Here is a 67,760-nt window from a genome sequence, read left to right on the forward strand (position 1 = left end):
ATCTTCCATGGGATCAGTTACATGTATCAGTTTTGAAATGCATTATCAAAGTGTAACTGTATACACAATCAGTGTAAAAAGCATGTCGCAACCTTTTAAGACCGACTTGTCCCTTTGTCTGGCTATGACTGCGTGTTTGTGTATAAGGTAAAACTCGGATATTATCGAACATCTTTTCAATATATAAAGAATGGCCAACTGAGCAAGCAAATGGTATGACGTTTTATTGAGTGAAATCGCTGTATCTTCCTCTCCGTATGCTTTAAATTCCAAAAAATGCAAATATCAACCATTGACTTTCTACATATTATCGCCCCATGCTTCTGTGGGTCCAACGTATTGCATCAACATGTACCCAGTAAATGATTTAACGGAAGTAGGTGTTTATTTGTGTAATCGTGTGTTTGTTTTATCAGTGTTTGAGATAACACTAATTTACCAGACTACGGATGTCCTAAACACCGGTTGCTACCTATGATTGCTACACTGCAATATGTTTTTAAGATATTCATACACCATGTACTTTATTACCGCCGCGGAAGCATATCGTTTTCACTAATTTACGTACGTAGGATTCCATATCTACCGCAGAATAGAAAAACGTATCACAGGAATTCAATTTTGTCGAGTACATGTCGATCACCGACATTTTACATGTCGTAAGATTGACAAGAGTTCTATAGCTGGTACAGATCCCACATAGTTCATGCAGTGTACATAATTACCGACATATTCAATTAAAGAACTATCGCCGACCGATGATTTAATTCACATATTCACTTTTATGTATTTGAAGATAACATTTCCCCGCAAAGCCGGTACTATGTGTGTTAATCGAATGATCGTCGTGCATCAAAGTCGTCCGTTACACCCCCATCTGGTGGCGATAATGATATTCCTCCCATTTGTAATGCTCATTCGAATGGTTCGTCTGAAGTTTAAGTCTGTTTGGTACGATTGACTCTTTCTCATTGATAATGTTCAGCCGATCCGTTCGTCTGAAGTCCGGAACGGAAGAATGCAATAACATTAAAAGAAACGCCTGTAGTTGTATCGTCAAAGATTCTTTTTACAACGAAATATTTTTGTTTAAATATTAAATATTTGGTATTCCGTATGCAGTCTCAGAACAGTCTTTGTATGGGTAATGGTTATGTCACTATACTTAAATACCGTGTATTATTTTATGTTAAAAATGGCAAGATATAGAGGAAAGGATTCTAAAGAGGGTTTTCTAGTTCGCGTTTGTTGACAACGACGAACGAAGAAACAGTTGTTGTTGTTGTTATCATCTTTGTTATGTTAATGACACTTTTGAGTAGCATAGCTTGTTCAGGGTCTTATGCTGTTTTAATTATTTTGTTTTCAAAACGTTAGCAGTCTATTGTTGAATTAATAATTCTTTTAATTGGGGTTCTACAAACTCCACGGATGTCCAAGTATGCTTTGAATCAACATATATTTCGTGTATCAATATACATTATATAAAACAATATCAGAGGGCTGAGATGTCGATGGATTTTATTTTGACACAGTCCTCTTCCGAATAGTTAACAATCGAATGTCTCATATATTCACCTTCCAAAGTTCAATTAATTACGTTTAAAATTTGCCAACTAAGTGTCGTGAAATGCACAGTGGATCGGGATGCTTTGATGTCGGAAAACGTGTGAACAGGAAGCGCCCCCTGCCTGTTGATTGATTTGACATAGATTTGAATGATTTGACAAGGCTTCGACTAATTTGACATTGCTTTGACTGACTTGACATTGCTTTGACTGACTAAGGGGGAAATCGCTTTGATGCTGCAGTATCGAGCTGTAACAATCTCCCCTATCTATCATTAAACAGGGACATCTACACAATTAGGGCTTACTCGGCGTACATACGACACATGGCTCCTGAGTCTTTTGAAGTTTTCTGTATCGTGTAGTAAGTGACCGCCATTACTCACATCCAGGTAGAACGTCAGTGTCTATTAATCTGACAAAACGGTCTACAAGGTCGGATACTTTGATTTTCATGTTTCCTGAAGAGAAACCAGAACATGATGGGAACTTCTCTCATCCATTACCTCGATGGCATGATGGGGCGACCTGTACACTATTACCGGGCAACATCTTTCGCTGTCTGTCGTCGTCTATTGGGCGCGTGCTAGTCCCGTGCTGGTCTCACGCGCAGCCGGGGCCCGTTGGTGGATCATTACAGAGCGGCCAACCGTCGGTTGTAGACACGTGCTGGTTTGAATTTAGATGAATTACCACGCAGATTAGATCCCATCTAGACCCACATGATCAGTGAGCTTTTCTTAGCGTTTTCTACCAGATTTTCTATGAAAAAGGATTTTTATAGAGGTTAATATGGGTTAGTCCGAAGATTTGGCGAACAGTACATTTCTCAGTCTTGAAACAGAAACAATAATTCTGGCTGCGTATGATGTCAAGGTCGACTAGGACTTGTGGCCTACCTTGTCATTTGATCGTCTGATGACTTTCATGTAGACAGTCCATAGGTTTTTATAAAATTTAACGTAATTGGCTTGAATCAAAAGATATTTGCTGAATTGCCATCGCTCAAAGGAAAATTGACCCTTTTGCTATTGGTTAGTGTTTTAATAACATTTAAGATGCCTATCATATTCTCTCTGTAGTGCTATTTGTTAGAAAGAGCTGATGTGTGTCATTACTTAAATATCTAACCTTCCGGTGACTTACAAAGTGGGTTTTTTTCGAAGTTATAAATTGACTCTCGCGTAGCGGTATCAATCATGTAGATTTTGGAGATCCTTGATTCTCCGTCATTGTCAAATAAAACTTCAGTTTAAATATTTCAATATGTCCACACTGTAAATCAGCATTTATCAAGCTTACGTCTATAAAATTTGTTGTATCAATATTTTTGCCCCAAAATTGCCAAACGCCGATACAAATATCGTATTGTCGTTAGACATAAGAGTTATATTATAGAACATCACACTGCCAATGAGAAAAGAAAGTTAAACTTGTGGACAAGATTTAGTCAATGTGTTTGTATATTCTTACGAAGTTGAGTATACACAATACTTATGGTATATTCAAAAGAGAAAAATACTTGTTGCTTGGTTTTTTTATTTTACTTTTAGATATATTGATGATTTGACCTCGAAAATCAAAACATTTTAGAACTAAGTATAATAATTTCACCACATTTATTCTTCAGAACTTTAGGATGCAACAGTATCATCTCTTTCAGCTACATATGTTGGCATTGACTTAAAGTATACAAATCCTGGTCCAGTGTATCTATCAATGAAATTCTAACAAAACAATCGACCTCTGTATCACAATCGTTAGCTTTCCTAGCTTCAGCAGCAGAAGCAATACTTTGATTATGGAACCTTTATATCACAGATGTTTTGCTATATCATACCCTGTTCGAAACGTAACCATGGATTTCTGTCAGAGAAACTTCAGTCTACTTTGAGGAAATGCCACGGTCATCAGGATAACCTGTGTCTAACTGTGAACTATTTCATTCCTTAACATGACTTCAGATTAGTTCACTACGTTTATGATCATTGGTGACCGACATTCCTTCCGTGATATGACGACATGCATCACGTCGCAGAGCCACAGGTGTTGTTTGTGATGCTTACCATTCCGGAACATCTGGGTACATCTCTTTTGTTAGATTTCATGATGCCTTTCGTTTGTCTTGATACCTCTTCAGTTCCTGGTGTTGTCTTTCGTATCGACATTCTGTACAAATAATGCCAATATGTATTGATGTTATGGCATATTTGTTTCATAATTTCCTAGGATATGAGATGCCGTACCCGCAGATCATCCCAATAAAAACCTGTGCTGTGTCCAGACTCTGTACAGTGTACATACGTTACACGTGGTTTTTTTTTTCGTGTTTAGGTCTTAACAAAGCTATGTTTATTATATCTGTTCATGTTGACTACTACGCACACATAGAAAGAGGAAGAACAGTTGTATAACCCCTTAAGATGTGAAGTACGTATTAAACGTTTGTCTACGGTGTAGTTGTTTGCTTGTTGGCTTCATGTTTCGATTTTTTCATCGCGTGTGACGCTGTGGTATAATGTGGTATGTGGGTTGACGCTGTGGTATGTTTTGTTTTACGGGTTGAGTCTGTGGTATGTTTTGGTACCATAAGTTGACGCTGTGGTACGTTTTGTTTTACGGGTTGAGTCTGTGGTATGTTTTGGTACCATAAGTTGACGCTGTGTTACAAAATGTTTTGTTTTCTACAAAGTGTGTTAGTTAACGCACTAATTTAAATTTATGTGATTTTAAGTGGGTATTGTCTAGCAGGAGTCCCGGATGTAATGCCGATTTATGTCTGTTTAAACCGGAAGGTACGTATGTAAATGTGTACATTTAATGCGTAGTAAACCGCAAACCATAATTAATTAACCAACTTGCTCGATACGTGGTACAGACATACCTGTCTGTTAAACCTGTTAGGATACAGCGGAATCGTAATATCTGCCAAGATATCAATATATTGAAAACATAACGCAAGTCAACACTGCCAAGTTGTAAACCTAGTCAAATCACGTCAGTAACAGGATAAGTTTGTGTAATCCATCAAATATCATAAGTTTTAGATGTTTGTCGACAACAGGTATATTTCTCGAACACTGGTATTAAATTACGGTGCATGTAGTACATGTGTAGAGGTAGCATACTACAACAGGTTTCACAGTCAACAGTTGGTTTAATGCACAGTTAAAAAGGTATTATAAATTATCATTAAACGTTATATCTGTTTGGAAGGTCTTTATATTTCAAATACTGAACACGTATTTCTTTCACTGTATCATGTATAAGTACAGTTATACATACGCGCATGAGCAGCTCTTTACCTAGCAATTCTGTTTCGGAAAAGATGTACTGCTAAGCGGTATGAGAGATTGAGCAACATGCGTTAAATGAGAGAATCGATTACATATATACATCTAAAACAGCCTGTTGATTGTTAAAACTTGCAAAAAGCCATGTGTTTGTTTCTTTGATGCACTCTTTTCGTATTTTCTTGATAGTTTCTTTACCAGTAATAAATTTAAACTATAAAACATTTCAAATGAGATAGTGACTTTCGATTATATTGTTTCTGCCAGTTGCTATATTATGATGGAACTTAATGTCATGTCAATAACCAGTCAAATGACGTTATAGTAAATACTTCGTCGCTCAAATGAGTCTAAACTGCTGAAACGTATATCATAGTTTTTACCAAAGACTTTTAAGATGATGTACAAATTCCTGTGAAAAACAGTTTTTTTGCATATTTCCTGAAAAATGAAAAAAAAAACAGAAAAAAAGCCAGTTAGCTAGTGTCATTTTTGTAAATTTTTGTCATAAAAGGATCATTTTAAATGATGAGATTTTCTGATTTTATTGATATAGAGCAATAAAACTACAAGGGAGTACTGATGTGTGAACTTAACTGTTATTCTAACACAAAATCAATGGAAGTAAGCAAGACGATGCACAAACAGAGAGCATACGTAAGTGTCAGAAAACAGATATTCGAACAATAAAACTAGGGCAAACATAGATTATATAGAGATCCTTAAAAAAAGAGAATAAGACCAGATGATCCAGAAGGTTAAGCGTCCGTTCTTTCATCTACGATACCCGCCATTAAAAATCAAATTGAGGACAAGGGTAGTGGTAAAGAAACAACAAGGCACACTAATAGGCGTAATACAAAAACCTCGACCTTCACTTACACAAGGAAATATAATGTTTCTCAACGAGATCACAATGGGGACCAGAAAACTTGCCCTTAGTCTTCACTAAGATTGCTCTCTCGATACTGTGTGTTTCACTAAGATTGCTCTCTCGATACTGTGTGTTCCACTAAGATTGCTCTCTCGATACTGTGTGTTTCACTAAGACTGCTCTCTCGATACTGTGTGTTTCACTAAGACTGCTCTCTCGATACTGTGTGTTTCACTAAGACTGCTCTCTCGATACTGTGTGTTTCACTAAGACTGCTCTCTCGATACTGTGTGTTTCACTAAGACTGCTCTCTCGATACTGTGTGTTTCACTAAGACTGCTCTCTCGATACTGTGTGTTTCACTAAGACTGCTCTCTCGATACTGTGTGTTTCACTAAGACTGCTCTCTCGATACTGTGTGTTTCACTAAGACTGCTCTCTCGATACTGTGTGTTTCACTAAGACTGCTCTCTCGATACTGTGTGTTTCACTAAGACTGCTCTCTCGATACTGTGTGTTTCACTAAGACTGCTCTCTCGATACTGTGTGTTTCACTAAGACTGCTCTCTCGATACTGTGTGTTTCACTAAGACTGCTCTCTCGATACTGTGTGTTTCACTAAGACTGCTCTCTCGATACTGTGTGTTTCACTAAGACTGCTCTCTCGATACTGTGTGTTTCACTAAGACTGCTCTCTCGATACTGTGTGTTTCACTAAGACTGCTCTCTCGATACTGTGTGTTTCACTAAGACTGCTCTCTCGATACTGTGTGTTTCACTAAGACTGCTCTCTCGATACTGTGTGTTTCACTAAGACTGCTCTCTCGATACTGTGTGTTTCACTAAGATTGCTCTCTCGATACTGTGTGTTTCACTAAGACTGCTATCTCGATACTGTGTGTTTCACTAAGACTGCCTTCTCGATACTGTGTGTTTCACTAAGATTGCTCTCTCGATACTGTGTGTTTTACTAAGACTGTTTTCTCGATACTGTGTGTTTCAGCTGTGGTCAATATCCAGCAACTGCCATTCAAAAGGATAGTAAGGCAGTGGCACTGCAAGCGTTCTTATTTAATACTTTATGGCATGTTCTAGAGACAAAATGTTACTATTTGAATGAAACATGACTAACAACATTGGAATCATATAGTTATTTACTTTATTTCAATTACTGATTCGATGAAATAAGCAATGCCGTTTTATTTACAAATATCATAACACACACTGCATTCACCTCCACAAACACGCGATCTCAACAGACAGTAATAAATTAATTACAGTGACTAACGTTTAAACATCATATCCGAACACAATCACATTGCCATTTCATTCCAAAACCGGATCAACGCTGGTGTCTTGATGTCGAAGTAACCGACTCTTTGGTTCTTTTTTTATAACACGTTAGTTATTGTATTGCTTAAAGTATGAATCATACTTGTTTTTCATTTGGTTATCAGACACTTATACGATTGCAGCTATAGAAAAGAACATTATGGTGTACACTTAATTCTGTTTTTGAAGTCATCTTCATGCGATATATAATTCTAAACCAGTTATAACTGTATGCCGTTAACAGCTGTTTGTTCCTGGTATTAGATCTGAGTTAAAGTATTCTAAATAAATATGACAACAAATGGATTCCTGAGCCATAAATACAACACACATGAGCAAATATACAAACACAATTTCCAAGACACGCTTTCTCTCAGAGCTTGCAGCACTACAACTAGCGTAACACAAGGTGGCCTATTTGGCTTATCCAAGAAAATATTTGATATCTTAAAAGATATAATTTTATCGCTTTCCGGTATATCAGCTCAACCAGAAAGAAAATACTACAGTCAGACGTATGTCGACCAAAGTCTTCGTGTTTATGTAGAGAGTTTACGTCCGGCTTACAAGACAAAGTTAGTGTAGCCGGACGAACTTTGATTGTCGTTACGTGTAGAACAGATTAATGATTAAGATTGTATGCGGATGATCGGACATACACGTGTAGTCTCTTTAGTCCTCGTACTGCTGTTTGAGATTATTAGCTAAAGCGTAGCTGTATTGCACAGGTTTGGTGATACCCCGTTGCTACAAGACAATTCATGGTCGAGTTAACTTGTACTGGAATGCAAAGAGTCCCTTGCTCTTACAGTTATCATTCGGCTCATCATTGTATAATGTACCTCATAAAGAAACTCATACGAAACATACATGTACACGCAAACTCTTTCTAAACAGTAGATACCTGGACACATCCTAATGTACAAATGTATCATTCGTAAATAGTGGATACAGAAAAGGACAGTTGTTTCATAGAATACTTCAGTTTGTATTGATTGTAAAAAGATTAATTCAACCGTAAATCCACAGTCTATAGAAAATCAACATGGTTAACAGTCGACCGTACACTAGATGTAAGGTTATAACCAGTCCACCGTACACTAGATGGATGGTTTTAACAAGTCCATCGTACACTAGATGTAAAGATTTAACAAGTCGACCGTTCACTAGATGTAAGGTTATAACCAGTCCACCGTACACTAGATGTATGGTTTAAACAAGTCCACCATACACTAAATGTAAGGTTTTAACAAGTCGACCGTACACTAGATGTAAGGTTTTAACAAGTTGACCGTACACTAGATGTAAGGTTAAAACCAGTCCACCGTACACTAGATGGATGGTTTTAACAAGTCCACCATACACTAGATGTAAGGTTTTAACAAGTCGACCGTACACTAGATGTAAGGATTTAACAAGTCCACCATACACTAGATGTAAGGATTTAACAAGTCGACTGTTCACTAGATGTAAGGTTATAACCAGTCCACCGTACACTAGATGTATGTTTTTAACAAGTCCACCATACACTAGATGTAAGGTTTTAACAAGTCGACCGTCCACTAGATGTAAGGATTTAACAAGTCGACTGTTCACTAGATTTAAGGTAATAACCAGTCCACCGTACACTAGATGTATGGTTTAAACAAGTCCACCATACACTAAATGTAAGGTTTTAACAAGTCGACCGTACACTAGATGTAAGGTTAAAACCAGTCAACCGTACACTAGATGGATGGTTTTAACAAGTCCACCATACACTGGATGTAAGGTTTTAACAAGTCGACCGTACACTAGATGTAAGGTTTTAATAAGTCGACCATACAATATGTAAGGTTATAACCAGTCGACCGTACACTAGATGTAAGGTTTTAACAAGTCCGCCGTACACTAGATGTAAGGTTTTAACCAGTCGACCGTAAACTATATGAAAGGTTTTAACCAGTCGACCGTACACTAGATGTAAGGTTTTAACCAGTCGACCGTACACTAGATGTAAGGTTTCAACCAGTCGACCGTAAACTATATGTAAGGTTTTAACCAGTCGACCGTACATTAGATGTAAGGTTTTAACCAGTCGACCGTATAGAAGATGTAAGATTATATATAACCAGTCCAGCGTACACTAGATATAAGGTTTTAACCAGTCGACCGTACACTAGATGTAAGGTTTTAACCAGTCGACCGTACACTAGATGTAAGGTTATATATAACCAGTCCACCTTACACTAGATGTAAGGTTATATATAACCAGTCCAGCGTACACTAGATATAAGGTTTTAACAAGTCGACCGTACACTAGATGTAAGGTTTTAACCAGTCGACCGTATACAATATGTAAGGTTATATATAACCAGTCCACCGTACACTAGATGTAAGGTTTTAACAAGTCGACCGTACACTAGATGTAAGGTTTTAACAAGTCGACCGTAAACTAGATGTTAGGTTATAACCAGTCGACCGTACACAATATGTAAGGTTATAACCAGTCGACCGTTCACTAGATGTAAGTTTTAATTGTACAGTCAATACCTCGGTTCTGGTCCACTCACTGAAGCACTCTTCAATTCATAACGAAATCGCAACCTTACACAATTGCACTGCAACTTCTCCAACATTGTGTCTACTACTGTACACCATACTAGTGTTGTATAGATAGGTGTCTTCACGGTAATATGGTCACGTGATGTACCACTTGGTCAGTCACCTAGTAATCATTGTGTGGTCATCACCTTGTGAAACTTTAGATGGACTTCGCCTGTAAGGCATGTTGTGGCCATCACCATGTGACTATCGTGTGGATATCACATTGTGATCATTGGTGGGTGATCACGATTGCGCCTATGCATTTTTGTAAACATCTATGTTTATCTTTGTGTCTCAGAGAATACCTGTGTGTTAATTCCTCCTTTCTTAAGTGTTTGTCGATCTCATGAGTTCGAAAATATTTGTCATAAAGGTAGTTAAATAACCTTTTGAATAATGCATTCTTTCGTTTGCATACATTTTTGATATTTTAATCTAAATCAAACACACGTTCAAGAATCAAAACACTTTCGAGAGGTTTGTCATCGCCATAACCCATTATATGGTTCTGTGTTGAAACTCATTCTCCAAGTAAACGATATTGAACAACACAAACCTATGAGTTGTTTCGTCCACATGTTTCACATCCTATTTCGCGCTTATCGTTGGACATCCTAGTCCGACAATGGGCCTGTGGTTCTAGCCATCAGACCTTTATTTACTTGCAGTAAGAAGGTTGTACCTGTCAAAAGATCCTTCCATGTAAGCACATGCCGCTTTTGAATACTTCATTTTCAACTCATTACATGTTGAATGTAATCACAAGCCTCACGTCACCTCGATATCACGTGTTATATCCGGGTGTTGGCTTCGCATTTTAAACTGTTTCATTTTTTGTTGTTCCATGGCCAAGTCATCCTGTTGCGTTCCGTACTTCGTCGCTAATTCCTTCCCTAACTTTTGTTGTTCTAACATCATTTCTGTGTCCGGCATCATGCCATATTTCATTTTAAATTCCTTCCCAATTTGAAATTTGGTTTCCGGATAAATCTCATACCTGGTTTCTGGGTTGTATATTTTGTTTTCTGGTTGGTACCCAGGGTGGTTTTTAGGAATCGTATATTGTTTTAATTTAGCTATATTTTCGCTGAGCGTCGGCGGGGACATGGGCGATCGAGGTTCGCCCATAGTACGTGGTTGTCGCCACCCATATCCGCCCCAGCCGTAAGTGGGATCGATGTCGGGAGTGTGTGGAGGGATATCGTGTCGCTCTACGATAGTGGTGAGTACAGGCGGGCCCTGGTTATACACAGAGGGAGACGGGCTCGAGTCCTCCTCCATATACTGGTCCATAACCATATACTTTTTGTAATTTCCGGGGTCGGAGTTCTGGTCCGGGTACTCCCCCTCGGAAGGCGACTGTAGGGAGTTGGTCAAGCTGTTCCTGTGTGTGTATTCACGGACGATGCCTTGCGTCTTGACGTGGGGTCGTGGGAGGGAGTAGTAGGGCGGGGGATAACTGCCTCCCTTTTTACTGGACAGGGTGGTACTGGAGCTATTGCTGGTCATTTCCATGTTTGTTTCCTTGAGCTTGGCTTGTTGTAACTGAGCCTCCTTGTCCTTTCGCTTCTGCTTGCGTTTGGCACGACACGTGAGGCACGTCCCAATGAGGACTCCTGTACCTATGACGCCCACTACAGCCCCTAGGATGATCATGTGTAGAGGTATCTCTGTCACCTCCTCAACTGTAACATACAAATATAGAAAATACGGGTTATACCCTGGCTTATATTATCACAATGCAACAATATCCGACACATTCATATCAGTTACATGCTACCATTTCGCAAAAAATATAATAAAAGACTGAAAATTATTTCGAATCTTGCAATGTCCAGATATATATAGAAATACGTTGTATTTTACGGTTTTAATTGAGCGGAAAACGACCGCAACGTTCCTGTGGTGTAAACATAGCTCAAGATGCTCCCAAGACACGTCGTAGGAAGTAGGTTTGGTTTGTGTTTGTAGGTGTGTGTAATGCTCATCATACACGTTAGTTTTATTTGGGAAATTACAATAGAATATTCCAACACGATTTTAACCGTGAAGACAGACAAGCCTTTAGCATCAATGCCTTGCTGTATACATCGCGAACCGGTGTCAGTAGAGTGTGGGAAAGGAGAGGATACTAGGCTCTGGTTCCAGTCTGCGATAATGCTAACATGTCGGCTGCGGGGCGTACATATGTTTGAGCTTTGTTTAGCAACAATAGCCACAGGTACGTCAGCACCTATCAGGGGGTGGCCGTGGGCCTCACGTGCGCGGCTGGGCCGTATAACTGCCGGAACATGCACCACTGACATGGCACACGCTTGGCTCCTGTGGGAGGCAGTGTTATGCTTTGTTAGCTTATCATGGCCGTGTGTTAAAGATTACTTTGTGAATCGAGAAAGTGTATTAAATACCTATCTTATTGTGAAAACAATTGGTGTATTTTCTAAGTTCATTAACATGCGTTCATACTCCTTCACCAAATTATATTCTAACACTACAGCCAAGCAATATAAGGTGATAACCAGGAGTAAAATTAATTTGGCAATATTTGATATATTAGAATGGCGTCAGACTGAACCATGTTTTATTAGTTAAGCTAACTATTTACAGAACAAGAAAAAACAAGCCGACAGCGATGACTACATGTTTACGAAACAAATGATAACACATGTCTAGATCATCTTCAAGTCAATATGCCGACTTCTGTCTTAAATAAGCACCAGACCCGTCCACGTTATCGTAGTAATTGATAACTTCCGGTGCGTGATACGCTGATCTGGCCTCTAGGAAAGAGACTGGTCAATACAACTGGTATATTGTGTTCCTAACTAACAAATGACTAGTTTATATTAATGAACAGAGTTGATTTTAATTATACTTGCTACAATGCGCATTGTTCAAATAGTATCGAAACTCAAACAATATTTACCATTTGAATATCACTTCGCTAACAATGAATTTTGTTGTTTTTTATTATGCTTGTAATAATGCGTATTGTTCGAAAATTATCGAAAACAAAACAAGATAGAAGAGATAATGTTGTTTTGTGAAACTGCACTCTAATGATTGTTTGCTTCGATATATATAATGATAACAAAATACCGTCAAGAACAATAGTACGACGATGATGTTAAAACTGAACTTTGTTTGGATGTGTAATTGGGGCTGTCAGATTCGACAGTACATGACCCCTCCGGCCCCACAGAAATGATGGTGTTGATATCGCTCTAATCAAGTGCCTGACCACGTGTCAATGGTCCGCCGTTCACGTGTATAAATATTATGGTTAAACTTGACGTGCAATCGTAAGGGTGATATACCAGTCTGCTGGATGTGTAAATAGTACAAGTAGCACACGAACTGCACGAGCGTGCAGTCTCACTGTATGGAACCGCGTCCAAATATAGTTCTTGACCACGATAAACGCTCAGTGTCCGTATTCCGAATCCCTATTATTGTTTTAGTTTTCTATATTGATCTTATGGCACAATTAAACACTAAATAAAAGCTTCCTTAAAGAAGTAAAAATACTGCACACATGAGTTTTTATTGCATATTTTAATATCTGTAGAAAAAATATTTACTTATAAACCTATATTTATACCTATATTCCATATCTAAGATTTAGTTTGGGCATTATTCCTGGAGAAAGGGTTTCAGAAGAATAGCTTACAGCTGAAATGCCAAAAGGTTTTCAAACATTGACAAGATGTGGTTTGGTACATTAACCTTGTTGAAACACTTATCAAAACCTTGAATGACAGTTACGATATGGGATACCGATAAATTGAAAACCGTGTTGCTTATAGTTACAATGAAGGAAGACTAGATACCCACGCTAGGGCTATAGATATGTGCTATTGATCCTGAAACATGTGCAGATTTTGACAAACCCTGTTGATACGGAGTGAATGGTTTGGTGTAGTGTTTCACAACACTGTTCCGGTTAGTTGTATTTTACCGGTAAGATATGGTCCCAGTCGACATAAATATCTCATTTACAACCCAACTACTTCCGCTGTAATCTGCGTTAGTGATCAATTTCCTTAATTTGCTTGTGATGAAAGTATACATCAAGATAAGGAATCGACAGGGCTTTAATAGTTTTAAGGAATCATTTTGGGTCGCCTCCGTGTAAAATATAGTACGTACCCTTCTTATGAAATTTAAGGTGAAACGTCTATACGAGTAGTTAGAATATTGATGATATTTGTCCGTTCTTTCCTCGATATGTCTTCGATGTGACTGATGTTTTTTTTTATATAAGTTTCAATGTCTTTACCAACTAAAAATGATACTGACTGTATGAAGTCGGTATGACACAGAGTTTCCGACCTGGTGTAGGAATGAGGTTCTTTTGTTCTCGGAATCGATGAACAGCGCGAACATATATATTCGCAAGGGTTAAAAGACAGAATATTTATGAAAGTATATGAAAGGATTTAATTGGTTTAAATCAAATAATTCCATCCAAGCCGTACCAAGCATTTAATACATTCTAGTTTCAAGTACAAAATAAAATGCCTATTAACCAGAACTATTTGGCCTCGTAAACTAACATTTTGTGGAGATGTCTTTGAAATGTTTAAGCCCAATTTTGTGGCTAATCATAAGAACAATTACGTTGTAAACTGGAGCTGTAATCCAGAAATGGGCGTGGTTTGTCGCGACGTGCGAGATTATATCTATCACGATGGTGTCTGCGCGCTGTAACGGGGGATGGCATTTCACTAGTTCTTGTCTAACTTGCAATTATGCGTTGGACGGTAGACAGACAGCAGGAATGCATGCGGTTTTAAAGCGAGACTGACGCTAAAACGAGGTTTTTAAAAACAACTTGGCATGTTTGGGTTAATTGTTCCTGAAATTGTCAATATGACGCCTTGTGCAATTACTAAACAAAAGTTTGTTGATTTTTATCTGGTTTTCAGTCACGCTGTTAGAGACTTAACGTCTTGAGAGTGGGACGTTATTCTCAAAGCAAGCTGAATTCTGAAGGGAAATGAAAAGGCTATGAACTGTACATTTTGCGCCAAAAGTTATCTCACATTTTAATGCTTTTCCGGTTGTTGGTTACCAGCAATATTTTTTAGAGGAGTAAAATGACAAATACACTCTGCTTTATGGGATGGTTTGTCCATCTTCTGTAGTAATATCAATGGTGCAGCACTACTTTCACGTTTTGTTTGTTGTGAACATGAATGTCCTACCAATTCTTATCATGATGGACTATTCCTCCTAGTCACTGTAGCAAGCAGTATTTCTGTTAATTAGAATTAAGAAGATAACGAAGGGTTCGATTAAATGTTGTTGATCATTTGTTACCAAGCAGGTGATATCCCCACGAATACGTACCGACTTCCTGTTTGCAGTTCCGCTCGTCCTCGCCGTGCGGACAATTACTTCGGCCATTACAGACCAGCTGGCTACTGATACACCACTTGTCGCAGAAAAACTCTCCAGGGCTGTTACACTCGTCACCTACAGCAAAATGTGCTCAAGGTCAGACAAGGGAACAGAGTGCCTCACACGTATTAACGCACGCGCATACTTAAAATATAGCGTTGTTTTACGGAGGTAATGAAATGAATACATCATCATGTTTCAGAGTCTTTACTTTTTATATCCAGAATAGCCTTTTATTATGTCCTTGTCTTTTGTCTGACTGCTTTTAGTTTATACAATGATACACAGACTATGAATACTCTGCCCACCTGCACTAGATGAATATCCGGCGTTGACCTTCTGGTACACCGAATATTGTACTTCTACCCTGGGAAACGATTCAGGTTGGTTGCCAAAGAGTCGAATAAATACCCGGCTGCTAACTGACTCGAACTCCGGAAGCGGCCCATTGCAGTAATGGAATACCCGGTCCTTCGAAGCCGTCGACTTGTCGTAGATCTCGACGTAGTTGGCGCCACAGTCCTGGGGTCTGGGGAACCAGGCCGAGACATGAGACAGGCGGATCTGTATGTGGCGGGCAAATATACAGGTAAACAATAATATTTCGTTAAAGTATTATTGTAAACTTTTGTCTAAAAGTTACACAAAAACCGTGGTTAGTATGTATATCATTAACAAAAAAACCTTTTAACAAAAGAACATATCGAAAACGATTCAATAATTGTCCATTAACAAAGCAGTGGAGTGTCCCTTTGAAGTTTTAATGGACTATGGTAATTAAGGACTATGGTAAAGAAAAGAATGTAAAACGATATGATTTAAAACTATTTTCATCATTCAAAGGTATTTTCATCCATTATCGCATTGATAATGAATTCGATATTATACAGTGTACTTGTATACGATACCTTACTCCCGGGCTGTGTGTGGATCTCCCACGTGCAGTCTCTCTGACTACCACCGATGTCCATGTCGTCATAATGATGGGAGAACTCCGATGACGACAATATTCCATCCGGGTCAATGGTGTTGACTAACTTCCGGCACACTAGAAAAACAAGTCTAGTTTTTATACTTCGAGCTTAAACATTGCATAGACTGGAATTTGTGCAACGACAAACGGTGAAAATAATGACTGAAAACAAACAGAGGTTACATGTTTAAATACAAATGAAAGTTATCATCATTGTTAAAATTAAAACAAGTTAATATATTGCTTAATGTATACATGTATATCATTGGTCAAACATGCTCCGTTGTTAGCGAGCTTACTAAGGTAAATTTCATTTTAAGTTCTGCGTTTCACCAAATTATATATTGACCCATTAGATCAAATGTGTTACTGGTATGGAAGCCTTGCTGTGTTTTTTTAGAAATAAACAACATACAAAATGTATCTACCAAATGGCTGCAATACTGCTCACGACGTAGTTCAAAGTTAAAACAAAATATACATATGTCTTACCATTTGCGTCTTCTTCTTTTGGATTATAATCTGAAAATACAGAAAAAGTCGGCTTAACAATAGCTTATATTATTCAGGCTGAACAATCAGTTTTGAAAGTAGAGCCGTATGTTCTCTTGTTTTATTACGTTTGGAGCCTGTCCAACGGTAGCACTTACACAGGTCGGTGTATCCCTATCGTTCAACATCCATTCTGAGATTATGTATTGGTTTAAAGATATACTTATTCTGCTTATGTCGTTTTCAAGGCGAGACTATGTTTGATATTTACCTTGTTTCTTTACAAAGGAGTAGATAGCCTTGAAACCTTTATCACCAAGGTTTTTGTCACTTTTGAATCGTATCCATATAAACCGAGTGGTAGAGCGAATCAGGGGAGGAAAGTCCTTGCCACAGTATTTCCCAATGAGCGGGGAGTAGGAGAAAGGACCGTCTCGGAATTCTAGGAAATCGTATTTGCACTTTTCCGACTTCTCCACGTCGAAACTTCCTCGGAAATCCACGTGAATGTGGTAACCGGGCTGAGCTGGTAATTAGAAAAAAATTAAAGTAAGATCAGAAATAAATATTATAAATACATAAATAAGGAACCTCTTTAAGCATTTATTGGGAGATGTGTTTATTCCGCGTCTGTAAAGACGTCGGTCAATATCAGCTTGGATGATACCGACATGAGTAGAAAGGTGATTCTTTATGGTGTAAACAAAGCAGCTGTGAAGTATCTCGCGGTATGATGAGAAATGGACACAAACGCTCGATACTGAATGTTTAAACATGTGTATAATTCCAAAAGAGTTGCAACATGTCGTTTCTGGTTAGGTACAGAACAAATTTATTACCAAAAAAGTAAAATGACGAGCACACCTAATGCATGTAACGTGTCTCATCCCTACGATTTTTTTTTTGATTTTTTTTCCCAATTCAGTATTTCATTAATTTCTAAATCTTCACACGGGTAAACCCAGATGTGGTATACAGAAGCCATCTTTCACATTACACATAAGTTTACATTCCGCCATTTTTGTTATCGGAACTCTTTGATGTGGGAGTCCCATTCGGTATACAGTGTCTCACAGTTATCTTCTCGACTTTCTTTGATCTTTTCAAGATTTTTAAAAGGGAAAATGCATTTCGCTGTTATTTATAGAATGTTTAAATGGACATTGGTTGTAGTCTACGACCTAGATTTGTACATAGGAGAGAAAAATGTGTTCGTGGACTTAGCTGGAGAAATCATTTAAGTGCGTTTGTATGTAAACAGTGATAGTGTATGGAACTGTGATTTGTGGGATGATGTGTTAAGAGGTAGCGCAGTACAAATCCACGCTTACTTGGAATATTCACAAAATATATACTGATTCTGCCGAGAATATGACTAGATTCATTAATGATAGTTTTAAAAAGTCTTTTCTTATATCCCTTGCATTGAAAATAAACCGTTTGGCGTGAGATTATTCAGTAAACTAGTAAACCTCGACTAATTACACCAGTCAGTTATGCATTAGATATGTGCGAGATGGATTTAACATTGTGTCAAGGATTTTGTTAGTGATTTCAAATGCTGTTGTTATCAGTGAATGTCTGCAAAAAAACGTCTATAAATGAGTGATTATCGCTCAATGCTGATGGAGAGACAAGTGCAAAAACATACCGACATATCAGCATTGCAATATGGATTTATTAACATGGGGGCGAAATCAAAGTTATCGGGCGTGTATCTTTGCCAGGGTGTAAGCCCTATACTTAGGGGATTTAGGCTGAGTGCTTGTACACGATATATAAAGATGTACCAGTTCGGGCCTCCAGGGATCGACTCCCCTGCACCTGTTGTAACCTCGACAGGGTCCCTAGAGCGTTAAGCATGTACGGGTGTAGAAAGTGTAGCACAGCATCTTGTCATTGTTAAAAATGAGAGTATATAAGATATTTTAATATATGTATATGAGCTTATATTTCGTGGTTTTTTATTTGTCTTTTTATAAAAACGAATGAAGTATGCCAACATTGTTTTAAAGAAATAATGAAATATAAATGCCCCACCCCCACTCTACAACAATAGGGAGAAGAAAACACACTTACATAACCCCAAGTATGCATTCAATGTCACTCTGACGCTTCCTTACAATAATATCCATACAGGTACGTGGGAGACGTCTTATTGCAAAGAAACCCGACATTTTTATCATGATTTTCTAATTTCAAAAGCGCCATGATTATCTGAGATAATGGCAATGCTATGTAGTACTTCATCTTGGAATTTGCTTTACTAAGTACATAAAACTCCCCAGTTAAGGAACATCAATTTGTGGAGCATTAGTCAGGTGAAACAAACTAAAGCCTTGGGGATTAGGTAGGCCTAGGGCAACTTGTAGATTGAATTAAATGGAATGTTTCTTTTCTATTTTCGTTCATCCTCGATGACCTATGACACAACATGCCGCGAACTACTGTATTCTCAGACGTTGCAGTATAAAATGATACCCGGGCCCGTATTCATGAAACCGTTCTCATGTTCAAAAACATGGATTTTGTGCTCAAACGTATTTTTTTGTAACTAACTGAAATATTGTCAAACGTTCAAAAGGTCAGATGTAAACATTGAAAACAGTTGTCGGTTTTAAGTCTCTTCATTTTTTTCCAAATCATTCACAGAATAAGATGTTATCATTAATTTATAAACGAAACAAGAAATTAAGCTTAAGCACAAAATCCATGCTTGAGCATGAGATCGATTTGGTGAATACTGGCCCCGGTGTTGCTTTATGACTGTTCGTGTTAATTCAGAATACATACGAGAATAGAACTCAACATAGAATGACACAAAACATAGAACATGTAATTCAGAAAGCGGTGGTCGTCAACTGTGTATCATACACATTGTACAGCTGGCTAGCTATTATTACACACATTCTAATAGCTATACCAGCTGTAGTATACCCTGCCTAGCTATAGTGAATTACTTATTTAACCCGAATCTGTTAACAAGTTGTTTCAAAGATACCATGAAATATCGGACGTACCAAGGGCCCGGATTCAGCATATTAGTTGTAAAAACAAACGATCAAACTGATAACGATAGTAATCCCTAATGTCAACTGACATTAACATTAAAAGAAATTAACGGAGTGAACATTGTAATGTGGATCTTGTTAAGTGATAAATCTCGCCCTGGCTAAATTTTAAATGCACACCTCATAATGTGTTAACATTCTGTTATGTGTTTAATGTAACCCTGGTGTGAGTTTAATGTACATACTGGTACATTGTTTGTGGGGAGCGCTTTAGTGGTAAAAAATATCATAGATTTGGCCCCAAGTTCCCTTCCGTATCCTAGGGCTCAACACACTTTCTCTCGGACCGCTAGGTAGAGTGAGGGTGTGACAGAATTACCCGCTCCCTCCCCAAAACCACAACTCTTCAACCGCAATGGGAGTGTTTTTCTCGTCTTAGTAGGGTGACATAGCCATAATCGGTGGCCAGAGCTGATTGAATCAGAAACAGAATTTTCTAGGAAGGCAGGGGGTCACTAATGATCTAATACATCACCCGAGCACGTTCCCTACTCACATACACACAGGCGCGGTTTATTACACAAATACATACTTTTATAATTAAATTTCAAAACTCTGATTTTGTAAAATTCTGGCACTGCTGGTGGTGAGGTACTCGTTACCCTTTCGGCGCGGCGTACAGTTAGTGGACGCACGACAGTTATACCGAGGGACCATCAACACATGGCCAACGCCAAATGGAAATGTTAATTGAAAGTGTACCAAAAGTCGTTTAAGAAACATAAATTTGAATAATGTGTTTATATTCCACTAAGCTGGTGGTGCTGGTTTGGAATTGGAAGGAAAAAAACCTCATGGAGCTTGGGAAAGGTACCGCACAACTAAAAAGGATGCATGGAATAGAAGCAATTTTCTGTTCTGCTATTTTTTTCAGAAAAAGAAAATTAACTTAAGAAAGTGATGGATGGATTTTCTATCACTTGTAATGGTATACCTAGAGATTTGTGATCGATCCATCGGTTTATGCTACATACCTTCGAGGTACTGGACGCACTCAATGTCATTCGGATACTCCTCGGGATAGTTTGGGCTGTAGAACTCCGCACGTCGACGGTCGCCATTGGTGAAATTCCAACATTTCGGGGACACGATATCCCCTAAAAGGGCTTGTTGTGGGTATACAAGAGCCGCGGCGACCGAGGGTTGGGTTTCTGAAACATTCAAATGTATGAAATATCAGACTTACTTGTCCTTGTAACTGCATTCAAACTAGAGACCAACGTGGACAACAGAACAAAGACAACCAAATCAGTACTAAAATTAGACAATATAAAACAATCGCTTTCCTTGGAAAACATTGTGCTTTGAGAAAACGAAATATCAACAGACCCTTAACTACATATACTTAAGGTATGTTTTCTGTGGAGGTGAGAAACAGGTTTGAACTTTTTTTGTTGATTATACTGTTATTTATTTGTTCTGATGTTTCAATCAAATCCGATCTAACAAACATCTTTAACTCGATCCACTGTTATTTTCTTTTCTGACATATGAGCCAAGTTTATATTTTTGTTTTGATTACATAATAATGTGTATGCGTGTGGCGATCTAACGCGAAGTCTAGAAGGTTCGGATTTCATCTTCTCCTTACGTTAAATGTATTAAACACGCATTGGTACTCTAATCGCAACCAAATGAAAAATATAATTGTGTATATGATTTCTTAAACAACTGTTTTACAAGTATTACATGATGTTAATACATTAAGTTTATCAGTAGAAATTTAAGTCATATAGCAAAAAGGAGATTGACGTATCGGCTTGTTTTTCTATACTTGGTACCCGTGCAGGCTCGGGGAATGAATAGACATGCTGTATTTTCCTGTATAAGCGAACGTGAACAAGGTAACTAATGTGGTGACCATGCAGACTCCTCTGTATTCTACTTAGGGGCTCTAGACTTGGGTGTTATTTTAAGGAAGGCATCCACACATAAACTTTTTTTCTTTCTCAGAAGCTGTAAAGAATCTACCTATAGTTCTTTTGATCCGTCACAGACAGAAATGGGACGCAGTTTCTGCCAAAGAAATGATGTTGTAAATACCATATGTAACCATAAAAAGACCTTCAACAAGTATGTAACCATAAAAAGACCTTCAAAAAGTGTTTATCAAGGCCTCTGGGGAGAGGTCTTATTTTTAATTTTTAACGTTCGGAGCTTTCGTGGTTTTTTTTTCAATTCCAGTGAAATTAAGAAAACCATTGGACAGAAATTACAAGGACACAGGCCTCGTGTGTATATCAAATGTCTGGGTGTATTGGTGCGGACAGAATACGATGTCGTAGTGGGTAGCTCTGGCACGTTAAACTCCTCACGCATGGCACGTGCATTACATGAAAATAACACAGATTTTGTACAAGTAATAATGCAGAAATCACTAAATTATTCCATTATTGTAGGTGGAATAATCTGCTGCTTTATCCGAGTCGGCGCCCCACATCTCAGGTTTGGGATCTCTTAATTAGAGCGGCGCTTGTCGAAATGGCTTCGATAAAATGATTATTTCCTGAATGTAGACATTAATCTTTATCTACAGGAAAAATGAATACCTCCCATGTAATTTAACAAGGAATGTTATTTCTAATTTTCTTTTCACTGACGCAGGTATTGTTATGACGCCGTCACGTTGAGTAGTACATGCATATAGAAAAACCAAAATCAATGAAGACCGCTGCTGACTTATGCAATGACTGACCGTTTGTATAAGTACATATAAATGTATGCAGGGGACAGAATGAGATAAGTGGTAGTTGAGATAAGTCTCCCGATGATTTGTATTCGGTATCATTTCTGTTTCTGGGGAAAGTTAACCTGTTAACATTCCCTTATAAAGATGAGAAGTTTCATTTTTGTCGCTGTGTCCTCTTGGACGAAGTTTGGCTCTGGTTAGTTGGCACCATTATACAATATACAATCACTTAAAACTCTCTTACCACGACAACGTTACCATGACAACGTTACAACGAAAACATTACCATGACAACGTTACCACGACAACGTTATAACAATAACGATATCACGACAACCTGACAATGACAATTTTACCATGACAAGGTTACTACGACAAGGTTACTACGTCTCGTACACTGAAGGTATATTAATCGACATCAAGAGAGAACAATGATCAAGCTGTCAGATCGGTGTTTTGACCATGTGACCAACTTCACAGTCACATCCCCAGGAATTACTCTAACGCAAACATTTAACTTAAAAAATAACAAGAGCAATCTTTAACAGCAGTAAATAAAAGGAGAAAGCGACAACAACGCAAAATAGTATTACAGTGTACGACCACGTTACAATGTGATATGTATATATAGTGATGCTCATGTTTGTTTCGTCTGGTGAACAAAAGACGCGGGAGTATACGAGATGACTTTTCCCTTTGCTAATATAAATTGTACAAGCAGAACATTTACCGCAAATTTTCAGACAAAAATTAGGACTGAGAACCGGTCGAACAAGACGCGTACACTCCTACTTGTTAGCACGTACGGCATTGGCAGTGCTTGTACCTTCTTTGCTTGAATCAGCAATATTAAGTTTGCCCTTCCTTACCACATATGTAGATGACAGTAAGATAAGGAATGACGACATGGCTTATTATTTTATGCCTTCGTGTCAGATACAGTGTAAAAGTGGGTCTTCACCAGGTGTTGAATTATCTCCCTTAGAAACGCCCGTCTGCACCGCAGTAAATACATACAGATGTTTGTCTTAAGATAAAAGATGAATCAAATTTATAAAGTAAGCTTACACAACGTTGCTGAAATGATAATAGTTTATCAGTGAGTCAACCCCAAACCGAAAATAACATACGTAATGAGGCTAATTTTGTACGGAAACAGGACATCACGCCAGGCTTGACATGCCGTTAGATCAGGTACCTAGATGTATCAACCATATATGTTTTGTGAAAACATAAATAGCGCCTTGACAGTAACAGGCCCACCTCCCGGCATGAATTGTCTTCTCTTTAAAGGGGATCAGCATTTAATTCAAATCTGACGTGCATATGTCATCCACTCTGTTACACCTGCTGTAAAATGTATACTTTGGAAATATTTTTTATTCCGTCTGGCAGATGTTTGTATATGTACGATTCCGTTTTCTCATGTACCGTGTAACAACCGTTCCGTACTCCGTTATCTCGTGTCAGATGTAACACCGGTAAACCTCACATCCAACGAATGCCAAGTACTTTAAAGCAGCATGAATTCATCAATGACTATCTGTTTCTAAGATTGTGATAACATTTAACGGTATAAAATTAAATCTAAGTGACTACCTCCCCACTAACATGTATGTCAGTTAGAATCTCTAACGATTACATACTTCCGGAATTCTTTTTTATGAAGACTTCGAATTCGTCTGATGAAATTTCGTTTTTATTAATAAATGGTATATTTCAAAGTCAGTGCTCCGAGACACATTATGATGGTAGGGGAGCGCCTAGTGCAAAGGACTTGGTTACGGTGCTGTTGATCTGTTACGGTATCGTGGTCGTCACTGCTCCGCCCGACACAAGTACCAAACCATATCTGGATTTGTTAGTCCACAAGTGGCTGTTGATACAGAAGATTGATATCTCGTATCTGAAAACCGGTATCTTTGTCAGTTAACCTGTGACTGCTGACACAGAAGCCGCAACACTTTTTGTTTTATTACCGATGAAGTTTATGTTTGAAATTAAAGTCAACCATTCGGGAATTTATAATTCGTTATCATTTAGAAAACAAAGTAATGATTTACGAATCCGTACTGTGGAATAAAGTTGCCGTATTTAACAAGATTACAAGCAAAATGCAATAAAACTTCCTTTAAATGATCGCATGCGGTGTCCTTATAACCGGGTATTTTCTGCTGCACTTTACCTGGGGATACCTTACTTGACCCTATCATCTGTGTATGCGGTGTCCTTATAACCGGGTATTTTCTGCTGCACTCTTCCTGGGGATACCTTACTTGACCCTATCCTCTGTGTATGCAGTGTACGTCGTCATATGACCTTATCTATTCACGTAAAACTAAACTACCAGAAACTATTATGATAATACTGACACCAATAAATCTCTCTCTCTCTCTCTCGCATCTACCCTTTACGTCAAAAGTGTTGAAGAATATATGTCTTGTGACATATGATATAATATATGTCTTGTGACATATTATTAGTTACATAGTCACTTGCAGGGGGTATACGGAAATATATGGGGTCCATGAAAAAAGCTGATGGACACCATATATTTCCGTATACCTCCTCCCCTGCAAGTGACTATGTAACGAATTTATCCCGCCGATGACTATCTGTTTATTTCATCAGAAGTTGACATTTGCGTCGCGAAACTCATCATCTTTGATAATATCTAACTTTCTGTTGAATTGTGGGGATTGCAAGTACCTGTTCAGTGAGTGGCGAATGATTTCCACACTGGTTGTCTTGTACATTTCCCCGTCCGATTTCCGGAGGTCCATGTAAAAGTGGGACAGCGTCTCATTTAGTGCGACTTTGTCGAACGTTTCGAAATTGGATCTTTTAGTGTTGTTGCCGATCACTTGTTGCTTTTTTGTGTGTAGCGAGAAGATAGATCCGTCCTAATTCTCTTGATTTCATCATCGTTTATTGAAGCAAACCTCGCCGCCATGTTGTTTACGTCGTCTGCCGTCACGAAAACATGGCGTCATGACGTCACGATAGTGAGGCTCCACAGAGGGGTAATACAGAAAATATACCCCCTGCAGGTAGCATAATACGGGTTTGTATGAGGTTCGCGCAAGCCAATGAAATTGCTACATTTTTGTCAGAGGCGGGATAAGATATATTATTACTCCTTTGAGAAAAATTTAGGAATCTGATTGGTTAAAAACTACAGTGTACCAAACCGCATTCGTAAATCTCAGGGGGTATACGAAAATCTCAGGGGGTATACGGTCATGTCACGTGATTCTCAGCAGTAATACGGTGGAATCACGTGATTTTACAAGGGGTATACGGGTCACGTGTCTTTGTATCTTGCGCCCGGGCATCGGGAGACAACTTGCATTCGTCATCTGCTTCGCTGTTTACAAAATGGCAAAACGTTTCGCTTCGCATACTGATGAGGAAACTATGTGCCACATAACACACAAAAGTCGAAAAGACGAGCGGCAAACATGCTGATGACGTAGTATTTAAAAGAAAAGAATCAGGAAGAACAGTTCGAGGAATTTGATAAAACGAAACTAAATGAGGTAATGTGCCTGTTATTTTTCTTTGCTTTTATTATAAAAGACACAAAAGGGTAATACATTCGTTACACGGATTTTTGGCAGGGTATACAGGATGGTATGACCCTACAGGATGTCGTATATCCTTCGGCCTATCGGCCTCAGGAAATACGAAACCTTTAGGGCCGTTCCATCCCGTATACCATGCCAAAAATCCGTGTAACTAATAATATATGTCTTGTGACATGTGATATAATATATGGCTTGTGACATATGATATAATATATGGCTTGTGACATGTGATATAATATATGTCTTGTGACATATGAAATAATATATGTCTTGTGACATATGATATAATATATGTCTTGTGACATATTAAATAATATATGTCTTGTGACATATGATATAATATATGGCTTGTGACATGTGATATAATATTTGTCTTGTGACACATGATATAATATTTGTCTTGTGACATATGATATAATATATGTCTTGTAACATGTGATATAATATGAGGCGTGTCTTCATACTGTAACTCATTCAAATATTCTGGTAACGTCTGCCTCTAACATGTTAAATATTGTATTCCTGGTAACTCGCTTTCTTTCATACTTTCCGTTCCATAATATTCTGAAATACACCCCGTCGTTATGATATGTCTAGAGTATGTCGTTTAATGTAATTCCTCGGCCTATATACATGCTTGCGTTCCCCTTCACGGCAATGTTGTGTGCCAAACAAGCCGACCCGAATTACTCGCAGCTTCTCCAGGAATCCTCGTTTTTTCCCCCCATCTCCTTTGAGTCAAACGGGGCTATAAATCCAGTGAGCTATTGATACAAAGCTATCAAAGAGTCCGAGGGCTTATGAGTGATCATACTGCATATTTTTGGAAGTCAAAGTTCTTAACATGTTTGTGATTCCATCAGAAATACTAATTGATTTATTCTTTTCTAGCTGGATATTGCGGAACCGTTCACCGTGCGATATTCCGTGTACTTCTATTCCCCTGTAACATCACTTTCCATTTCATTGCAACAACAAAAAGTGTCGGGTATTTCAAAAATTTCGTTTTCAAATATTTCATAAATCTCTGCATTCATTTTTTCTAATATTGTATGACGATGTTAGAGAAAGTCATTAGAGCATACATTTGAGAGTGATCATTGTATTAACCCAGATAAAAATAACTCACAAGCGTTAACGTAGGTATGCCAGGGTTGAACACTCAAGCTTGTCATGTATATGCTGAACGCTTAAATCAAAGACATGTGTTTTAATACAGTATGATACGCTTGCCATACAGATTGAGCTTACAAATATTGTGTAATCATTTTCAAATATAATCCTATCAAGATAACCTATTTGTGTACAGACACATTACAACGTTTCAAAAATGTATTATAATAAAAACACATAGCTCAGACTTACATAGGCGTATTATGTAGAAGACGCAGATATATATTGTATAAAATATCGAGGAAAACTACCGAGTATGAACAATAGGTTGGGACAGGTTCCGGAATAATTAGTACAGTTCATGTAGATGGATTTTACGTTTATATAGGTACTCTGATACGAACACCGATCGTAACTTTGTTCGGTGTCGCTTGAAGTGTCAAAATGTACCAGATCATCGATACAAAGGGTCATAGTGTACCACATAGTTAACACAAAGGGTCATAGTGTACCACATCGTCAACTCAAAGGGTCATTGTGTACCACATCGTCAACACAAAGGCCCATAGTGTACCACATAGTTAACACAAAGGGTCATAGGGAACCACATACATGTAGTTAACACAAAGGGTCGTAGTGTACCACATCGTCAACACAAAGGGTCATAATGTACCACATCGTCAACACAAAGGGTCATAGTGAAGCACATAGTAAACACAAATGGTCATAGTGTACCACATCGTCAAAACAAAGAGTCATAGTGTACCACATCGTCAACACAAAGGCCCATAGTGCACCACATAGTTAACACAAAGGGTCATAGTGACCCACATACATGTAGTTAACACAAAGGGTCATAGTGCACCACATCGTCAACACAAAGGGTCATAATGTACCACATCGTCAACACAAAGGGTCATAGTGAACCACATAGTAAACACAAATGGTCATAGTGTACCATAGTTAACACAAAGGGTCATAGTGTACCACGAAGTTAACACAAAGGGTCATAGTGTACCACATTGTTAACAAAAAGAGTCATAGTGAACCACATAGTTAACACAAAGAGTCATAGTGTACCATATAGTTAACACAAATGGTCATAGTGTACCACATAGTTAACACAAAGAGTCATAGTGCACCACGTAGTTAACACAAAGGGTCATAGCGTAGCACATAGTTAACACAAAGGGTCATAGCGTACAACATAGTTAACACAAAGAGTCATAGTGTACCACGTAGATAACACAAAGGGTCATAGCGTACCACATAGTAACACAAAGAGTCATAGTGTACCATATAGTTAACACAAATGGTCATAGTGTACCACATAGTTAACACAAAGAGTCATAGAGTACCATATAGTTAACACAAAGGGTCATAGTGTACAACATAGTTAACACAAAGAGTCATAGTGTACCACATCGTCAACACAAAGGCCCATAGTGCACCACATAGTTAACACAAAGGGTCATAGTGATCCACATACATTTAGTTAACACAAAGGGTCATAGTGTACCACATAGTTACCACAAAGGGTCATAGTGTACCACATAGTTAACAAAAAGAGTCATAGTGAACCACATAGTTAACACAAAGAGTCATAGTGTACCACGTAGTTAACACGAAGGGTCATAGCGTACCACATAGTTAACACAAAGTGTCATAGCGTACCACATAGTTAACACAAAGAGTCATAGTGCACCACGTAGTTAACACAAAGGGTCATAGCGTACCACATAGTAACACAAAGAGTCATAGTGTACCATATAGTTAACACAAATGGTCATAGTGTACCACATAGTTAACACAAAGAGTCATAGTGTACCATATAGTTAACACAAATGGTCATAGTGTACCACATAGTTAACACAAAGAGTCATAGAGTACCACGTAGTTAACACAACGGGGCATAGCGTACCACATAGTTAACACAAAGGGTCTTAGCGTACCACATAGTTAACACAAAGAGTCATAGTGCACCACGTAGTTAACACAAAGGGTCATAGCGTAGCACATAGTTAACACAAAGGGTCATAGCGTACAACATAGTTAACACAAAGAGTCATAGTGTACCACGTAGTTAACACAAGGGGTCATAGCGTACCACATAGTTAACACAAAGTGTCATAGCGTACCACATAGTTAACACAAAGAGTCATAGTGTACCATATAGTTAACACAAAGGGTCATAGTGTACCACAACGTCAACACAAAGGGTCATAGTGTACCACATCGTCAACACAAAGGGTCATAGTGTACCACATCGTTAACACAAAGGGTCATAGTGTACCACATCGTCAATACAAAGGGTCATAGTGTACCACATCGTCAACACACAGGGTCATAGTGTACCACATCGTCAACACAAAGGCCCATAGAGTGCCACATAGTTAACACAAAGGGTCATAGTGAACCACATACATGTAGTTAACACAAAGGGTCATAGTGTACCACATCGTCAACAAAAAGGGTCATAGTGTACCACATAGTTAGCACAAAGGGTCATAGGTCCCACATCGTCAACACAAAGGGTCATAGTGTACCACATCGTCAATACAAAGGGTCATAGTGTACCACATCGTCAACACAAAGGGGCATAGTGTACCACATCGTCACCACAAAGGGTCATAGTGTACCACATAGTTAACACAAAGGCCCATAGTGTGCCACATAGTTAACACAAAGGGTCATAGTGAACCACATACATGTAGTTAACACAAAGGGTCGTAGTGTACCACATCGTCAACACAAAGGGTCATAGTGTCCCACATCGTCAAAACAAAGGGTCATAGTGTACCACATCGTCAACACACAGGGTCATAGTGTACCACATCGTCAACACAAAGAGTCATAGTTTACCACATCGTCAACACAAAGGGTCATAGTGTACCCCATCGTCAACACAAAGGGTCATAGTGTACCACATTGTTAACACAAAGGCCCATAGTGTAACACATAGTTAACTCAAAGGGTCATTGTGTACCACATTGTCAACACAAAGGGTCATAGTGTACCACATCGTTAACACAAAGGGTCATAGTGTACCACATCGTCAATACAAAGGGTCATAGTGTCCCACATCGTCAACACAAAGGGTCATAGTGTACCGCATCGTCAACCCAAAGAGTCATAGTGTACCACATCGTCAACACAAAGGGGCATAGTGTACCACATCGTCAACACAAAGGGTAATAGCGTACCACATAGTTAACACAAAGGGTCATAGCGTACCACATAGTTAACACAAGGAGTCATAGTGTACCATATAGTTAACACAAAGGGTCATAATGTACCACAACGTCAACACAAAGGGTCATAGTGTAGCACATCGTCAACACAAAGGGTCATAGTGTACCACGTCGTCAACGCAAAGGGTCATAGTGTACCACATCGTCAACACACAGGGTCATAGTGTACCACATCGTCAACACAAAGAGTCATAGTTTACCACATCGTCAACACAAAGGGTCATAGTGTACCCCATCGTCAACACAAAGGGTCATAGTGTACCACATAGTTAACACAAAGGCCCATAGTGTGCCACATAGTTAACACAAAGGGTCATAGTGAACCACATACATGTAGTTAACACAAAGGGTCATAGTGCACCACAACGTCAACACAAAGAGTCATAGTGTACCACATCGGCAACACAAAGGGTCATAGTGTACCGCATCGTCAACCCAAAGAGTCATAGTGTACCACATCGTCAACACAAAGAGTCATAGTTTACCACATCGTCAACACAAAGGGTCATAGTGTACGACATCGTCTACACAAAGGGTCATAGCGTACCACATAGTTAACACAAGGAGTCATAGTGTACCATATAGTTAACACAAAGGGTCATAATGTACCACAACGTCAACACAAAGGGTCATAGTGTACCACATAGCTAACACAAAGGGTCATAGTGTACCACATAGTTAACGCAAAGGCCCATAGTGTACCACATAGTTAACACAAAGGCCCATAGTGTGCCACATAGTTAACACAAAGGGTCATAGTGAACCACATACATGTAGTTAACACAAAGGGTCGTAGTGTACCACATCGTCAACACAAAGGGTCATAGTGTACCGCATCGTCAACCCAAAGAGTCATAGTGTACCACATCGTCAACACAAAGAGTGATAGTGTACCACATCGTCAACACAAAGGGTCATAGTGTACCACATTGTTAACACAAAGGCCCATAGTGTAACACATAGTTAACACAAAGGGTCATTGTGTACCACATTGTCAACACAAAGGGTCATAGTGTACCACATCGTCAACACAAAGGGTCAGTGTACCACATCGTCACCACAAAGGGTCATAGTGTACGACATTGTTAACTCAAAGGCCCATAGTGTAACACATAGTTAGCACAAAGGGGCATAGTGTACCACATCGGCAACAAAAAGGGTCATAGTGTACGACATTGTTAACACAAAGGGCCATAGTGTAACACATAGTTAACGCAAAGAGTCATAGTGTACCACAACGTCAACAACAAGGGTCATAGTGTACCGCATCGTCAACACAAAGGGCCATAGTGTAACACATAGTTAACACAATGGGTCATTGTGTACCACATCGTCAAAGGGTCATAGTGAACCACATAGTAAACACAAATGGTCATAGTGTACCACAACGTCAACAAAAAGAGTCATAGTGTACCACAACGTCAACAAAAAGGTTCATAGTGTACCACATAGTTAACACAAAGAGTCATAGTGTACCACAACGTCAACAAAAAGGGTCATAGTGTACCACATAGTTAGCACAAAGGGTCATAGTGTACCACATCGTCAACACAAAGGGTCATAGTGTACCCCATAGTTAACACAAAGGGTCATAGTGTACCACATCGTTAACACAAAGGGTCATAGTATACCACATCGTCAACACAAACGGTCATAGTGTACCACATAGTTAACACTAAGGGTCATAGTGAACCACATCGTCAACACAAAGGCCCATAGTGTACCACATAGTTAACACAAAGGGTCATAGTGTACCACATTGTCAACACAAAGGGTCATAGTGTACCACATCGTTAACACAAAGAGTCATAGTGTACCGCATTGTCAACACAAAGGGTCATAGTGTACCACATCGTTAACACAAAGGGTCATAGTGTACCACATCGTTAACACAAAGGGTCATAGTGTACCACATAGTTAACACCCAAGGTAACAATACAACATTACAGCGTCAACACAAGGATACAACATACCACCACAGTATTGCCGTACTTGGGCAAACACGCTATGACGTCAACGCCTGCGTGCAAAATAGTTCACATCATCAGCAAATAGGGACGAAGTAAACCCCATCATCAGCAAATAGGGACGAAGTATACCCCATCATCAGTACACAAGACAAAATCTACCACTTAGTCAACACAACGAGGTAAAATTAAATAGAACTAGGGCAAACTATACCAGTGTATAAATATACCTTAGCGCCTTTATACGAGGACAAACTATACCAAGGCGTTATGCCACAAGGTTAAATTCAGAGCTCAAAACTATAACGATAAAGGCTTGCGTTTTCAACTACAAATGCATTTGATTTACGCTTTATCTCTATAGTCCAAGAGCAACTGTTGTACTTAATTTTTACATGTGAATTATAGTAAGCCAGATTTATTTGTACTACTAAAAGAGTTCCACGACATTTACAAGTGCCTGTTGTCTCGCGTTGATTGTTATAATCTTTGATTACCTCCCCTGATAATTCCACATCCGGTTGATATCTACAAAAGTATATGAGCAGATCAGTTGCCACCCATTCTAGTTTTGTTCTTATCATCTTTTTCAATGATGGTACACTCTGTAAAACGGTAGGAGATAAAGGGCGAGAGGGTCAGACTAAAGTACGTGTATGCGATGTACTTTTGTCGTAAGTTATGAGCACAGAATGGTATCCAAATGCAATAGTGTATTGTGCCATATCGTCCAACAGATTCCAGCGCTCGGATGTTTGATCGGGAATTGTATCGTGGCAGTAGATATAAGTGTATCAGAAGGTCCTCTGGTATATACACAGACTATAAGGTATATGGATTCTCCCATTTACAACCCAGTGATCAGTTATTGTGGTGTGGTGTTCCAGCCCTATGTAACTAAGACCTGATGTACTAAACATATCTGGAGAATGTTGCCCCTATATATTTGGAAAAGTGGTTGTCTTCGTTGTCAATTTCTCTTGTTTCAGTTTTCCTTAAATAAAGAACGGCCAAGGTTCTTTTGACATTCATATCCAATGTTATAACACATTCTCTACCAATTGGAGTATTGCTATATCACTTTTAAACTGGGAGTTTATTATTAACTTATATTATAACATTCCGTAATAACATACTCTTTTCAAAAGAGATTAAGTGAAACTAATTGTGGGCCGGTACGAATTGAACCTAGCAAAGGAATCTAACACCTAAATCTGTCTACTACTTCTCATGCATCAGACTTACCCGACTCGACGCCCGTCCCCGCCGACAGGGGGATGCAATCGTAAAGAGCAGCAAACACAACTGTAAATAACAAACAGTATATTAAAATGTGAACAAACAAGCACTCAAACATGGAGATGATTTAATGGCCCAGAGTAAATTGACCCGTGTGACGGCTAAACACAAATTTTAGGAGGATGAAGAAATTCATAAAGAAATTCATCTCAAATGTACATGTATTTAGTTATTAACAGTTTCGTATCATTAAAAGTATTACATAAGATTGTCATTTGGTGTCACAGAAGGTACGCCGTACTTATTGTATACATTATTAGTATCAGGGACTACGTAACGTGAATTAACACAGTGACACATAGATACATTCTGTGTATCGCTTCAAAGTACACATTCCTAATTCCTACGTCTATCGACATCAGGATTTTATGGAAACATTAAAATTTCTCGTTATTTTATATAGAAATTAAAATACAGAAAAAATGCCGGTGCATTTCAAAAACGACTCTGTACTACCCAACACGTAACAGTGTATGTATGTCAGCAAAGCCATAATAAAACGTTATTTACGGCTGCTGCTCTGAAAAAATAAATCATGATTTTTTAGAAGAAAGTATATTTGCTATATAAAAAAACCGCCATATGAAAACTTAAGATAAATATTGAGGCAAAAAGACAGACATAAATTAGATAGATCACTAGGTAGACAGTGTTTATTACCAGTTGTATAACAGTTACTGACGAGATACTGACTGATGGGGCTGTTAGATAGTTCTCTTTGTAATTTAGGGATATCGCCCGTTTATACATAAATATACTGTTTTTTTCTTTTAAATGAGGATCAGCATAAACAATTTAACGTACGGCTGGCTGTGGTACAGTGTTTAAGCTATGTCAAATGCGCAATATAATACACATATAATCTGTCATTTTGCGTTCAGGCAGACACAGCATTATGCCATGTCAGGCAGACACAGCATTATGCCATGTCAGGCAGACACGCCATGTCAGGCAGACACAGCATTAAGCCATGTCAGGCAGACACAGCATTATGCCATGTTAGACAGACACAGCATTTATGCCATGCCAGGCAGACACAGCATTATGTCATGTCAGGCAGACACAGCATTAAGCCATGTCAGGCAGACAAAGCATTATGCCATGTCAAGCAGACACAACATTATGCCATGTCAAGCGGACACAGCATTATGTCATGTCAGCCAGACACAGCATTAAGCCATGTCCGGCAGACACAGCATTATGCCAGGTCAGGCAGACACAGCATTATCCCATGTTAGACAGACACAGCATTTATGCCATGCCAGGCAGTCACAGCATTATGCCATGTTAGGCAGAAACAGCATTAAGCCATGTCAGGCAACTGCAGCTTCTATCATCTGTGTAACATGTATTTACGATGACAGTTTCTGGTAACAATTATGCCATGTCAGGCAGACCCGCGATGTCAGGCAGACACAGCATTATCCCATGTTAGACAGACACAGCATTATGCCATGGTAGGCAGACACAGCATTTATGCCATTCCAGGCAGACACAGCATTATGACATGACCGGCAGACCCAGCATTATGCCATGTCAGGCAGTCACAGCATGATGCCTTGTTAGACAGACACAGCATTTTTTCCATGGCAGACAGACACAGCATTATGTCATGTAAGGCAGACACAGCATTATGCCAGGTCAGGCAGACACAGCATTATCCCATGTTAGACAGACACAGCATTTATGCCATTCCAGGCAGACACAGCATTATGACATGACCGGCAGACCCAGCATTATGCCATGTCAGGCAGACACGCCCTGTCAGGCAGACACAGCATTATGGCATGTTAGGCAGACACAGCATTTATGCCATTCCAGGCAGACACAGCATTATGACATGACCGGCAGACCCAGCATTATGCCATGTCAGGCAGTCACAGCATTATGTCATGTCAGTCAGACACAGCATTAAGCCATTTCAGGCAGACACAGCTTTATGCCATGTCAGGCAGACACGCCCTGTCAGGCAGACACAGCATTATGCCATGATAGGCAGACACAGCATTTATGTCACACAGCATTAAGCCATGGCAGGCAGACACAGCATTATGTGATGTCAGGCAGACACAGCATTTATGTCACAAAGCATTAAGCCATGTCAGGCAGCCACAGCATTATGCCATGTCAGGCAGCCACAGCATTATGCCATGTCAGGCAGTCACAGCATTATGCCATGTTAGGCAGACACAGCATTAAGCCATGTCAGGCATCTGCAGCTTCTATCATCTGTGTAACATGTATTTACGATGACAGTTTCTGGTAACATGAGTAAATATTGGATAAAACCCAGACGGTTATACGTTAATTAATTCAGGAAATATATACCATTTCAACTTACTCCAACCAATTAATGTTTTATTTATGTTTATTCACATGCGCCTTGGGTTCCCCCGCCACTCATTGTTAAAGTTCTGTCTACTAAACATATCAACACACTAATTTGTACGACAATTTTGGTTGATGACAGATACTCTCAGCTGTTGATATAAATTATTAGACTTGTCAACACATTAAGTGGTGTACTTTTATCTACATCACGGTTCGGATAGAGTGTGGATCATTACGTGAATGGTACGTCTTATGTCACCCAACAGATACCTCGCAATAAATACCGGAGTCTGTCAACGGCCTCGTATCAAATCACTGCACAGCTCAACGGGAACATTTAATGTAATGTGAAACAAATGTAGTCTCATCAGTGAATCAACCAGTCGAGTTTAGATGGATGTAGTATTTAATAAGGATACTGTTGTACTGGACACTGTCCAAACATCACCGTCTGATCTCCACAAACTGACCGGCATGACTAAAGCTAGATTCGGGAATACCAGCGGAAAAGCATGTGGTTGAATTATGTTGGTTAGCAATACTGTTAAGTTCTCAGAACTAATGCATACAAAAAATGTTATACTGACTCTACTGAAATTAAAAAAAAATCCTGTGCATTTGAAATACGATATTATGCAAATTAAGCAACATTTGTTAAAAAAAAGGATCATGATTTGTCCTCCATATAATAACATTTAATTGTGATGTTGAATGCTGTTGTAAATATGTTTCCTTTGTATATCAATTATTTTATAAAGAGAAATAAAGTTACATTTGAAGTTGAAAAAAATGTTGAAGCACTGAGTAAAATGAGCTTAACTCCAGCGAAATGTTTGGGTCAGTCGAGACTGTATTTCAACTGTTTTAAATTTATAAGATGTTTTGTTGTATTGGTTTTCCTTTAAAATTCATTGTTTTCACTTTTTTTTTAAAGTAAAGGCATTTCACAAATGTTCACGTTATGGGCTAAATGTGCTGTGTAGAAAGTATATAAAATGTTGTAACAACTTGAGCTATCCATCTTCTTCAATTTAATAAGAAATCTGTTTAAATACCGTATTACCATATCCACACAAACAACCATATACATGTACACTAAACTGATAATAATTTATCGAAGATAACACATTAATTCTGTTTAATTTATAAATATTGTTAATTAATGTGTTATGTTCTCAAGCTCCTAGGCTTATAACTCCACACAAGTAATAAAATACCACCACAGATTGTGATTTAAACATATTCAATTACCAAATCAAGCACTAGGTAGACGATTAGAGATAAGCTGTCAGCAATTAATTGACGTTGTTTACGATACACGAGAGTTCATGTACCATGAAACCATCTTTATTGCTCGCGATTTTATCTTTGATACATCAACCAATAACTGTCAAAATCTCTGACCATGTGTCGTCCAGATGTCCATTTTGATGGTCAGCAGAATCATCAGCGATAGGGGTCATTGGATGTCGTATTACATCATTTCGGACAATGCTTAACATCATCTTGACCACAAATCGGCACAATTCCCACGCGAACCTAGTTGGTCTGGTTAGCCGCAGTATTAAGTCCGATTTGGCAGTTTAATTTCATTTTATGCCCGGAAATGCGCGGACCTCCATACTTTTCAAATTGTTGGTTGGTGTTCACAAGAATATCACTGATCTTCTAAACTTTTTTTCTTTAAATTTACGCTTTACGAGGATAGCCTATACCCAATGCTATCATTATTTGCCGGGGAGATGATACACCTTCGTGTTAAAGCATCTTAGTGACGATCGGGTCGTCCTGAGTGGTTCGGCGTTAATTGTTCAAAATAAAGAGAACGGTTTATTCAAAATGAAGTGTGAGGAAAATACAAAAAGGATGATTTTAACGGGTTCTCTATACAAGTAGACAGAGATATAGATATTGTGTCAGGGAATGTATCTGTTCTGAGGAAGTTAACTACCAAAGTATCACCCCACATTTCCATAAAACAATCAGGTATTTTTTACCTGTTTCGGATTTTGCTGCGCACCAATTTAACTTACCACATTCGGATACGATTTGTCCAATGTTAGGGGTTTTTATTTTTATTAGTGGGAGTTTTAGACATGGTCTAAACCGCAACGAAACTGATAGTTTATTGATAGATCTCCTTCGTTCTGCTGCATACCATATAACAGGCCATGCAAGGTGCAGATGCTGACTTATCAGGAGCAAACTGGCCATGTTTACAACCAGTCATAAACGTCAGTCCTAACTGATGGAAGATAAACCAGGGGTCAAGCCGGTGGCTTTTGTTACTAGAAATAAAACATTGGTGGTATTTTATCCCTATCTCATCGAGGTAAGATGATACAGGTGTGTCGGTACAGTGTCCTAGGTACAGGTGTCTCGGTACAGTATGCTAGGTACGGAGGACGGTACAGTGTGCTAGGTACGGAGGACGGTATAGGGTGTTAGGTACAGGTGTCTCGGTACAGTGTGCTAGGTACGGAGGACGGTACAGTGTGCTAGGTACGGAGGTCGGTACAATGTGCTATGTACGGAGGACGGTACAGTGTGTTAGGTACGGAGGACGGTACAGTGTGCTAGATACGGATGACGGTACAGTGTGTTAGGTACGGGTGTCTCGGTACAGTGTGCTAGGTACGGGGGACGGGACAGTGTGCTAGGTACGGAGGACGGTACAGTGTGTCAGGTACGGAGGACGGTACAGTGTGTTACGTACGGAGGACGGTACAGTGTGCTAGATACGGATGACGGTACAGTGTGTTAGGTACAGGTGTCTCGGTACAGTGTGCTAGGTACGGAGGACGGTACAGTGTGTTAGGTACGGAGGACGGTACAGTGTGCTACGTACGGAGGACGGTACAGTGTGTTAGGTACGGAGGAATGTACAGTGTGTTAGGTACGGAGGACGGTACAGTGTGCTAGGTACGGAGGACGGTACAGTGTGCTAGGTACTGAGGACGGTACAGTATGCTAGGTACGGAGGGCGGTACAGTGTGCTAGGTACGGAGCACGGTACAGTGTGCTAGGTACGGAGGGCGGTACAGTGTGCTAGGTACGGAGGGCGGTAAAGAGTGCTAGGTACGGAGGACGGTAAAGTGGGCTAGGTACGGAGGACGGTACAGTGTGCTAGGTACGGAGGACGGTAAAGTGTGCTAGGTACGGAGGACGGTATAGTGTGTTAGGTACAGGTGTCTCGGTACAGTGTGCTAGGTACGGAGGACGGTACAGTGTGTTACGTACGGAGGACGGTACAGTGTATTAGGTACGGAGGACGGTACAGTGTGCTAGGTACGGAGGACGGTACCGTGTGTTACGTACAGGTGTCTCGGTACAGTGTGCTAGGTACGGATGACGGTACAGTGTGTTAGGTACGGAGGACGGTACAGTGTGTTACGTACGGAGGACGGTACAGTGTGCTAGGTACGGATGACGGTACAGTGTGTTAGGTACAGGTGTCTCGGCACAGTGTGCTAGGTACGGAGGACGGTACAGTGTGTTAGGTACGGAGGACGGTTCAGTGTGCTAGGTACGAAGGACACCACGGGGACCGGGACTCTATAGAAGACAAAATATGTAACATATCTTGATTATTCGCCGAGATCTAAAATATTTTCAGGGACATGGAATGTGTACAGAGCCCTGGAATATGTAAGGAGTAATAGATAATGCCAAGTCATTTTGTCAAGTTGATTGCACACCAACATCAGGTATTGCGGCAAGTACCGACGAACGAAGACTATGTAATGGCCGAGACTGTGTCGAAACTAAAAAGGGAAGTCTCATATTAAAGAAAATAGCACTGTTTTGTCAACTTTATACGGACAGTGTGTAGTTTATACGCAAATATCAAATTTGTACCTTCTATCAATATGAATTATCACTTACGGTGCCCAACGGTACTTGTAAACACCAAGAAGCCCCCATATGTCCGTGATGGATCGGTGCTCCCTAGGACAATAAATCGCGTACCAAGACTTCCAGTTGACACAACACTATCTTGTACCTATCATCAATACACGGTTGATATTCATCACCTAGATGGATAACCGCCTCATTAAAACCAATCAAATGTTCCTTCTCTAGTGACTTGTCGGAATGTCTACGTACAGGAATGTGTAGAAAACACCCAGTTCCACGTCTGTCAAGCTCACCACAAACCGTATCACGTTCCGCTATCGTTACCAGAATAGAAGTCGGGCATCAAAGGTCAAGCCATTTTTTCACCACGTGCTTAGGAGGTCATGCATGACGTTTAAGTATTTCTTGGATCATATCATCAAGCTCAAATTCAGATGTTTTAATCTACCCTTTCTATTTTCAATGCTCTTATTGTTTTACAGAATTATTTTCCCCAATCCATTTTTGAAAGGAGTGATTCAAACTTGGTTACAGGGACAGTTCAAGAGTCGATTCATTGTTCGCGTTTGTAACATTTTCAGTAGATATCATATGAAGTTGGCTTTTGAGTGGCTCCGTGTGTTTCGTATTGTGTGTAAGTGTTTTTGTGATAAGATAAAGTCGTTTTATAGAAGCCTCGGTCTACAGACACTTCACACATTATGTAAAATTAGTGTTTATTAGAGGTATGATAACCGTCCACGCCCTTCACCACGGCCGAGTGATGTCAGGGGCGATAACTCAGGCGTAACGAGGGAGATAACACGATAGATCACACCTCTTATGATATCGTATGTAAAACAGTTGTTCATTGGTTAAAGCCATAACAAGGGGCGATAACTCGATAAGTCACCCCACTTGATGCAATCAGCAGGAAAACAGTTGTTCTCCTTGAGATGGTCCTTATGTTTGATTTCTTTCTGCATAACGGAGATATACACGCTGATACACGCCATCATTCACCCCCACATATTGGTCTTCATACGGCTGCAGCAGGTAGAAGACGATTAATACGAAACAAATCATATAGAAGACCGTACGCCATTCAGTGCATATCTGTAAATGTGGTAATCAGTTTTGGCACAGACGTACGTCACTGAAAAAACAAACACTTAACCCTGTGAAATAAGTGTACAATGTTTGATGTTTTGTCTTCTCTTGAAACAAAACATAATCTAGTTGAAGCATCACTTTTTAGAATGTGCATTTTCGAGTTTCTACTTTCGTTGACTCGAAAATGATATTTCAATCAAAGGTCTTCTTCACAGACACGGACTGGTATGGATGTGGTGTTACCATGATGTGAACAAATATTAGTACGGCTTATTTGTACGAAGATATCTCAAATTCAAGAGGTCGGCGATGTATCAAAATTTTCCAAAAGGCACCCAGTTACATAATTATGTAAGCAATATTGCACTTTAAAACACGCGCACGAATTATACGAGAAATCCTGAAAGAACGAAAGCAGTTGTGTTCCGAAAGGTAGCATATTATGTAAAAACGATTTTACAATGTTTATGTAAAGCATTGAATGAGAACTAATCAATCGATCTGATTATGAATGCATTCCATTTCACCTAAAGTGTAACTTACAAACACTCTGCTATAACTACTGTTCAAGGACGCAAATAATTGACATGTTAAATATCTTCGATATTTATTGAGTTATCTCGAGTCTGAAGCGTTTATGTTCTTATCTATGGTTTTGACAACTGGATTTTCAACACTTATAATAAGTGGAGCAAGTGTTTTGAATTAAAAAATGTTACTCATTCATTTATGTTGATAGTATACTACGGACTAAGACGATAACTTTATAAACTGTTTGGAAGTTTTGAATGATCAAATATTGGCTAAATCTAAAAAGACTGACATGTATAGTCAATATTTTAAGGTAAGATGAATGCTATCGCAAAAACTGTAACTGGCGCTGTCAAGTAAAACAATACCGGGCGTTTTTCTTTTCGTAATGTTTCGATGTTTGTAGCATTAAATTAATATTTGTTAAAGAACTTGCTGTAAAGTCTTATATATTTTTTATGGACGCTTTTAATATCAAAACATCATTTGACCAAGCCTATATAAGTATATATCTTTACATTTCTGTATCTGTATATAACTTCTTTCAAAATAAAAACGATAAATGCATAAACAAAATCGCGATTATTTTTTTTTGAAGAACATTAATCTGCAAGCAGTACGTGATCGAAAAACATTGGTCAATATTAACCATATGATGGTCAATACACTAATTATGACGTGTGTACTGTACGATGGTTTACATGGTCGTATTTCATTGATGAATTCTTCATGCTAGCAGATAAACAGTAAAATGGAATACACGCGCAATGCTGTTACAAAATCCAGCCCCTATATCTAAGTCACGCCACTTTTTCTACGAGGCAAAAATTGTATTTCGACGCATTTGACGTAAAAAGCACATATATACATTAAATATAATTATGTTTGTTTATTATAGTATGATATATAACTCATAATTCGAAAAGGAAACTCCAAAATTTCTAACCCACTTTACCTGCTTATAAAAAACAGTTGTACATGTTTGTATCAGAGAAAATAAAACCGTTCATAACCGGGATTCAAGCCTTCCTGCATTTTAAGTTAAATTTCTCATTACCTTAAAAATGTATGCTCAATAGCACAATAATCCGTTTAAACAGTGTCCCGTTTAGCTATGAATTTGTGTTAAAACCCCTTGAAACTTTAAAGTCGAACTTTGGCTTTTAGTATATTAACAAGTCTCAAAATAACTACATGTAGTTTATAGCTATTTTGTGCGCACGTGTTTTTTTTATCTTTGCTGATACGTTTCGTGGCATGTGGAATTCTGCTCGTCTTACACATGCATTGCATGTTTCTTGTCATAGCGCAATATAATGCATGCCTATGGATTTCGTTTGGATGATTGTGGCAGTTTGTGTGAGACAGATGTGCTGTCAGGTCTATCCGTCACATATATCCATGCGCGGGTTTTTTACACAGCAGTGTACCCAATATTAACGAAACACTGTATAAAGACATGTCCAAGTTGTATATCAATCATATCGAAGGTGGCATCACTGAGAACCTACTGAGTACGTTATACTAACCAAAGGTATACTATACGAGGACCAGATGCGGTCCGTGTTTGTGAGCCATTGTTGTGGCCGCGTCACACAGGTTGGGATTACCCTAATTAAACATGTACTGATTGGTTACAGAGATGTGTGTCTCAGTACTAACGTACTGTAGTACATAGTAGATATCGCGATGTTTTCATTACTGACTTTAGTGTACTGTAGGTTACTTCTAATTACTGTGTCAGATATGTGCAAACATGCGTTCATATAAAAACCTATCCACCTTATTCAGAGGACTTACATAAGTTATCATGTAATTATTATAGATTTTGTGTATTATCAAATCCAAATATTTGCAAAATTTTTGAAACTATAATTTCTTACAGGGTTTGAATCATTATAAATATATTCTTCTTATTTCCGACAATCGTCTCGTGTTTTTCTGGAAGAACGTTAGACATGATAAACGATATTACATGTACAACCTCTTGCTGCGGTAAACTGCATATCTCATTCTGATCTTTATTATCAAAATATGTTTAAAAGCTCTGACACACAGTTTTGTCAATGCTTTTATTCAAGTCATGAACACTTGTCCCTTGTGATATGTGTGCCGTCATGGTCAGTAAATGTACCCCACTTCCTCTCCTGGTGTGTATCCTATCGAGAGTATGGAGATAGTAAGCGCACGGTATGATGAATATTAGCAAAAGGCAATGCCATGCTCTCGTTTTAATTAAAACTGTCCCCTAGAACATCATAAAGCCAACGTTGATATGTGAAATTACTGCTCTTATCCACAGTTAGTTGATATGCAATAACTACACCCATCCCCACACTGATGTGTAGAGCACTAATCATTTACCACATTCCTTAATAAGTCGAACGACTATTAACTATTTCCTTCTGAGAATGAATATTATAAATACTAGAACATGTAAGATGGCAATATGTTTATAATAAGAATCTCTTCTTCAAGCATTAAAATAGGATATCCACCATAAATTTATAACACAAAACAGATGTACGCATGGATATATATATATATAACATAATTAGAATATTTTTGAAATGTTATTTCTTAAATCAATTCTATACAGACAATTTTATGCGAAATTTGTGGCGAAAATCATCCCAGCAAGTTTTGGTTTTCATTAGCGATCAAAGGTACGGGCGGTGTTCGGAAACATTACGTTGAATACTCTTAATCCGCACTGTAATGTCCCGGGAGGGTAGTATAGTTAGTAGAGGGTCCATGGGGAAGGTTTTCTTCAGACAACACATTTGTGGTAACAATTTTCTCTCCACACCCAACTCCTACAGTAGATATACCGTGTTTATTACAGATATCCACTCGTTAAATAACAAACCTAGCCCTAGAGTGTAAGGTTGAACTATACAGCAGGTTTTCACGTGTACGGCTGCATGGCACATGTATTGAAAAGTTAGTAAACACGGCAACATTATATGTCTAATGCAAACTAATGATTATACCATAACACGGCTCTGCTCTATGTTTTTTTTAAACTTTCACTTCTCTATTCTCAGCACTGAGGAGGCTTCCCAATGTGAATAGAGAGACACACGGACACTTCCCAAGGTGAATAGAGAGACACACAGACACTTCCAAAGGTGAATAGATAGAGACACACGGACACTTCCCAAGGTGAATAGACAGACACACGGACACTTCCCAAGGTCAATAGAAAGACACACGGACACTTCCCAAGGTCAATAGAGAGACACACAGACACTTCCCAATGTCAATAGAGAGACACACAGACACTTCCCAAGGTCAATAGAGACACACAGACACTTCCCAGGTTCAATAGAGACACACACAAACACTTCCCAATGTCAATAGAGAGAAACACAGTCACTTCCCAAGGTCAACGGATTTTCAAGCACTTCCGAAGCTCAAGGTCAACATAAAGAATGAAAAACATTTTCCAATTACCTAGCAGAGAAATACGGACACTATGCAAGGTCAACACAGATAATCGCATACACGTCTCAAGTTTAGATTAAACAAACAGTGAAGGCACTTACCAAGGTCAACGGAACTAGAGAAAACACTTCCCAAAATCAACGGAAATAATTCTAAAACTAATGGTCAATGGCAAAGAAATATAGCACTTCCCAATGGCAAAAGAAAAAAACCAAGCAAATTCCAAAGACGTTCTTGGTCGTACAAAACCCCCGACAATGGGACATAAAGAGCGTAACATTGGCCCAGCAAAGTCTCAATCTAACCAATTCACCATATAGCAATCATTTCAATGCTTGACATTTACCTTACAATGATATTAATTAAATTAATCTACGTATTTATCAAAATAAGGAGACAATTCACGATGGATTCCTAATGGTACCGCATTTCAAATACATTTACAGAGAAGGGGGAACTTGATATCATATTTAGACAAACACGTCTCATTACTGTGTAACGTTTAACACTTGTCCTGAAATATCAATTTGTCAGAAATGGAATTGCTTACGTAAATCTGCATCAGATCATACATGGAGCATTCTTATATAAGGAAAAGTTGAGAGGGTTTAACTGCAAACGGTGTAACAGAGCAATTACTATTATTTGTTCGTTCGTCCGTTTGCTTATTTGTTTGCGTCTATAAGGCCATACGGAACGTTGTCCACAAAGTATGGAGTTCATTTGACTGAAATGTCACGACCTGCATTCGATAGCATGACTCTCCTGCCAGTCATATGAGTCTTTCAACCTTCTCACAAGCGGTGCATCAGAGGTCACAACAGGAAACAAAAAGGAGGAAAAACCGATATGAAATATCAAGATTAAATAAAGGAATCAGGGCAGCAGGCCAATGCTAGACATACTGTAACAATGAGGGCAGCAGATCAATACTAGACATACTGTAACAATGAGGGCAGCAGATCAATACTAGACATACTGTAACAATGAGGACAGCAGATCAATACTAGACATACTGTTACAATGAGGGCAGCAGTGCAATGCTAGACATACTGTAACAGTGAGGGCAGCAGATCAATACTAGACATACTGTAACAATGAGGGCAGCAGATCAATACTAGACATACTGTAACAATGAGGACAGCAGATCAATACTAGACATACTGTTACAATGAGGGCAGCAGTGCAATGCTAGACATACTGTAACAGTGAGGGCAGCAGATCAATACTAGACATACTGTAACAATGAGGACAGCAGATCAATGCTAGACATACTGTAACAATGAGGGCAGCAGATCAATGCTGGACAAACTGTAACAATAAGGACAGCAGATCAATGCTAGACATACTGTAACAATGAGGACAGCAGATCAATACTAGACATACTGTAACAATGAGGGCAGCAGTGCAATGCTAGACATACTGTAACAGTGAGGGCAGCAGATCAATACTAGACATACTGTAACAATGAGGGCAGCAGTGCAATACTAGACATACTGTAACAATGAGGGCAGCAGTTCAATGCTAGACATACTGTAACAATGAGGGCAGCAGATCAATGCTGGACAAACTGTAACAATAAGGACAGCAGATCAATACTAGACATACTGTAACAATGAGGACAGCAGATCAATACTAGACATACTGTAACAATGAGGGCAGCAGTGCAATGCTAGACATACTGTAACAGTGAGGGCAGCAGATCAATACTAGACATACTGTAACAATGAGGGCAGCAGTGCAATACTAGACATACTGTAACAATGAGGGCAGCAGTGCAATGCTAGACATACTGTAACAATGAGGGCAGCAGATCAATGCTAGACAAACTGTAACAATGAGGGCAGCAGATCAATGCTAGACATACTGTAACAATGAGGGCAGCAGATCAAAGCTGGACTATATAACAATGAGGGCATCAGTGCAATACTGAACAAACTGTAACAATGAGGGCAGCAGATCAATGCTGGACTATATAACAATGAGGGCATCAGTGCAATATTGGACAAACTGTAACAATGAGGGCAGCAGATCAAAGCTGGACTATCTATAACAATGAGGGCAGCTGTGCAATACTGGACAAAGTGTAACAATGAGGGCAGCAGATCAATGCTAGACATACTGTAACAATGAGGGCAGCAGATCAATGCTAGACATACTGTAGCAATGAGGGCAGCAGATCAATGCTGGACTATATAACAATGAGGGCATCAGTGCAATACTGAACAAACTGTAACAATGAGGGCAGCAGATCAATGCTGGACTATCTAAAACAATGAGGGCAGCTGTGCAATACTGGACAAAGTGTAACAATGAGGGCAGCAGGTCAATGCTGGACTATCTATAACAATGAGGGCATCAGTGCAATACTAGACATACTGTTACAATGATGGCAGCAGATCAATGCTTGACATACTGTAGCAATGAGGGCAGTAGATCATTGCTGGACTATCTATAATAATGAGGGCAGCAGATCAATACTGGACAAACTGTAACAATGAGGGCAGCAGAGCAGTCCTTGACTTTCTATAACAATGAGGGCAGCAGAGCAGTCCTTGACTTTCTATAACAATGAGAGCAGCAGAGCAATGCTGGTGTAATGCCAGTCTGTAGTAATATTCTGTAACCAGTGCATCGATGGCTTGTACATTGTATTACTAGATACAAACATCCGTTTGCCCCTCCGCCGCTGTTGTCAATATAGATTTGACGTCGATGTTCACCGCTAAACTGTAACCACGTGGCCCCCACAATCCAGATGATCACAAACAGTACTATACATGTGAAAAACACGTTTACTCGTAAATCAAAATGCGAGCTATCACAAGGATTCTTCAAACGTTGATTAAAGTGCAACATCATGCACTATAATCCTAAAACCATGTAAGACCAAATCACATGTACCGAACAGGATACGGTGTGTGAGTTTCAATATGATTTCCTTTGATGAACGGCCTAAATTACCAAGAATCTCGCCGTAAGAATTACTATATCATACGTATTTGTGTCTGGATTTCATACCATATCTCGATATAACAAGAAAAGGTTGAGGCAAACCGTTCGTGAAAAATATGGGTACTCCTAGATGCCAAGAATGCGTCACACCAACGAGACATTTCAGAACCTTGCACCTGCATGCAAGAGTATGATAGACAGAACAAAAAGAAGATCGGTTCTTATCTCAGCACTTTGTCGACGTTCCTCTACACTAATATCAGTTTTAACCCTATCCCTGTTGTTGATTGTCGACCTCTTTTAATAAAAAACGATATCATACCTCAGTAATAACGATATCACTATGTTTGCGTTCCAATCTCGTTAAACATTTAGAAAACGCGATTAGAGTTAAGTGTCATCTTGGACAAAACGCTGAAAATTGTTTCTCAACGATCTTGTCTAGTCACAGAACTGAAATATGTGTAAATTATGGTGAAGAGTTCCCAGTCAGAAGCACCTGCGTGTTATTGCATACGGCTGACAGCGAGTAAAATAATTCGTCCTGTTGGTGGCGGAGGAATACATGAATGTCAGGCATACACCGGGGTAATTATGCTGGGCCGATGATAATGCACCTTGTCATGACCGCCCTTCAGATTGATGGACGAGAAGTCGTTAGGGGCATATACTCGATCCGTGTTAATAACAGCTAATTAGATTAACACTGCCTTGTTGGACTAACATAGACCAGCATTACGTGATCGTAATGGTGATTAGCTCGTCATTAGGTTTATTATTTAGGAATAACTAGCTCCTGTTTATGTACCCTTTTCCATTATTCCAGCGGGAGTCATTTATATAATGACGTTATTAATACTGTATAGGAATCCGGCGTTTAGCATGCTTGTTGCTTGTAAATTAACTGATCAATATGCCAATTGTAAGTCTTTATTAATACATACATTTTTTATTTAAATACCGTGCTGTTTTAGGGTAAATGGTAACTGCAAGCAATATGAAACATACAGGTTCGCATTGTAACATAGCAAATTTGGATCAAAGAAACGCAATATGAAACATACAGGTTCGCATTGTAACATAGCAAATTTGGATCAAAGAAACGATCTAGTTAAAATATTTATTTCTTCCAGGATGAATCATTCACGGCGAAAAGACAACAAACATATAGGCGTGAAACATCTTTTTTGACGAGTTATACGCCTCCTTCAATCATGTTTTATGCATTTCTGGCACTTAAAATGACACAGTCCTGTACCATTTGCAATTACAGCAATTTTTCTTTGCAAACATCATAATGTTGGCGTACAGATTTACAACTCAATACGTATAGGAAACACTTGGACAGCCGTCTGGTATCGCTTTGTCTGATAGTTATAGGTATATATATGAGGGCACCCTGGGCGACATCCAACTAGGTCTGGAGTAGCAGTCGGTGTGAGAGGTGAGCACGAGGTGGTGTGAATTGTGTTGGAGTAGGTGATAATTGGACTTTTGGCAAAGGTCAAGACCATTGATGTCAATACGTATACAGTTAGGACGAATCGTTGCAGATTGATTCTCGGACATCTCGGGCGGCTGCAGAGATAAGTCTGCATCGTTTCGTCTTGGTTAAATTGATTCGAGCAGATCATGACAGCTACAAAATAGTCCTTCCCGCCATCGGTTGCTGGTGCAAAGGTAGATAGATTTGATATTAACGCATGATCTGGGAATGATCGGACTGACGTATGCCGCAAAACGCCAATGTTTACTTTAGAGTACAGGGATTGGTTACTAGACTCTAGCCCCTCAATGTTTTCTGCTATTTTATCTCTTATTTCTCAACAGACATCCAAGGGATGCATTTTTCGTAATGATTCTATATACTAAAGACATAGCCTTGTCTGGGATGTACCACTTACAATGCACATCAGACCGTACAATTGTTGCACATGTTGTCATGACCAGCATGTAATCACACGTCTTAATCAATAGCAGTAGATCATTCAATAACACGTTTGATGTTTCGTTCTACAACCGATAATAAGTTTTAAAATAAACATTTAGAAACCTACAAAATACAAACGAAAGTAAATTGATTATCTACAATATTCATATGATATTCAAATTAATTCTAAAGTATAGTAATATCTACCATTAGGATAATTAGAATGTCGAGCGGCTGAGAATATCTCGCAAACCTTTCTTGAATTCAAAACATGACTTTAGATATTTTAGAATGACAAGCACACAATGACCATCCGCTACTTCCTGGCAGGTTTGAGCAACCCGTCTAGATCAAAGAGAGTTGTCAGCTGTTATTATTGTGAATGCCAGTTTGCTCGTTAACAAGCATGAAATATTGGCCAATATCCCGCCCAATCGTCATGCCTCCAAAGGCGTCCATGTTTTCATTTGGACGGTTTTCGCACAAAGTAAGCGCCAGAAAATACGGAACAACTTCAAACACCAACTATAACGGTGGCGAAACAACATACAAATACATTTTAGTCTACTGTAAATAATACAATAATAATTTAATGTAAATGCTGTACGCCGCTTGCTTTCCGAATAAAGTGTAAGGACATAGTGTAAATTCAAATTTAAAAAAAAGAAGACCAACTAATAAAGGAAAAAAGCCGCGCCCATGACATATTTTGTTGACAAATAACTGACGTTGCTAATATTGGGGAAAACTGTTTCTAATTTATTTGTAAATGCATGTTCTCTTTAACACAAATACCAAAAACTGTATTTTGCAGCGACATAGACACTGCATTATGTCTATTTATATTCACAATGATTAATAAACACAGTTGCACAATAATGTAAATCTCACACACATTCATATAACTCCTAATCTATTGATCTCAATAATAAACATCCCTTAAACACGTGTGCCTCTTTGCACGTGCTAAAACCACAAATAGCGCCACCTATTGGCGTATCTTGTACCAATGTAAAAATTATTACATCCTCATTCCTACCGCCAAACGGTTGGAATGGTATTAATTGTAAACAATCATGCCAGCAGGCAACATTGATTCCCGATATCAAGAAAGGAAAGATTTACATAGTTACCCTGAAAATGTATAAAGACAATCAGACCAGGTGTTGAAGGCAAGTAACACCAATTTATACTTGCGAATTATATTTACAAGAAATTGAAACAAAATTATAAATACGTTTAAGAAACAAATTTGCTCTGATGGAGCGTATTTCAAAATGAAGAACATTTCCTTTCATCCCTGTCCTCTAAACCAGCAAGGAAGGGATGTGTGTCACTTGATCGAGTAAAGAAAAACCAATCAATCAAATACAGAAAATTAAAACAATGTACTTCCTTTGTATGTCCGAGGATCGTGGACATATTCCTGATTCCTGTTAACTAAGGAAAGTAGGGTTGCTTTTTGTTATTTAAAAAGTGCAACGAAATATTGAAATAAATATATCAAACATATACTTTTATTTTTGTAAATACTGTAAAACACAATAGAGCATATATTCTTTACTTAGTCAATAAATGGGAGAAGAATAGATCCGCTGTATCATTCTGCATGATCGTTTGAGACAACATCTGCAAGTACAAGTACAAGTTGTTTTCATTTCAATGTTTTCTGGTCAGGGACATTGACTTGAGAAACAATCACTAATGTTCTGTCCAAAATGCAACATTCGCGAATTCTAGCTCTTTACTTTTTGGCGATGTATCCATAGACACTCTTTTAATGACCTTATTAGATGCGATAACGTACACCATGAACAAAGAAACGTCCAAGTGATAATTCTATAAAAGTATTTCCATTCACAATTTATACCAAAGCATTATTTGAATTTCGGAGGAAATATTCTAACTTTGTCCGGGCGCTAAATGTAATACAATTTGCTTGTAGTGAAAAAATCATTCTAACCTCTTCAAATATACAAGCCCTCGCAGTCAAATGTTCGTTCCATAGCAAAGAAGATGCATTGGAAATTCAAGGGAATGTGACATTTGCTTGTCGGTAATGTTATCGTGTGGGAACTGCAATGAAGTTACGAGGAATCGTCAGTATTAAATCAATGATGTCTTCCACACGAAAGAATTACTAAACGTGGCTCCCCAGTATACATTTGTATAGTGTTCCACCTGGAGGCGGTGCCAAGTGCCTCACACATAGAACCGTTTATGTAACCATCAGTGTTTCACCCCAGCGACATGGCAAGCTGTCAGCCACGAAGTCTTGTTAATGAGCGACTCACTTCCCGCTCCAAACTTATGGGTGTATTCGGGCGGCGTTCTATTTTTTACTGAATTCTTGGTATCGTTGGGATGTTGTGCTAGCGCCGAAGATAGTGCTGTAACGCAACGTTATCAGACAAACAGATAACGGATCTTATCTCGCTGTACGAGATCTAATCCGGTGTTAAGGGCACGAGATAAGCTGACACCGTGTCCATATGGGCGTTACACCGCATGAACCTTAAGCGCAGTTACCTAACCTTCATGATATTGTTTTCTACGAAAACAAACAAGTGTATGGCGAAAAAGCACTCAGCTGACATGGAGAGCCTATGTACTTTATTGTTGCTGTTATGATTATCCAGCTCAATTGAGACAAAACATAAAACTTATTACTATACACATGAGAATCTTTAAGAAACAAACAAAATATCTAAATCTCAAGCTCAGGCATGTAACATCAGAAACCTAGAGAGAAGGGACACAAATACTGGAAGTTTTCTCGTATCAATGGTAATCAGAATGTTTAGTTGTCCAATAATAACAGAATTTCATTCAAAAACTGCAAAACATTACCACGACAAAGTTAGCACATACGTTTAAATCTTATACGAGGCATGCTATTTTATTAGTGTCTAATTAAAACTTTGACTTATGAGGAAAATGTATGCAGCCACGTTAGATAATTAAACTAACTTATTTGTGAACATGTACCGTGAGAGAAGTTGTACGTTATTGAACCTTAACTCAACATGTACCGTGAGAGAAGTAGTACGTTATTGAACCTCAACTCAACATGATCCAGGTATCGCTTAGTGTCGGAGAACCATTTCTTGGCAACTTGTTCTTATTTCTTTTGTTTTGAAATGTCAAAACGAAGAGGTATGTGTTGGATTCCTGCTGTATTTGTTTTTACAATATTTCTTTTTCGACAGCCTCGCTGTCAAGTGGGGGTGATAGCTGTGCCACAGGGTATAACTGCATGTTTGCATTAGTGTGTGGGGATGTTTAGCCAGTTATGTTAGGATCATAATGCCGTAAAACAACGTTTTTACACTCACTTGTATCTAACACTTACGGCGAGTTTTGTTATTTACGGACTGGAGGAGGATACATAGCTGGAATCAGCCAGAGAAAATAAACTGGTTACCAATAATTTATTTACATCCTTAAAACGTTTATCTCCTACAATAAAAACAGATCTGCAAGATATATATTAACTATAGCTGTCCAGAACGAACAGACGGACAGGGTAATATCAGCTGCGAAATGTTAAATTCAAATTATCATATGTTACAAAAAATGTATTGAAGTCGTTAGGCATTAACAATTAAACCGCTTTATTAGTTTTGTTTAACTTTTAATGACTGAAATAAAAAGGAACAGTTTTGGGAACTGTTCAGCACATTAGGTTCTGTAGTCTGTATTGGGTTTCAGAGGCAATACGCTGCTCTCGCTCGTTGTAGTGGTGAACAGGTCTACATCAGCATAGGATGGCACTTCGAGTCGTCAGACTGATTGACTTCGAAGATTTTATCATCAGACACTTGGTAAAATGCTGTGGGCGACCGTTCCTTCTCAGGCAAAAACCAGTATGAGTCAATGCGGCGTGGTTGATACTGAACCTATGTACCATCTTCGTATTAAAGTCTCTTTCTTGCTAATGAGGACTATCGAATATTGCATCCTTCTTCCAGTGTCGTCAAGTTACAATGGTATCGGGGGTAATCTAAGAATTGGAGTATCTAGTTATATTTCAATCGTCGGTATAGGATTACACGGGCTGATCCAGATGTTACACGTGCAGCATGTGCGCTCTATCATAACGTCTCGTTGGGGCTGTTCGTCGATACTTTCTCATTACTGCAAGACAACAGACACAGACACGGAACCGCTAATTATGTGTTTATATCCGCGCCAAGTGATAAATACAATGTGCGGAGTTCAAACTCCGCCATGTTGGATTTGACCGGAAGGTGACCCGCAGTTAATGTTTACGCGACTCTTGTTTAATTTTCATCATAAAGATAAAAACGTGCTGATTTACATCAACGAAACAGAACGTCAGGGCTAATAAAATCTTGCGACATGGAGTTGTGTTTTGAACTCTTAGTGGTTTAGTAGGCAAAACCATTTATCACAAGCATTTTCTAATACTAGCTTACCCAGCGAGTTCAGCAAAATATACAATACCTTAGTGATGAATGCTATTGATAACTCGGCTGTAGTGCGGCCTCCAATGAAAGCAGTGTAGGAACCAGCAATATAACTAGTGAAAAGTATTCCGTCGTCAATGGCCCGACAGATCGATTGTTTAGTTTGGTCCGAATACACACGAAACCAAAGTTTTCTGACGGGTTCAGAGCTTAGCTTCGTACTCCGACTTGACTGATTCTTAGTTTAGCTCAGTCTTTGCCTGAAGGATCTCAAGTTTAGCCAGTCCTCAGCCTGATGGATCTCACGTTAAGCCCAGTCATCTGGCTGACGGATCCAGAGTTGAGTAATGTCTCATGACTGATCACCAGTTTATCTTGCATCAATTGCCCGAGTTTAGCCTGATCCCCACTCCCTCTCCCGTCCCGACGTATTTTTCAATACGCCTTGGTCCAATGCTATTTAATCCTAACGAGCCCCGTACTGACACATATATGGACGCTCTCCAAAGTAAAATTGTTATATGGTTATAATTAGCCGAATTTGCGAATTGTGTATTATTGCGTATGCTTTAAAAATATGATTCCAAGAAATTTAAAAACTTGAACATGAACAGATCTTGAGCTATGTCCCCGACCTGACAAGGTCCATGTGGCCCGGTCTGATAGAGATACAGTGGCTTTGACAGCCTACGTCACAGAATGAAGACGGAACATGAGATAGAGACAACAGATAACGTCATCTCCCACTTACGTCCTCCTGAGTTTGTACTGACACGTCAATCTCAATATAACACACGGATAATGGATTAACGGTCCTCTGACGGACCGCGGATAAGTAACAATTTTGCATTGTAAGAAATGTGGTCGTTAACACGAGGAGTGCTTAGTCATCAGTAACGGTACAAGGTTCAAGGACAAAAGGCCAGAATGGATTGCTTTTGTATACAGTACAGCTTTCAATTTTTTAATTGATGATACACACTTTATGAATATATAAGGTGAAATGATCAGGCTGTTACTGGAGTTTCTTGCATGTTATGTATTGGTACGCTGTATTTAAATTTATTTGGTCTATAATACTATATCACTTTTAAAATAACACTCCACAATTAGTACACATTGATATGACGTCACTGAAGATAACAACGTCTAAGGACATTGGCCTAGATACTTTTCAATTTACACTTTGTCGTCATGAATTTTCTGTTCTGTGATAAAGAGTTTTTTCAGTTAGATTCTATTTCATAAGCAGGTTTTAAAACATTTACAGTTTTGTTAATTTTGGATCGTATAGAAACCTTTCAAAATAATAACGTCTACGCCTGATTCGTTTATTGTGACATTTCTTCTTGTCTCGTCAACTCACCACGGATAATTAGCACATGTATCAAAGAGGAAAGCAATATATAAAATTCACAGAGTCTTTATTAGAAAATCGTTACGAAAACGAATCTACTGGAAACGGTAAATATAACGGGCCCGCTTGATTCGTATAACCCGCCTATGTAACTTTTATTCCAATACAGCGAAGTCGCTGCCGGGCCAGCCGGCGTTTCCGTTGTCCCGGGTATGCGCAAAGCATGCAGGCTTTCGTAGGCAATCGTCTCGTTCTCAATTTGCATTATAGCATAACAGGACAATTCGTGTTGTTTACACGTTTTTTTTTCGGATTTATCTCAAAAGCACTAAAAATACAGATGATTTTATTTTTTGCAAGATTTAATTGTTATGTGTCAAATCCAGCGTATATTAGATGTTCCCTATTAGGGAAGAAAACGTTGGAAACGTTTGCTATGTTCCGGATTCAACGTTTGTTCCAAAGTTAAATATGTGAAAGGAAGTTTGTCCTCTATTACCCTAAATCTGGGGGTTTCCCAACATGGTCGAGACCGTCGGAAACATGATTTGTTTAACTGTTTTAATATCTCAATCATCTAGTTACCGTGATGGATTCATTTGATGTTTATGCATGTGAATTATTTAAATGGCCCAAAACTTACAAAAATATGTCTGTATCTCACGAGACAGTCACGGCGGGGGTGGGGAGGGATCACGTTACAACAACAGTTGGTTATCATCGTACCCTCTCCAACCTCAAAGCATTGGGGACGAACCTGATCCATGTTACTGAAGGTCGTTATCTTTCTGCATTGTGTGGGTACGAACATGACACCATGAACTAGCGGCCGTTATCGTTCGGCGTTGTACGGCGTACTCTGTTCTTGCCCCACGTAACGCTCGGTATTTGCACTGTACACGGTCGTGTCCAGACCTGATTAGATGCAGACGGTAGGCTAGTCATCCTCATCTCCACTCATCATCTTCATTATCATTTGGTTCGGTGTACGTGTGTACANCCCCCCCCCTCCCCACCAACCACCAACACCACCTCTTACCCTCCAACAAATCGCCTTTTACACATTTGTTCTCTCAGCATCCTTTTAGACCTCAATACATTGTGTCTATTCATTTCATTTCACCAGTAAAGTTCTGGGGAAATACCAATATGATAAATATTATAATTTTACTGAAAATTATTTACATGTCATTCAGGTGCCATACTTGCTGCTTAGTCGTGAATGATCAGAGAAGCTTGTCTTAATTCTGATATACGTTCATGTATATTAAACAAAAATTAATCATGAAAATTATGGGTTTATCACATTTACAGAAAACGCGTGTCTATGCTTACACGTTGACTGTTCAATGTAACATGCAATATGAAATGCAATAGATTGTTCTTCCTTATATTGATTCCCGAAGAATAAGAGGTGGATGGATGTTCGGTCCAGATGGATGGATGATACAGACCAGTGGCGGAAGTGATCAGGATGGGAGTCTATCGGGTTGGGGTGGGGGTTTTCCTCCTTAAACTTTCGCGATCCCGTGTAACGTAACGTCCCTAGGCCGCGTTTTGGACAAATGATGTCCTCTCACAAGGGTTTCTTGGGGTCGTTTGATCTATTGAAATTCCGTTAGGGGATGAGATCGGGCAATGTATGTCATTTCATTAGCACTCGCGACAGCAAGAATTAGAATTCCTATGCGTTGGGCGAGATTTAATACTAATTTACTTCGCTCGCGATCCCGTGTTATTTAAAATATTTCATAACAATTTGAATTCTTGTACTACATGCACACAGTCATCATGTGCTGGACATGATACAGATAATGATACAGAATAACGTAAATGAGAACCTATTTCTGCAAAACCTGTACATTGAGGAACACCAACGAATGATAATATAATACCCATACACGTTCTGCTGTACGTGTGTCTATCTTGCCATGCACTTCCTGGGCGAACGATTTTAAAATAAAGATTTTAACCTAGTATAAACGTCATTCCTGGTCAGACGTCGCCACAGTTAGGGGAGCTATATCGATACCTCTGATAATGTGTGACGTAACGTGAGAGTTAGGCAGGTTTATGTATTTATGATAAAATCCAGACTCTCCACACTACACGTGTACTTACTCACAACAAGCTGTTCACACTATTACTTCTGTTTTATCTCATAAAACCGTAAAGTATACTCCTGTCATTAACAACATTAATTTTTCGTTTGAACATAATTTCGTTATTTCATATTCTAATTACATTTTTCTTCATAACCATGTGCATTGACTCGTGTATAGAAAAGTTAAGAAATCGAGTGACGCATACAAGAAACATAAGGGGTTATTAAGCCGATTATAATTACATTCAAATACACTTCAGATAACAGTTTGTGAGGAGTTTCACACCAATTCATATTTAAAAGAAAAAAAAATGCAATACTCGATCATTTCGACATCAATCCTATTTTATCATAGAAAAAAATCGTCCAACGCTTGGCAAGGTCAGTTTTATTTTGTGAGTAAAATGCTGAAAAATTGCGTTAAACCCTCCCTTTGATCAGTCATTAAGAGTCGGCAATCGAGTGAGCGTTATGTACATACGGATACAATAGGGAAACTAATGGCGAGAAGAGATGTGTTAGCTTAGAGATTAAGTAAACGTAATAGCATTACAGAAAGCTGGTGTTACGTCTATACCGCTAATCTGAGATGTGTTATATTGCATGATCTTATACATCTGATGGCCTGAAAATATTAAACCAATATACTCTTACAGGATATACACGGGAGAGCAGAGAGATAGCAGAGGCCACCATCGTAATACTGCCGCACTGGTAGATATCTACGATATAGGGTATTAATTTATTAGATTAATTATATCATAAAACGTATTCCTTCTTGTGCCGAGAAATGAAACTGGAGAGGAGAACACTTGTTTATATTGCTGTGATTCAGCAATGGTAGAACTGTGATGTGTTGGCTAAACCCTGTGTAAAATGACACTACCCAGAAACAGGCTCGACAACCGACTGCACATCACCCATTACACCAACGCATTTTATGATTCTTAGCAAAATTAATGAGGAGATATTTTTCTGCAGGAGATAATTTAAGACGAGCCTTTTTATTTTCTATATACAAATGGAACATAATCCCAAGGGCATTATAGAGGGGTTATCTTTTCATCCTTTTATACACATACAATAAATGAGCTATTGAAATTCTAATTGAAAAGGTGCGCATTTGAGTGTTAACAAGTAGCGAACGCTCCTTGGAAACAGAACTTACAGCATTACTCTTGAAAATATAAGAATTACAAGTGTTTTCGTCGTAGTATGGGGTACAACGAGGAAGTATATAACTTTCTAGTCCCGGACGAACTTGTTTTGACTCAGATCACAAGAGGAAAAATATTGATGGTATTGAACATGAGTAAAGGCCACAGCGGGAATCAGCGGCGTGGAAGATCGGCTGGCTGGCTAAATATTATGGATGGCTCGATGATTAACGAGATGAATCATCGAAAGTGTGTCTTAAATAGACGATACACAATCTTAGCATATACATCTTGACTAAAGAAAGCGGAAGAGGGAGAGCGGATTATGATTTCACAAGTCGAACATTTTATTTTATTTAGGACAGAACGATAAATTTAATGAAGAACATTGCATTAACAGGTGTTAGAGTCATATTTGCTATACCTGATCGAATGCGCCTTATTTTGTTGTTATCTTTTTTCGGTGTTCAGGATGCAGAGTATAAAGTATCATCAACAGAAAATATCCACTTATATGAAGTCTTAATATGTGCGCTTCATTTATGGTTAATACTTCAACTTCTCAGACAAATGCTATTTTTGCATGCTATTTTAACGTCATACACAGATGTAATGTAAACCTTTACATAGACGGGTGTGTTTTCTAGTTCAGGTTAACAAATTGCCATACTTACTTGCAAAAATCAGCATCGTCGCGAAGAAATCAGAAATCCAAAAATGGTATACACAAACACTTGTTGTTCAGGAAATTTTAGACTATTTTTTCTCTTGCTTAAATATTAATTTCCATCTTTAAAGATAACATATATCCCTTATGTTCCTTTGAATTGCACTTCGATATACACATTATTCCCTATAGCACTTTGGTTCGTTTACCGATCCGACTTCGAGGAGCACTAATCCAATGTCAGTCAGGCGTTAGATCCGACGCATAACATTATTCCATATCTTTATGTTCCAAGATCACTATCAGTAGACAAAATGTGGAAACAAAACCGAAACTAGACAAGATAAAAGTGACTGACACTTTTAAGTTCTTTAAAATAAACGCAAAACAATTTTGACAATCCTCAGCATGTATATCCGTTATAAAAAAAAGTCAGCTAAATAAAATATATAAAAAGTGGAACTAAAAACCACAGTAGATGATCCTCCAATCTCGTGTAAGGTATTAAAAGCGAGTTAAGATCCAGAGGATTCCGATGTCGGGTTTCCGTGTTGCACGGGTCACGTACAACTTTACCCCCTCCGATGTGAAAAATGACGGAATCATTAACGTGAGTATCCGGAGGTAGGGTTCACGGTTACCGGGGCCGTAGAGTAGTATACTCGCGTGAGACGGGCCTGGCAGAGAGGCTGACATGCGGCGGTTGGTCGAGGGGCTGGCCAAGCCGTAATGTGTATATCTGGGCAGCCAATCAGCAGCCAGCTAGAGGTACACGGCTTATTACTACGATCGGCGATATGCACGTTACAGATATGTTTATATATATACATATGTGAGCATACGAAGGTGTCAGAAACAGCAATCGGATTAACCACACCGTTCAGATATCTATAGGGATTAGAAGGGAGAGAGAGAGAGAGTAAATAACGTAGAACATATCTAATGTTCTAAAAAAAACTTTGGCAACATTTTGAAAACGACTTATGCGCATATAAATCATATCGTGTTATACTTGTCCTATCTTTATATCATATTAATTAGTCGAGGTTAATATATGTTGAGAAGTGTTTTGATATGATTTTAATGTCTGTTGATACTGTTTACAAACAGTTTTGTTTCAAAATGTTTAAGATATAACTTTCTATCATCTGTTTTCAAATATTGAAGGTTTACATTTAATCGTACGTTTTCCCTCCACGTGTCAAAAAACTGAGGGAATAGTCTTGCAGTTTTACGGTACGATGTTCAAGTCGATTTTTCAATAAGAAAAATAATCAATATTTTATAATGGGTAGGTTTTTTGTTTCTCCCCTGTCTTTTTTATTTGATTCCAAAACAGGCTCCTTTTATGGTTTTTTTTCCATTTCTGTATCAATTGCATTAATTCGGTATTTTCTGATTGAAGATCTGGCTACTAGATTTTCTACTTTTAGATACGGAAACATGATATTTACTCGGAGTTTCTAATTTTAGAAGTTTTGGTTTGGTCGACGAAATAGGTTAGATAAAACATGTACTGTTGGTTGTCGAGTGTCTACATAAATTGTGACCCGCTTTGAGACGACCAACGAACTAAGTTGTGATAAAGCGGTATATAAGAACCTGGAGTTATTAATTATTATTATTATCATTATTATTATTATTATATTATTATTATTATTATTATTATTATTATTATTATTATTATTATTCTAAAACATGTACACCAACATGTACTATTGGTTGTCGAATGTCTACCACATCGACCACTGATTCTGTTTGATTTTGTTTGTCTACCAGTTCAATGAGGATAATGACATCGACACTCTCTATAACTATTATACACACCCAAGTCGTACCCGAAACAAAGGGCCTCGCTAATTATACAGATTAAAAGGGGAAACACTCCATTATTCTTTTTTAACAATTAGCGTCTTTGAAATCACTTTTTCTTTTCATTATGTCGCTTCTGAGCCTAGTTTAAAGGTCTCTGAGTCTTTAGGACTAACGAAATAAAGGAATAGGGACCGGTCTCTGAGGAAACAGACCCTTTCTCACGGTAAGGCGGGCTACTGTGGCTGGGACTTGTGATGGAGTTGTTAGGCCAAGTGTGATTGTACTTCCTCTGAACCTAGAACTCAAACAAACGTAATGGTGGTCTGTCGTAGCCTCCGTCCGAACAGCCTAACCGCCGAAATGTGTACTTACAGACTTATTTATATTATATCAAACTTGGCTCCAATATATCTCTCAGCGATTTTTTGACGGAAATAATTTATCTGCTTGTGTTTTTCTTTTGTAACAGCAAAAGTCGCAAGTGTGACGACAATGTCTATTGATGATACTAACCCATTGCATAGCCTTACCACAATGTTATTTGGCTTAAAGTTGAAACAAATGGTAATCTGTATCTGCTGCTTATTGAGATGACCCAAACAGTTCCTACGACAAGCAGCATGCACACTATTGCAGCAACTATAAAGAACCCGTATCCAATAGGCTCGTTATTCAATACTAGTATATATCTTAAATTATTTCAGTTTTGTTTTATTCCATTATTGTAAAACTAATATAGACGGTTTCATTTATGGTAATCTTTGAAGAGTGAAATAATAAAATCGGGTCACGTTTGATATAATTTGTGTGAAATAGAAACGAATTCAATATAAGTTTTATCTGGTTATTAAAAATGATGCAAATGGCACAAATATAGATGTTTTTTCTATCCATTGGCAATTCTATGTAATTATGATACATTGTATGTATGACGTTTGCTTATAGTGCAAAAATATGATTTGAAAATAACGATTGCGTAAAACAGTTAACATGATAAGCTAGCACCAAGAACACTTAATTAAAATCAGGTGCCGCGGTGACTGAGTGGTTAAGGTGTCTGACCGTCTGCGATCACTCCACCACTGGGTCGCGGGTTCGTAGCCTACGTGGGACAGTCGCCATGTAGTTGCTGCAAGTCGGCGGTGTTTCTTCGGGTACTCCGGCTTTCCTCCACCACACCTGACACCTCTTTAAATTACCATAGCTGTTAATGGGACCGAAATATTTTAGCCGAATGTTTGCCGTGCATTTATTTGTTGGTCATTTAACGTCACCGTGCAATATGTTATGTAACAAAAGTTGTGGTGGAAAGTATGCGTAACCTTAGTTTTGATGGGGGGTACTGAAGCCGGAGCCAAACCCAGCCACCATTATTCAGGAGGTCGCCAGAACCATTATGCTTAAGTAAAGATAGTATACATAACGATACGCCCCGAGTAAGACTCGCGTAAGAATATAACTTTTATAGCCTAAATCACAAGGAACAATTGATACATAAATCACATTGAAAATGTCTGAATGCCTCATTGCCCTGATAACCAACCTAATATAAGCCAATGATACTTATTAATGTTCTCGTCCCGATTTGAAACATTTGTTAATTATCCTGGCAGCCAGGAATTTAATAGAAGAGTTTCTACATAATATTAAAAGAACAAATCAGCTTTGACTTAGACAAGCATCTAGATAAACACGTAAAGACAAGGCAGTATCCAGGTATTGCCTGTATGATGTGAGATATAAAACCACTTCCACTGTACACTTCCCCTAGGTGAATATGATTTCAGAGCTAAACTATGTTGATAACTGACGTACACTTGTATAACTTGATTCAGATGGATTTAATTCTTCCATATGAAAACGTATTTCAATTATATTCTGGGCAAAGTTTGTGTGCTATACTAGCGGGAATGACTTGTGCTTCTACCCTGAGACCGAAATTCGGCTTATGGTAAATCCTGTCTTATTGTGAGAGCGTGCTATCGCACCAGGCTCGGCCGTGCATTGGCGCGGTAGTGATAACTGTATTACAGCAAACACAGCGCGAGACAGTTATCCAGAAAATCCACGTGAATGAAAATGTTTTTAAAGCATCTTTTGTAAATTCCATACAAGCACCTTGTGATGTCCTATTTGGCAGCGTTTCCTAACTTCTTGGTGCTCTTAGCATCGTTCTTGTTTCGAAAACGTCTACCCATGAGTATGGAATTGTTGTGAAAATTGACACTTTCCGGATTACATCTTCTAAATGTGACCGATTCCCGACATAAACACAAGTTGGCAATCTATTGGGTTATACACACGTTGAATAAAATTAACAAATTCGTTCCTTGTAAAATAATAATAATAATAATGACGGGGAAATAAAAACTAATTAACCATCTTAATTTTAAACATATTTATTGTCCAAATTGGTACAAGTGATTTGGCACATGTTATCGCAACTTATGCAGCTTTCTCCAATCAACATTTCAATAACAAGTGATTACATAGACAGGCAATTTCAAATAATACAAGTAACGGTAGGAAGTCAAAAACTACATATGTTCATACCTCAATTAACAATGTGTTTAGAATGTGGGTATAATACGTATTGTCACCTGTGTTATGTTAATCTTCTTACTGATTGCACAACTACATATACGTTTTATGTCCCTTTTGTGATTCTTATTTTTCCTTTCCATTCCATACAAAAAACATCCTTCAAAAGTATATAAAAAGGGAAATGATACCCAGAATTATCGTACACGGCTACACCAGTCTGGCGGCGGTTACCGTACTATTTCATATACATTTAGACACTATTAAAATCAAAAAAGAATTAAACCCGCAGACTTGGCCGACAGCCAATCATAGTTTTCTTTTTATACACACACAAAGACGCATGACCTAAATCCATTTAATGTATTTCAAAATTAAAAACGTCTGTTTTCAATTATCTGTAAATTTTCATAATTTCAACCTGTTTTGTATCGCTGAGTTTAATAGTGTTACGGCACAGTGACGCTGACAGGCTTCATGTGGGCTTTCGACACCCCTCTGGAATGTAGGACGGCAGGCATTACACGGCAAGTGTGGGCACAAAGCAAACACGTAAGTGATACAGATTTATAGTGTTTAGAAAAAACGGGGTGTAAAACATGCACCTACATGATGCAGATTACAGACTTTGATGGACACGAATGGGAATAAAAAAGTAACTTTTAGCGACTGTGAAAATGCCAAATTCAATTTGAACAATCCATAAGCGACGTTTATAACAATACCTGATTGTCTACTACAGAAAAAACGTCAGGTCGTGAGTTATATATTGTGTACATATGATTTTGGAATAACCTTGAATTAGCAAGAGGAAGATTTAGAAACTCATCTAGAGAGCATACCATATGGGCAATGTGTTGTTATAGAAAATGGAGAACATCAGGTGTAACGATAATGCACAATCGGAAAATGACTACTTAATAAGGTCTATTTTAAATGATTCTTTACTTAACACAAACTGTTTAGTCCATACATGTGTTTTAACTAACTGGAAGCATGCAGCATTGACTTATTCTTAAACTGCATCACCACACACTGGTTTGTATACGTATTCACGAAACAAGTTCACATGTAAATTAAATATTATGGGCCTAGCTTCTGTGTAAGTTTATACATATTTGTCGGAAATCGAAATTTCCAATGTATGTTACATTCAAGTACATGTACAAATGTCGCTAAATTGAGCATTAAATGTGACTTCGACAGCCAGTAGGAAGTGTTTGTATTTATAAGCAATGTCAATCCGAACTCGTGGAAAGAATGCTGGTTATATAATGGTATAAAACCTGTAAAAAACCCGCCAAATTTGTGTCCAACAAATGTTTCCCGCCCTTCTAGTGATTCTTCGTTGGCGAAGGGAGAACACTCAAAAACGCCCCAATCGAAGGACATAAATAAGAAATATTTGCGCCGTTATCTTTGAGATTGAGGCCCAATATATATGTTGTCGTGCACGCGTTAATTACAGTTTCTCCTATGTCTCTTTATGACTGTCCTTATCGTATCATCTCCCTTTTCTATACAGCCCTGGAAACGTTCCTTATCTCGATCTGTCAGTCAAATTACGAAATGGTACGCAGCCAAGATGCACGTGCAACGCAATACCATACAGAGATTTCCGTCTATAGAAATAGCGAGGGAGAATTAGGGATAGCATCCACGGATTTCCGTGAAGGGTTCATGTGATTGACAGTTGTTGACAGTGCATCATTGAATGCTGAGTATACTGTTTACGACGTAGTCTCTGTCGTACATCCCTCCAATGTATGTTGTCACGAGTCAATAATATAAAACAGCAAAAGCTAGGTTCGAGCAGGTATTTATATATGTTTACATTTGCTCGGCATTGCCACTTTATAACACTACCAAGGCCAGTTCCGTGTTATGAGACCATAACACAGGCGTAGTGATATCTCCACGGGAACGACTAAATACCGGATAGATATTCCCCTCCGCACTAGCAAGCGGAGAAGCTAAAAAAAACACACACTATGATTCACTATTATAAAATGTGAATTGAATATATTGATTGTTTAAATTATGAAAAAAGTACATGTATCGATGTCTTTGTGTTTATTTCTACGAACTAAATTGTTTACGGGAAAAGTCACGAGACAACATTCCGTGAGCAATTCTCCGTTTGTTACTGGTACATTTAATCTAAGCCTCAAGCATTAGCTATCGTCCGCACAATGAAGATACTTCCGTCATACTTCCGAATAAAAACGTTTAAGTTGAATACATAATGTAGTTGACGCAAGTTGAAATCGAAATCAGGGCTAACTAATGACAAAACGGATGTTTATACATTTTATTAGGTATATAGAGGAATTCCCTAACGAAACTTTCCGATTGAAACAAGAAACCATTGTCGAGGTTTATGTGTCAGGACAAAATTGTGACAGACAGTTCCGAGCTCTATTTTAACTTAACGATTATTTTGCTGTGTGATGTCACTTTTTGACGATAGCCTCACACAGTACCACTCAATCGATTATCACATTAACTTATTACTACATGAACTTTGGTCAATTATCTTGTGATTCATCTAATAGTCATCACAATATTATCATCTCTATGCGATGATTAAACATTGAGAAAGGAATCGTTTCGTTCATGAATCATGTTGTGTCATCGCTATTGTATTCAGAGCCGTGCAGGTTACCGGCTTTAGGTATCCAGACGTTGCAGATACTTCTTCGTGTGGGAGCGCTTCCCAGCCTGATAGTTCGGTAGATATACACAGTCTGTTTACGATCTAAGATACTGTCAGGTACCATTTTACACAGACGAGGATACCGCGGACAGATACACATTTTGGGGGTACCTGTACCTGTACCTGGAGATACCAACGCCGTACCTCGGCTGGAGAAGACAACATCTTTAATTTACACTGACGTTTTTACGTTACGCAGCAGAATGGAGACGACCCATGAAGTGTTGGTAAGCCAGTTTACCTACATGTAGGCATGAATGTCAGGTCCAGACTCGAGATAAAAATAAGCTTGAAGAATATTGTACACTTATTAACCTCTGTGCGGAGTACGAAATTCTAATGGATACCTTGTGATTGATGTCTCATGATAATACCAACAATGCCTACCGCCCTATCAAGGAAGTTAGGTCGTGCATTGTATATAAACATGGCAACATTAAATTTAAAAAAAAAGGTTAACTGACCTTAAGCGTAAACTGACGCATGGAAATGCTGGATCCCCCCTTTTTTTTAGCTCACCTGGCACGAAGTGCCAAGTGAGCTAATGCCATGGTGCGGCGTCCGTCGTCCGTCCGTCCGTCCGTCCGTCCGTCGTCCGGCGTCAATATTTTACTTTAAACGACTTCTTCTTAATAACCGAAAGGCCTAGGGTGATGATATTTGGCCAGAAGCAAACCGGGATGAAGGGCTACCAAGTTTGTTCAAATAAATGACCTTCATTTATTTTCAAGGTCACAGGGGTCAAATATGTTAAAAACTTTAAACAACTACTTCTTCATAACCAAACTGCCCAGGGAGATGATATTTGGTCAGTAGTATGCTAGGGTGAAGGGCTACCAAGTTTGTTCAAATAAATGACCTTCATTTATTTTCAAGGTCACAGGGGTCAAATATGTTAAAAACTTTAAACAACTTCTTACGAATAACCAAAATGCCCAGGGTGATGATATTTGGCCAGTAGCTAGCTGAGATAAAGGACTACAAAGTTTGTTCAAATGAATGACCTTCACCCATATTCAAGGTCACAGGGGTCAAATATGTTAAAAACTTTAAACAACTTCTTCCGAATAACCAAAATGCCCAGGGTGATGATATTTGGCCAGTAGCTAGCTGAGATAAAGGACTACAAAGTTTGTTCAAATGAATGACCTTCACCCATATTCAAGGTCACAGGGGTCAAATATGTTAGAAACTTAAACAACTTCTTCTGAATAACCAAAACGCCAGGGTGATGATATATGGCCAGTAGCATGCTGAGATAAAGGACTACATAGTTTGTTCAAATAAATGACCTTCATCCATATTCAAGGTCACAGGGGTCAAATATGTTA

The 67,760-nt window shown here is 38.7% G+C and overlaps 1 protein-coding gene across 1 annotated transcript; it reads right to left on the reverse strand.

The window, feature by feature from the left end:
• Window positions 1-9,289: 9,289 nt before the first annotated feature.
• LOC110446315 lies at window positions 9,290-60,027 on the reverse strand. The gene is made up of 9 exons (XM_021491401.1): window positions 59,365-60,027; window positions 33,445-33,504; window positions 20,567-20,743; window positions 16,793-17,047; window positions 16,522-16,551; window positions 15,965-16,104; window positions 15,365-15,620; window positions 15,006-15,131; window positions 9,290-11,338 (listed from the first exon to the last, which is right to left on the reverse strand). Exons 1-9 carry the CDS (start codon window positions 59,378-59,380, stop codon window positions 10,422-10,424), a joined length of 1,977 nt encoding a protein of 658 aa, XP_021347076.1. The 5' UTR covers window positions 59,381-60,027; the 3' UTR covers window positions 9,290-10,421.
• Between the last annotated feature and the right edge of the window lie 7,733 nt (window positions 60,028-67,760).

This window comes from Mizuhopecten yessoensis, unplaced genomic scaffold (genome assembly GCF_002113885.1).
Source record: "Mizuhopecten yessoensis strain PY_sf001 unplaced genomic scaffold, ASM211388v2 scaffold2671, whole genome shotgun sequence".
Classification (NCBI taxonomy): domain Eukaryota; kingdom Metazoa; phylum Mollusca; class Bivalvia; order Pectinida; family Pectinidae; genus Mizuhopecten; species Mizuhopecten yessoensis.

What these genes read in the sequence shown, in the direction of transcription:
- LOC110446315 (XM_021491401.1), bottom strand. An exon ending in CGGATATTCATCTAGTGCAG is followed by an intron (nt 15,132 to 15,364) that starts GTGGGCAGAGTA and finishes ATTTTGCTGTAG; the next exon opens with GTGACGAGTGTAACAGCCCT. An exon ending in GAACTGCAAACAGGAAGTCG is followed by an intron (nt 11,339 to 15,005) that starts GTACGTATTCGT and finishes TGTATGTTACAG; the next exon opens with TTGAGGAGGTGACAGAGATA.